At 34.2% G+C, this 72089-nt stretch overlaps 6 protein-coding genes across 6 annotated transcripts; 3 read left to right on the forward strand and 3 right to left on the reverse strand.

Moving 5' to 3' along the window:
- Positions 1–13489: 13489 nt before the first annotated feature.
- LOC120580642 (CENP-B homolog protein 2-like) lies at positions 13490–15016 on the reverse strand. Its single transcript, XM_039834673.1, has 2 exons — positions 13799–15016; positions 13490–13495 (listed from the first exon to the last, which is right to left on the reverse strand). The coding sequence occupies exons 1-2, from the start codon at positions 15014–15016 to the stop codon at positions 13490–13492; spliced, it is 1224 nt and encodes a 407-aa protein (XP_039690607.1).
- Positions 15017–21214: 6198 nt separating this feature from the next.
- LOC25479525 (protein SRG1) lies at positions 21215–24680 on the reverse strand. The gene is made up of 5 exons (XM_013588042.3): positions 24383–24680; positions 23056–23303; positions 22510–22834; positions 21654–21906; positions 21215–21472 (listed from the first exon to the last, which is right to left on the reverse strand). Exons 1-5 carry the CDS (start codon positions 24611–24613, stop codon positions 21450–21452), a joined length of 1080 nt encoding a protein of 359 aa, XP_013443496.1. The 5' UTR covers positions 24614–24680; the 3' UTR covers positions 21215–21449.
- A 2705-nt stretch (positions 24681–27385) lies between these two features.
- On the forward strand, positions 27386–28255 carry LOC112418458 (uncharacterized). Its single transcript, XM_024774806.1, has one exon. The coding sequence runs from the start codon at positions 27386–27388 to the stop codon at positions 28253–28255; it is 870 nt and encodes a 289-aa protein (XP_024630574.1).
- Positions 28256–47155: 18900 nt separating this feature from the next.
- Positions 47156–48871, forward strand: LOC25479526 (putative FBD-associated F-box protein At5g56440). Its single transcript, XM_024774803.2, has 3 exons — positions 47156–47907; positions 47984–48157; positions 48266–48871. Exons 1-3 carry the CDS (start codon positions 47158–47160, stop codon positions 48542–48544), a joined length of 1203 nt encoding a protein of 400 aa, XP_024630571.1. The 5' UTR covers positions 47156–47157; the 3' UTR covers positions 48545–48871.
- Positions 48872–52187: 3316 nt separating this feature from the next.
- Positions 52188–55641, forward strand: LOC120580643 (uncharacterized). Its single transcript, XM_039834675.1, has 3 exons — positions 52188–52239; positions 53233–54933; positions 55165–55641. The coding sequence occupies exons 2-3, from the start codon at positions 53236–53238 to the stop codon at positions 55639–55641; spliced, it is 2175 nt and encodes a 724-aa protein (XP_039690609.1). The 5' UTR covers positions 52188–52239; positions 53233–53235.
- Positions 55642–66512: 10871 nt separating this feature from the next.
- LOC25479529 (phosphatidylinositol 4-kinase gamma 5) lies at positions 66513–69532 on the reverse strand. Its single transcript, XM_013588047.3, has 2 exons — positions 69279–69532; positions 66513–68930 (listed from the first exon to the last, which is right to left on the reverse strand). The coding sequence occupies exon 2, from the start codon at positions 68705–68707 to the stop codon at positions 66785–66787; it is 1923 nt and encodes a 640-aa protein (XP_013443501.1). The 5' UTR covers positions 68708–68930; positions 69279–69532; the 3' UTR covers positions 66513–66784.
- Positions 69533–72089: the final 2557 nt, after the last annotated feature.

Below are 72089 nucleotides of genomic sequence, written 5' to 3' on the forward strand. Positions count from 1 at the left end.
TATGTCATTTTTTCTCTAATACTTTTACTTCCATTTGGTCCAACAATTTCAATACTTTGAACCCACTTGAAAATAACAACACTAGAAGCAAAACTAATTAGCATCATTTACCAAATTAAGGAAAATTCTCATAGCCCCCACATTTTAAAAATTTAGGTAAGGAGAATAGCTTTTCTACCTTATATATATAACCATCCCACCCATATAAGAGAAAGTTAAACATAAATTATATGAATAAATAAATTCATCAACAATACATCAAATGTATAACTTTCTCATCAATAATATATCAAATGCATAAACTAGTTCATGCATAAGAGCACACTCCAAATATCACAATATTTATAGACAATATAAATAATGAGTCACAACTATACTCATTCCCACAAAATTTAATTTATTTTTCTTAAAATTCTGAAATGGAGAAACTTCAATTATTGTCGCATTCAGCTCCATGACAAGATCAATAAAATATTCAGAAATTTGTAAGAGAATTTTTCTAAAAAATAGGTAACCAAATTTGTTCCTCTACTTTACGTAAAAATCTCACAAAAATTTGTTTTGTAGATTTTCAACCAAAATCATAACAAGGTATACTTTTCCATGAAAGCTTCAAGTTTATGAACCACTATGTTACCCTATAAAAATTTCACATAATATTTTTAAGCTATAATCAATACTTTTTTTTTTTGGCAAGGAGAGAGGACAAGCATCAAGAGGCAACACCGACATCCCAACTAGGTTGGCACCCCGGGAAACCTCCATCCTATGCTTCCAAACTCTAAAATATTATTAAAAAAAGGGGGGAAAACTTTACAAGAAGAGGGGGGACTAGGCCAAAACCCTCAGAAGAAAAAAGCGAAAACAAGGAAACAAACAACAGACTACAAGACCCTAAGGAAATCTGTAGTTAGGCAAGCCTAGTCTATCCCTAACGAAGTCAAAAAGCAAATCCGGAGGAAGCACATCCAACCAAACCGATCCCTGAATAGCATGACCCAAAGTTGCTAAGCTGTCCGCACAACGGTTACCTTCACGAAAGATGTGAGAAGAGATAATCTGAATACCAAGGTTACAGGCATTATGCCACCTGTTTCGAAGCAAGATGGGCACCAAAGAAGGGTTGGAAATAATCAACAAAGCACTAGATGAGTCACTTTCCAACCAAAGATTTCGCCATCCACGAGAGGACGCATACTCCATGGATAAAATAATAGCAAGAACTTCAGAATGATAAACCGATGCCTCCCCAACATTACAACATAAAGCACCAAGAAAAGAGCCCCTAGAGTCACGAAAGAGGCCACCACAAGCCGCATGGCCAGCGATAACAGAACCATCTGTATTAACTTTCAACCAAGGAGGGGATGGAGCCTTCCACAGCACCGGGATGATCTCTTTAACAGTGCGACAATGGGCAGCAACCGCAAAAGAGTCAAGGAAATGGGAATCCGAAGGCAAACATTTCCCAACCGAGGAATTACCAAACGAGGCTACCCAGGAGTGAATGCGGACCTTTGCGGAGTGAAAGGTTGTAGCTGTCGAGGAAAACCGAATGTTATTGCGAGCAAGCCAAATGGTATGCACGGTGTGAATCACGACTGCTAGGAAAATATCCGCTATCTGAGAAGAACAATGAGCAAGAATGCAAGATAAAAGCGAAAGAGCTGAAGTACAATCTATCAAACAGTTAAGCTTACCACCAAGCCAGTTCCAGAGATTAATTGCAAAAGTGCACTAAAGAAATATATGATCAGATGTTTCAACAGTGTTTAAACAAAAGTAGCAAGCAGAAACTATGACACATCCCTGCGTCCGGAGGTTCTCATCTGTAGGCATACGACCATGGATAAAATGCCACAACGTGAAAGAGTGTGAAGGAGGGATGCACCCCTTCCAAATCAGCTCCGCCACGGTAACTTTGGGGCCGCCGGTTAAAGAAAATGCAACGCAGATTTCAAGGAAAGTTTACCATCTGTAGAATGAGACCAAACAAAAATGTCCGGAACTTTTCATAGAAATATTTCTATGATTATTCACCGATAGAAAAATATTTAAATAATTTCTTTTAATCATGGATATAAAAAATATCACACCTTTATATTTCAATATCTATATGCATAAACATATTTGAGTTTGAGGCTTACTTGAACTCCAACATCATAATTTTTTTCCTAAAATTATACAATGATTTATTTAAACTCTCACACACATCGTTCTTTACCATCCATTTAATGAGGGTATTGAATTAGATTCTTTCCATGCAATTCGAACCAACAAGATACATAGAAAAATCACAAAGTTAATATTTCCAAATATAATTAAATAATGGATTTGCTTTGAGATTGTTTGAAATATTAAGAGGAAATAGAATTTGGATATTGGTTATGAAAGAATAGAAGAGAGTTTTGTTGTGCCGTGGCCAAAACCTTTACCCTGAAAGCAAATTTTTGGTGAAACTCCGGTGCAATTCAATATCCGATTTTACTCCTCAAGGTTTATACAATTTCGTGTCTGAACCCGTGCACTCGAGGTCAAACACGATGGAGCTTCACAAATAATGTCCAAAATTATTAAGAGGATAAGAGAAAAAGAATAGATTGCTTTTTCTTTGTTTTGTTGGTGGATTTATATACATGTGAAATTGATGTTACCGAGTCAAAGTTTTCTGTCACAACCATATGAAAGCAATTACCACTAAGATAATGACCGATTAATGGAGGCTATTAAAAACAAGGGTAATGCGAAGCAATAAATTAATAGATTACATTTATTTATATTAATTAAAGTGAGAATAATAAGTTGTATTCAATACTCTTATAAAGGTACAATTATTATATATTCCTTCCGGTCCTATTTATAAAAGAAAGTTGACTTTTTAGATACATTGAATAATGTATGTATTTAGTCAAGAACCTAAACCAAATACATAAATTATATAAATTATTTAATGTATCTAAAAAGTAAATTGTCTCTTGTAAATAAAACCAGAGGGAGTAATTTTGAAAGTTGACCAATTTATATCCATGTGAATTAAATTGTGATTTCTTCCTGTGAATTTTCCTTACAACTTATTTCTTTTCCCGTGATTTTTTTTAGTTGCAGAAATAATTACACAAAGACAAGATATTTTAAAGTTCAAAACAAATTAGCAATTTCAAAGATAAAATATATCCAAATACTAAATCATTAAATGTGTAATATGATCCTCTTCAAAACAAAATAGCATTTATTGAGAAAGTATTGAATATATCTTTTATTAATTTTAATTAGTTAACTTATTACTTCTCATTTTAATAGATTACATTTATTTACCTTAATTAAAGTGAGAAATAATAAGTTGTATTCAATACTCTCATAAAGACACAATTATTATATAATTTTGAAAGTTGACCAATTTATATTCATGTGAATTAAATTGTGATTTCTTCTTGTGAATTTTCCTTACAACAGTATTTCTTTTCCTGTGATTTTTTTTAGTTGCAGAAATAATTACACAAAGACAAGATATTTTAAAGTCCAAAATAAATTAGCAATTTCAAAGATAAAATATATCCCAAATAAAATATCAAATACTAAATCATTAAATGTGTAATTAGATCCTCTTCAAAACAAAATACTCTCTCCGTCCCAAATTGTATGACGTTTTGGACATTTCACACATATTAAAAAATACAATTAATATTGTGTGCAAAAGTGATATTATGAGTTGTTTTACAAAATTGTCCTTAATAAATAATATGGGAAAAATAAATGAAAGAATTGAAATAAGAGAGAGTAATAAATATTTAAGGTTATAATGAGAAAAGTAACATTAAAGTTGCATGGGTATTGTAAAGCGACATACAATTTGGAACAATTTTTTTTCCCTAAAGCGACATACAATTTGGGACGGATGGAGTAGCATTCATTGAGAAAGTATTGAATACAGCTTTTATTAATTTTAATTAGTTAACTTATTACTTCTTACTTTATTAATAGCTTAAAAAAAATCACGGGAAAAGAAATACTATTGTAAGGAAAATTCACAAGAAGAAATCACAATTTAATTCACCATGAATATAAATTGGTCAACTTTCAAAATTATATAATAATTGTGCCTTTATGAGAGTATAGAAAACAACTTATTATTTCTCACTTTAATTAATGTAAATAAATGTAATCTATTAATTTTAATTAGTTAACTTATTACTTCTCACTTTAATATATTACATTTATTTACCTTAATTAAAGTGAGAAATAATAAGTTGTATTCAATACTCTCATAAAGGCACAATTATTATATAATTTTGAAAGTTGACCAATTTATATCCATGTGAATTAAATTGTGATTTCTTCTTGTGAATTTTCCTTACAACAGTATTTCTTTTCCCATGATTTTTTTTAGTTGCATAAATAATTACACAAAGACAAGATATTTTAAAGTCATGACTTAAATATCACAATTATTCATTCTTTTCTTTTGGAGCAATAATATTTGAACAACCATTTAATACAACCTTTATGACAACTTTTTTTTTTCTTTCTTCTTATCAGTCAAAAACATTGGAGAGAGAAAATGAAGAGAAAGAATAAGAAGATAATATAAATATGAGAGAGAAAGTTGTACAAAAATTCTATAAAAATGGTTATATAAATATCATTTCTCTTTCTCTTTCTTTTGTACGATTGGTATAAAAGGAGACAATGAGTAAATGTGCTCATCAACTCATTTCATATATTCATTCTATCTAATACTCTAATTGTTTGAGAAGTGAGTCTCGAAAATGATTAGTATTATTTTCTTTTTCTTTTGTTTAGTGAAAGTCACGAGCACTAATTTTGCTCAAGAGGATTTTGCACAGTTGGAGAAAGTCACGAGCACTAATGTAATGTATTTGATACCCTTTTTTCCTTGAATTTAATATCTTTTCTTGATTTATTGCACCAACATTGATTTTGAAATAGTTATACTAATATTTTTCAAATGTATAGTTTGCAGGAGCAATTCTTGAACAATCTATGACTATGACATCTTTCCATGGAGTTAGTGGCACTCTTAGAGTCTGTTTGGTACTAAAGAAACATTAAGGAAATATTGTATGAGGAGGGAAAGATTGTTGATATTGTTTCTTTCTATAGTTTGGATTAAAATGTTAGTAGGGAAAGAAAGTTACTTTTTGGTGGGCCCCACGTGCAAAAACAATCCCCTCTATTTTGGGAAGAAAGTAGGATGAAAGGGGTGTTTTACAATAAAAAGACGTAAATACCCATATTTTTTATTTCCAACTCCATCATTTTGGTCCCACTTTTATTATAACTTTTTTTGGCTATTTTTGTCTTTTTACAAACATTTTCATCTTTCTTTCCTTTCACTTTCTTTTCACTATCACTTATACCAAACAACAAAAAAATCATCTTACTTTCTACTCTCTTTCCATTCACTTTCATTTCTTAAACATTCTTTCCATTTACTTTCTTTCCTTCTTGCATCCAAACAAAGCCTTAGTGTTTTTAATCCAATAGTAGAGATAAATCAAATGAGTGCTTCAATCATGATGATTGTAAATAGATCTCCAAATAATTTTAATACAATTATTGTTGGATGGCATGTGAGTTTATTCTTATCAAATATAATTATAATTTTTTCCAATAAATTACATAACATGTTTAAGCAGTGCCTAATTTAACTATGATTTTTTTTTTAGGTGTATCCTCGAATGTACAACGATCGTAAAACTCATCTTTTCATATATTGGGCGGTGAGTGTTTTTCAAATGTTTTTCATTTTATTTTTCTCACATTTTAGACTTAAGTTCTGTTGGCATCTAAGTGTTTTTGTCATATGAGGTTTCATCTCAATAATAACATGTTGACTCTGTAGCTTGTGACAGTGAAGGATGACTTATTATTATATGAGGGTAAGATCCTCTCTATTTCGTAAAATAAATGGGATTTTGCAAGTTGGAAAGAGACAGACACAAAAAATAGATGGTGGGTCCTACAACTAAATGGGTACAACCATCATTAATTATATTTTACTTTTTCCAAGATTTTATGTGTCTTTATCTCTCAAAATTGAAGAAACACATAAATGGAGAGGATCCTAACCCATTATATGACGAGTTACCTAAATGGATGATATTTAACTCTCATATGAAAAAATTGTAAAATTACTTCAGTGTTGCATTTAATCATAGGCTTAATTACTCTTTTGGTCCCTTAACTTATTTTTTGGTTTCATTTTAGTCCCTTAACTATTAAAAGTGTCGTTTTGGTCCCTTAACTTACTTTTTGGTTTCGTTTTGGTCCCTTAACTATTAAAAGTTTTGTTTTGATCCCTTAACTTATTTTTTGGTTTCGTTTTGGTCTCTTAACTCTTCCTCCGTCAACCACTTTGGTCCTTTATGTTAGGATGAATGTATTGGAGTTAAGGACCAAAATGAAATCAAAAAATAAGTTAAGTGACCTAAACGAAACCAAAAAATAAGTTAAGGGACCAAAACGAAAACTTTTAATAGTTAAGGTACTAAAACGAAACCAAAAAATAAGTTAAAGGACTAAAACAAAACTTTTAATAATTAAGGGACCAAAACAAAACCAAAAAATAAGTTAAAGGATAACTTTTAAAAAAATTGCATATCATGTTCTTGAAATTTGATATGATTTAAAATTTGACAGAGTGATAACTTCAAGAAAGGATGTTATAATTTAGTTTGCCCTGGTTTTATTCAAACTGACAAATCAATTACCCTTGGTCAATCATTCAATCAAACATCAACAATTGATGGGTGGACAATCGAGATGCCATTGGCTATTATACAGGTAATTTTCATTAATAAAGTTATGATTATAAATATTTTAGGGTTAATTGTGCTTTTTACCTCTGTAATATATGTCATTCTGGTTTTCGCCCTTATAAAATTTTTGGTTTGATTTGCACTCTCCTAAAATTTTTATTTTTCGGAAAACACCTCTAATAGGCCATTTTCAGAATTTTTTTTCAAGAAATTTTGGTTTTTGAATGACCTATTAAGAATGTTTTCTGAAAAATAAAAATTTTACGAGGGTGCAAATCAAACCGAAAATTTTATAGGGACGAAAACCGGAAATGACATATATTACAGGGTGAAAAGCACTATTAACCTAATATTTTATTGTAGATAAATTTATTTAACTGACACCCTCCAATCATTAATATAAGCAAAAATCTATATTTTAGGTTCGTTCATTTAATGATGTATGTGGTCTATAATAAAGACCATGTGCATCATTAAATGAATGAATCTAAAATGTAGATTTTTGCTTATAATAGTGACAGGAGTATGTATTAATTATATATAATTTAATAAACTTATTAATTAAAGTTTATTGATGTGCACAGGATCCAAATTCAAAAAATTGGTGGATTAATATAGATGAGAAACCTATAGGATATTATCCAGCATCTTTATTCTCCAGCATGAGATCAGCTAATCAAGTGGCATGGTTTGGAAAGACAACAAATGATTTGGATACCCCTAGCCCTCCTATGGGATCTGGAGCACTACCCAATGGTGTTCTTGGTCATGCATGTTTTTTTTAAGAATCCTTCATTTATTGATGATGCACACAAACAAAAAATGCTTAAAAATGGTATGGGAGAAATACAGAGTTCTAATCGTGGATGCTTTGATGCTGGATTCTATAATGATGGTCAAAATGAATTAAATATCCAATTTGGAGGACTAGGTGGGGGCAAGTGTAATATGGTTTAAGTCTTATTATCATCGATTTCTTCCATATTAAAATTAATAAAATAATACTCCTTCCGTTTTTAAATATAAGCAAAATTGACTTTTTAGATTCATTCATTTAATTATGTATGTGGTTCATATGAATCACATACATTATTAAATGAATGAATCTAAAAAATCAATTTTACTTATATTTAGAGACGGAGGGAGTAACACTTTATAGGCTGTTACTCCCTCCGTCCCAAATTGTATGTCGCTTTGGAAAAAAATTTGTCCCAAATTATATGTCGCTTTACAATACCAATGAAATATTAATTTTATTTTTCCTATTATATCCTTAACTATTAATTATTCTCTCTTCTTTCAATTATTTCATTTATCTTTCCCATACCATTTATTAAGGATAATTTTGTAAAACAACTCATAATTTCTCTTCCACACACAATATTAATTACATTTCTTAATACGTGTGAAATGACCAAAACATCATACAATTTGGGACGAAGGGAGTAGTTGTTTCATATTACTCTCTCAATTTTGTTGCAAATCTGCAATCTTTATCTCTATTATAAGCATTTCTTTGCTTCAAAAAATGCCGAGTTGGAAAAGGAAAACAAGCAGTTCAGAAAAGAAGTTCTTGAATATGGGAAGTAGATGTATAGTATTTATAGGTTCTGAGCCCCATTAATTTAATTCTAAACAAGTTAAATTAATATGACCTTCTTCTTATCTTTTAGTCTATTAATGTGAGATTATTCTGAGTGTTATTTCGTTCTTAAATGATGAATTTAATTAACATGTATAGAACTCAGGGGAAGATTACAAACCTCACCTTAAAGTACTATTGGACTCAGGGGGAGCTTACAAACCTCGTACCCTTATAGTCAACTTGTTAATTAGATTAACAACAATTGCACATTTTAAATACTAATGGTTGTCATCATCAAAAATGGGGAGATTGTTGGAACAAAATGTGTTTAACAATACCCTTTAAGAGTTTTGATAATAGCAAGGTATTAAAAATTGTCAATTGGATATGTGTCGCGTCATTTTAAATAATAATCCCACTCAAAATTCAACCATAAAAATTCAATTTTACCAATAAGTTTTTTTTTTTTTTTTTTACTTCATACATTACACGTTTATCCTCCATCAAAATTCAACAATCAAATTAACCAAGTTGCTTGGGCTCCGGTAACAAGGAGCTCCTTTCAAGGACGTACTTGGGGAATACCGGGTTCGATTCCCAGGGGGAACAACGCTTGGCCAGTAAGATGCCTCTAAGTTCTACGCATGAGCCAAATTAGTCGTCCACCTTTGGTGGGTCAGAAACCGGTGCGAAAAGCAAAAAAAAAAATAAAAATCAGCAATCAAATTAACCTTTTTTTTACAAATAATATCCTATATCACACGTTTAACGTCTCTCTGAATAAGCTTAATCAGCTAGGCGGATGTAGCACAATGGTACTATATAATTGTACTTTGTATCCTCTCAAAATCAATAGATTCAATCATACAATTCTTATTCTTATTTGTTGAAATATACTCTTCATTATATATTTTTTTTTCCATCTGCTTTATCTATTTTCTATTCCTAATTTTATTTTCAATCTCATGCAGTTCTTGATATAGAGGAATATGTGTTTTCCAATGATGCAAACGTTTAGTAATGAAATATCTAAGTCATTGAGCTGCTATAATATGGTGGTGGATTTGGTCATTTTAGAGTAGCCAATTGTATTTTTTATATATACATTTTGCTGATTTTTTTTTGTTTTTTTTTTAAGATTTGCTGGTTTTTTTTTGTTTTTTTTTTTAAGAATTGCTAATTTTTTTTAAGAAATCAAAATGATATATAAAAGTAAAACAAAATGACTATCATCTAGGCGCAAGGTGTACCAGAGAAGAATTGCTAAATTAAATTTTAATCTCCTTTGTTTTACAAAAAAAGTCATGAACTTAATGAAAAAATTCACAAGGATATATCTATCATTTACCATGGGCTGCATTTTTTTCAATCTTCAAGCCTTTTTTTATTGAATTTTTCACTTACAGGCATCATTAATTTATCATCGTTGATGGAATCATTATTTTCTCACGATGTTAAAAGATACTTTATCAAGAATGAATTTTGATATAGATTTGTTCAATTCAACTACAGATGGGTTAAAAGAACTACTAGAAATATACATACATCATGTTGTCAGCCTGTGCTGAGGATATTTCACACTGGAGCAAATCTCATTGCAATAAGCTTCGTATAGACATTGAGGAGTGCCGCAAAGAGTTGAATCGGAGTCGAGGTATTGGAGGAATTCAAGATGAATTTCATTTTGAGACCTTGAGGAAGAAACTTGATCATTTACTCATCCAAGATGACATGTATTGGAGGCAAAGGGCCAAAACACATTGGTATCAAGATGGGGATCTAAATACAAAGTTTTTTCACGCTGCAGCAACATCTAGGAAAAAAGTAAACAAGATTTTATCTCTAGAAAACGATGAAGGTGTGCGCATATCTGATGAGATGGGCATGCGCTCAATTGCAAAAAATTACTTTGAGGAACTATTTCCAGAAAAGGAGAGTTCTCGTAATCCGGTCGTCAATATGTTGAATCAGGTAATCAGTATAGAGGATAATGAACTTCTCACGGCTCCTTTTTGTATTGAGGAATTCAAAGATGCAATGTTTTCTATGCATCCTGACAAGTGTCCTGGACCAGATGGCTTTAATCCAGGGTTTTACCAACACTTTTGGAATACTTGTAGTGATGATATCTTCCATGAATGTTGCCAGTGGCTTAATGTAGGCCAATTTCCACCCTCGCTGAACGCTACAAACATAGCCCTGATACCAAAAGGCTCAGAACAGAGATCGATGAAAGACTGGAGGCCCATAGCACTTTGTAATGTGCTTTATAAGTTGCTGTCTAAAGTTTTAGCCAATCGGTTAAAATTGATTCTGCATAAGTGTATTACAGATACCCAATTTGCCTTCGTACCGGGTAGATCTATTATGGATAATGCGTTGGTGGCAATAGAAGTGGTGCACTACATGAAGACTAAGTCACGAGGAAAGGATAAAAGTGTGGCACTAAAGTTGGACATCAGCAAAGCTTATGATAGGATAGATTGGTCCTACCTAAAGGATGTGATGAGTAAGTTGGGGTTTTCTGACAAGTGGATTAGTTGGATTATGATGTGTGTTGAAACAGTTGACTACTCGGTTATTGTGAACAAGGACATGGTAGGTCCTATCATCCCAGGGAGAGGATTACGACAAGGTGACCCTTTGTCACCATATTTGTTTATTCTTTGTGCTGAAGGTTTGTCTGCTTTGATTAGAAGTGCTGAATTAAGAGGAGAACTTCAAGGGATTCGAATTTGCAGTAATGCTCCTGTAGTCTCTCATTTACTCTTCGCAGATGATTGTTTTCTGTTCTTCAAAGCAGATGAGAATCAGGCAAATGTGATGAAGCAAATTTTATTGAAGTACGAGGAAGCTTCAGGGCAAGCGATTAGCCTCCCCAAATCAGAAATTTTTTACAGTAAGAATGTTGAACAACCTCTTCAACAGGTTATCACAAGCATACTAGGGGTGCGCGCGGTTTTAGGTACCGGAAAGTATCTTGGCTTGCCATATATGGTTGGGCGTAGCAAAAAAGCAACTTTTAGTTTTATCAAGGATAGAGTGTGGCAGAGAATAAGCAGTTGGAGCAGCAAGTGTTTATCTAAAGCAGGGAAGGAAGTCATGGTCAAGTCTGTCCTTCAATCAATCCCTTCATATGTTATGAGTATCTTCAGATTACCAAATACTTTGTTGGATGAGATTGAAAAAATGATGAATGCATTCTGGTGGGGACATGGAGGTACAAGCAACAAAGGCTTGCGTTGGTTATCCTGGGAAAAGTTATCAGTACACAAAAATCATGGAGGTATGGGTTTCAAAGATCTGGCAGCCTTTAATGTTGCAATGCTTGGAAAACAGGGTTGGAAGTTACAAACTGACTCAAATAGTTTAACTTCTCGACTTTTCAAAGCCAGATATTACCCGAATAGCAGCTACTTGAATTCGAAATTGGGCCATAACCCAAGTTTTGTGTGGCGTAGTATCCATAGTGCGAAAGTGGTTGTCATGCAAGGTGCTCGTTGGAAAATTGGTTCCGGATTTAATATACCTATCATTGGCGAGCCTTGGATAGGGATGGGGTCGACCATCCCCCTTGTTGGCCAGGGTGCTGTGGACATCTAAAATTACTCTGTGGGGCATTTGATTGATCAAAGTAATAAGGTCTGGAATGAACAATTAATACGACATCTATTTCTACCAGAAACGGCTCAAAGTATTTTGAATACTCCTCTATATTCTCAAGTACAAACTGATAGTTTGCTCTGGAAGGCCGAGAAGAATGGTTGTTACTCGGTCAAAAGTGCTTATCGCATTTGTGTTGAAGATGTTGTAAATAATGCTCATCTGCGGAAACCAGGGTATTGGAGTGGTATATGGAGATTGAAGGTACCCCCAAGAGTGAAGAATTTAGTATGGAGAGTGTGTAGAGAATGCTTTCCTACAAGGGTAAGGTTGATAAGCAGAGGAGTAAATTGCCCATCAGCCTGTGTTAAGTGTGAGGATCCACATGAAGATTGCTACCACATATTTTTTCATTGCAAGACCGCCATAGATGTTTGGAACGCTGCAAATGTCTGGCATTTGATTGCACCATCCCTGAGTCAGTTTGATAATGCACCAGACATTATATTCAACCTATTGCAAAAATTGTCAGCAAGTCAAATGGAGAGTATTGTTACAATAATGTGGAGTATATGGAAATCTCGCAATCTAAAGTTGTGGCAACAGGTGTCAGAGTCGTCAGACACAATTCTGGAAAGAGCAAAACATCTCCTAGAAGGATGGAGGAAAGCGAACCACAAGCAGGGCCTTTTAGGCCAAGTTCACTCACCTACAAACTCAAGACCTCAAACTCATGATAGTCAGAATACGGACAACAGGTATGGTAACATCCGATGGAGGAAGCCAAGGAGTGGAAGACTCAAATGCAATGTTGATGCCTCTTTTTCTACATCCAGCAATAAAGTAGGTATTGGTATGTGCATTCGCGATTCGGAAGGAAACCACGTCCGGTCAAAAACCATGTGGTTTTCACCACTGTGTCCAGTTAACATTGGAGAAGCTTTAGGACTTTATCATGCAACTCGGTGGATCAATGAACTTCAGCTCACAAATGTTGATTTTGAGGTAGATTCGAAAACAGTAGCTGATTATTTCAACAAAGCAAGAGGAGATAACACCGAATTTGGGTCCATTATGGAGAATACTATCCAGTTTTGTAATATCTTTTTAACAAACTCTCATGTCGAGTTTACTAGGAGGCAAGCAAATGAGATTGCTCATGAATTAGTTAAGGCAGCCCACATTAGGTCCTAGCTTCCACATCTTTGATGAAAGTCCAACATGTATTTCTAATTTAATTTTTAATGAAATGATATAAGTTTATTTTCCCTAAAAAAAAAAAATACATCATGTTGAACCTTTTTTTTTATGTTAATGATCCAACCTTTTTTTTTGTGCAAGAAGATTCCTCTTTTAGTTATGTTAGAATGATATCTTTTAAAATTTATGTTTCCGATTTCATTGTAATTAATGACAGGCTCATTCAAATGTTTTTTTTTTTTTCAAAAAAAAAAAAAAGCCTCACTCAAATGTTTATCAGAGTGAGGCTAATTAAATGCTAAGTCGTAATATCGATTGTAAATCAAATCTATGATACCGTTTACATATACAGTAGAAACTCTTTAAATTAATACTCGGTAAATTAATAAACTCTCTAAAATAATAAATTTGTCCGGTCCCGATTTGGGCCAGTGTAAAAAATTGAATAATTCGATAAAATAATAAGATAATAATTTTTTGGGAGATCCCTTTATAATTTTCGGTCCCAAGAAAATCATAAATTAATAATTCATAGAAATTGAAAAAAAATATATTACACTTTGTTGAAATATGATTCAATAGTTGTTTGTTTTCCTTTAAAGTTCAAGTCTGTTTGGAGCTCATCTCTAACTTTTCTTATTGCATCCAATAGCTGAGGTGTTGTATTTTTGTATTGTATTATAAAGTTGTGAAGAGTGTTCGACGCCATAAGTGCTTCCTTTCGCGTAACAGGCTCCAAAGACACCGTATCATCTTCGTCGTCATCCTCTGCATTGTTCTCAATGTTAGTACGCACAATATCTTCTAAACTCTGAACCTCCGAACATGCTTCATTTTCACCTGGGTAGTTCATTAGATTGTCGATATCCATCTTATTACGATAGCCACATTGATTGATCATAGTCTGGAGGTCTTGAGTTTCTTCATCAAAAGTGGATTCATCCAAATTTCCTACAACGTCACTAGCTGAACGAATTTTACAGTGTCGGAAGCAATTCGCTATTGTTTCTTTTCGAACATCTATCGTCCAAGCTGGGATTGCCAAATTGATAGCATCAAGGACATTTATCTTCCCTGGATCAGATTGTCCCACCTCATAACCTTCCAATATTTTGCGGTAAAACCTTCTACGGTAATGCATCTTGAAAGCTCTTATTATCCCAGCATCGCAAGGTTGAATCTTTGATGTCATGTTGGGTGGCAAGAAGAACAACTCAACGTTTCTTAGCCCTTCAATATTTCTTGGATGTGCTGGACAATTATCCACCACAAGTAGAACTCTTCTACCATGCATCATTTGGTCAAATGAACGAACATCTTTCATAGAGAACTGATCAATTTTCTCTCGAATCGATACCAATTTATGCTCCATGTCTTGTACATCAACAGGCCCACTCTCGCCAAAACGACGAAATGACTTTATGCCATGTCGGTGCTTGAATTTCCCAAGCCATCCTGTAGAGAAGTTAAAATCTGAATCATCATGAGGGTACAAGAGTTTCTTTGTATCTCTTGCCTTCTGCAAAATTAATTCTCCTGTGATATTCACACGTTCTTGATGCTGTAGAAACCACTCATAAACAACCTTCTCCATGTCAGGATATTTTGCTGGTTTGTGTCTTTTGATCTCCGCTCTTCCCTTTTCTATTTCAGCAGAGAGATAGTCATTTGACCGCTTAAGTGTGTTTGATATTGTTCCTTGACTAACTTTCAACTGAAATTTTCCCTCAAGCCATCTCTGCAAGTCTTTTTGTGTGCTTGCAGGATTATCTCTCTTGTACTCGCACAACTCCTTACGTATTTGATCTGACATAGTTGATTTTGCAACACCTTTTAGATGAGAAGCCATCTCGTGAGTGAGATATGGTTTGAATACTTTTAACACATTCATGTAATTTATATATGCCAAACTTGCTTAAGAATACATTGAACATTCCACTTGTTTACATTTACTATACACTTCAAAAGTCAAAAGTCACATTTCCAATGGATATGAATACAATATTTATTAATTTATATTGAGTCCCAAGATTTGGTGCAACGTAATTCTAAGAGACATAGACTAATTTTCCTTTTTGTTTGGTATATACAGTATAATTACTTAAAAACTCTTTAAATTAATAATTATTAATTTATCGATAAATTAATAACTCTCTAAATTAATAAATTTCTCCGGTCCCGACATTATTAATTTATAGAGTTTCTACTGTATTTGCAATCCGTACACACCCTTCACATTGAAAAAGATGGGTGTATTTGAAAAAAAAAAGTAATAAATACATTTAAAAATTTGTAGATAGTCTTATATTTAAGGACAAATTTTTTTTGTCAAGTAGTCCTATAAAAGAGACGGAGTAGTCACTTTTATGTTTATATTTCACAACTCTTAACCTTTTTATGTCAAAAAAATACCATCTTTTTTTTTTATTGTTTTATTCTTTATATTAGTTATTCTTTATTATTATTATTGTACAAATTAATGTGAAAGTTTACTTTCAGCCCTGACATAGCCTCAAAAAGAAACAGGACTGCCCGTAGAGTTCTTACATTAGCCCAACTCATACCTCCCATCAATAGAGTATCATCCACAAATTGCAAATGAAAAATCACCGTTGAATTAGTAGAACCAACATGGTAACCAGTAAACAAATTTGCTTCTGTCGCTGCAGTCATCAAAACATGCAAACCTTTTGCAGCAATAAGATCAAAAAAGAACGGGAGACAGCGAATCACCTTGTCTTATCCCCTATTCAAAGAAAACTCATTCGTTGGACTTTCATTAACCAAAATAGAGGCAGTTGCTGAACCGACACACTCCTTCATCCACTTTCTCCACAATGTTGGAAAAGCCATCCTCTTCAACACATCATCCAAGTAACCCTAATCTACTGAATCATATGCCTTATCAAAATCAACCTTGAATAGTAACAAGTCTTTTTTCAATTTACGGGACTCATCCACCATCTCATTTGCTATTAAAATTCCATCTAAAATTTATATCCTTCACAAAAGCCGACTGAGTCTCAGTAATAACTGAAGTCATAACCTTCCGCAACCGATTTGCCAAAATCTTTGCAAGAATTTTATACAAGCACCCCACCAACACGATGGGACGAAATTCATTCATACTTTGCGGATTATCAACTTTTGGTATAAGTGCAATAAAAGTGCTATTAATACCTTTCGAAAGGTGACCATTGCGGTGAAACTTTTTCAAAAATCTCAAGATATCATCCTTTAATTCTGGCCAAAAATCTTTAATGAACCCCATATATATGCCATCCGGTCCAGGACTCTTAAAGCTGTCACAGTCCCACACCGCCTCCTTTATCTCATCCACACCAAATGGCAAAATCAAAGAAGCGCCCTCCTCATGATATAGCATTTTAAAACGCAAATTTTCTTAAACTATTTCTTAACATGTACCAATCATATTATCTCTATTCCATTCTTAAAAAAAAAAAAATTATCTCTATTCCAGTGCACTTCCTCTTCTACTATTTAATATTTACAATCTAAAGGAGAGTTGTTCAAAAACAAATCTTCAGAGTGTAGAAATTAAAATAGGGAAAATTTTCATAAACATTCTTATCCTTCATTGAAGAGTTGTTGTCTTACGAACATGGTGTGACACAATTGAAATATAATTGAGTTTTTTTAAATCATCTGGTAATCTTTATTACAAAAACGTGCAGCTAAAAAAAGAGTTTTGATTGTTAGGTCGAACGCCGTAACCAAAGTTAGAACCCTAATTCCTCCACTTATCTCAATTTCATCAAGAGTTGTAATCTAAAAAAAAAAAACAAGAGTTGTAATCTTTTAGCACACTTCTCTTACTCTAGAATAAATTAAATTGTCCCGTGAGCTTAGCTCAGTTGATTTGGACAATGCATAATATATATAAGGTCCAGGTTCAAACCCTGGCCACTATAAAAAAAAAAAGAATAAATTAAATTGAATGGAAATAAATATTTCAATAAATATCTTTTATGATATATGCAAGGTTCGGGGTTCAAACCCTGGTCACTACAAAAAAAACAAAAAAGAATAAATTAAATTGAATGGAAATAAATATTTTTTATGATAATCACTATAATTGAATAAAAATAAAATATAATAAAAAAATTTAAACAACTTGCTTCAAAAAATATTTATTAAACAACTATATATTTTAGAATTTTCATAGATAATTTTAGACAATATTTAAGGTATATTTCATGAATGTTAACATTTTTTTTTTGTTTATTTTATGGAAGCGTTTGTTTCATGGAATCAAAAAATATTCTCGGGATTAACTTTCCCAGGATTATAAGAGTGGAAACTTTACTCCTAGGAAAGTTTGGAAAAAGTGTTTGGTTGTTGATTTGAAACCTCAGGAATTCATTTATAAGGAAATGATGTAATTATTAAAATACCCTTGCCTTGTAAAATAGACTAGACTAGACTAGATGTGTGTTAATTTTTCTAAATTATTGTTGGTCATTGCAGCGACAATATAAACTACTCTATCCGGTCACATTTATAAGTAATTTTTTTCTTTTTAAATTTGGTAAATAATTTATGTATATATAAATTATATTTATATCATAGATTCATTAATTATTTAATGAATCTAAAAAGAAAAAAAATAAGTTTTTTATAAATGTGACTAGAGAATAATTTGTTAGACAATTTTAGTTTATCATATACATCAATTTATCCATGTCTTACTTCTATTAATGCAATCAAAATAAATTGAGTTTTATTGTTCCAATACCTTCACTCAATAAATAAATAAATAAATAAATAAATGCACCACCTACATTCAAAAGTAAATGACGAAAATTGAGAAACAACTTGTATCAACTGCCGGGAATACATCATTCCCATCCATTTATGCTGGGAATAAAAAGAGAGTAACATGGTTGAAAAAAAATTACTGAGAATGTTTTATTCCTTTGAATATTTTTGTATGCATGTATACCAAACATAGGAATAAATAATTCCCACCTTAGATTCCTAGGAATCTAATTTACAGAGGTGAAACAAACACCCCCTATGTGTTATTCACACACACACACACACACACACACACACATATATATATATACGGACAACCGGAAACGGCCAATCATCTGTTTTTGGAGTGCAACATTTTCAGTTCTATCTAGTATCAAGTATGGCGGTGGTTGGGTGTTTCATCTGTATTTTCTGGTGATCTTCGACATCATTTCCAACAGTTTACTAAGATGGCAGGGTTACCACGGACTACCCAATCTTTCATGACAATTATTTGGTTGCTACTGTTTGGGTTGTATGGAAGGAGAGGAATAATCATGTTTTCCAAAATACGGTTTGTTCTTTTTCTGTTCTTATTGAAAAGGTGAAACTTAATTCTTTTTTATGGATGAAAGCAAAACAGGCGACATTTAATTATAGTTATCATGATTGGTAAATGCATCCAATCCCTTGTATGGATGTCCACATGCAATTGTTTTGTCTGTTTTGTTGTTGCCTCTGTTTTAGCAGCTTAACTCTCTAATTACTATTGGGTGGCTATCCCTTTGCACACCTTATGTGGGTAATCCATTGGTGTTCAAAATATATCATTTTTGTTTCTTGGAGAAAAACAAAATTGTATTAATAACATTATCCCGGTTAAAAAAAGATTAACTTAAGGGTTGTCTAATCGGCCGATTCAAAGTTGGACTCATTTTTTTCGTAAATTTTAATAAAATACTTTTTTATTATTTTAAAATTTATTTATTTTACTAAAAATGGTAAAAGTCTCCGTTTGAATTATTTTTTTGAAGATCCATATCTTTAAAGTACTTTTGTGGTTTTTTTTTTTGTGATGAAGATTTGTGGTACATATTTTCATGTATTAGTTTTAAATCAACATATCTATCAACAAATTGGGTATATCAACCAATATCCACCGGTACAAATAGTCATTTTTTTTTTTAAGAAGCTAAACTAGCCCACCCAAATTAACATCGGAAAGAATCGAACTTGAGACCTCAAGGAGGAGCAGACTCCCAGATCCCAAGCCAATACCATCATGCCAATTCAAGTGGGTTACAAATAGTCATCTTTTATCTTCCATGCTGGATACAAACTGTGTCTTCTAATGATACTTTGGGTGTCCTATGCTAACTAAGAAAAAAAGTCAAATATTTAGGGTGTCAACTAGCTATGATGTAAATATTTTCAATCCCAATTTTTTTTAACAATTTCAATCTAGAAAAGTTTATGTAAGTAGATGCAACATTAGAATATATACTTAATATTATTTATTCAATAAGTGATACATACAGTTAGGAAAATAATTAAATATTAAACTACACAAACAAGAGGGGTTCAATGTTTCCTTAAAAAAAAAAAGAGGGGTTCAATGTTTTAACGAAATCATATTAGAGCATTGGACCAAAGTGAGACAAACTTATTTAAAAAGAAAAGGTAAGTGTGACATTAAGCTCTAGGGTCGGAGAAGAGAAGATGATTCCCTAAAACTTCTTATACATCATATAGTAATGCTATATGTTCTCTTTCTATTTATTCACGACTATCCGTCTCACAAGTATTTGTTGGGTTTTGCAATATCAACAAATATTTACAAATATTCACAATTGCATCATTTGCATAAAAAATGCACTTTGTCAAAAAGAATGTTTTTTGATACACCTAGGACATGGGTTTTATTTGAACCAATGGATCGTGACAAGTCGTTACTACTAACAATGACTTCGTCTTTCATTACTTCATCCTTTCCATATCCCTCTCCCTTGTTCTCAGTTACTCATCAAATGGCACTCAGTTCATATCTTTAAGTTCGATCATTGACAAAGTTGGAGATTTCAGAGTAGTTATTTTACCAAAAAAGTTTGATTTAGTTGAACAAGCGCAAAACTATTTTAAAATTTCTAATAAACATGTATATTGTCGCGTCAGCAAAAAACAATTGCATTTTTCAGTCTTGAAATTCCAAAAATGCCAAAAGTGAAGGAATTAAAATAACAGAGGTTGAATAAAAACATATCATGAAAGAAAATGACATTCTATAACTAAAATTTAAGATGAAAAATTAAATAAATCACATCCATAAACTAACGAAGCATATTATCATAATTTTCGAACTTCCTAGGGATCTTATACTGAGTATGATCATCACATTTGACTAAGAGAAACCAGAAAAATAAAATTGATAACAAAATCTTCAACAAAAATTTGAAGGTATTAGGTATATCATGTATTGCTCCTTTTGATTTCAATACAAAAACCTGTTTCCTTTAAAAAAAAAAAAAAAACCTATTTGATTTCAATACAAAAAAACTATTATTACTAACTTCAGCCAATAAAATTTTGTCATGAGTCACATTTTAATGTGTAAACCAATCAAATAATTGCCTTAAAAAAAAGCCAAATTTTTAAAAGATTTTGAACAAAATTAACACAAATGCACAATAGTTTGCTTGATTAGCGTATCAATTTGCATAAATATTCACGTTTCACAACCCTGATACCCACACACAATAGTTTGATAACGATGCAGCCATCGGCGATCAATAAAAGAGTAAAACATGCGTCGAGTTCGATCAACGATCTTACAGACGACCTACTCATTTACATTCTCTCTTTTCTTCCGATCAAATATGCTTTCAGAACTACCGTTCTTTCCAAGCGATGGTTCCCACTGTTTTACTCTCTCGCAGTTATTCGCATATGCGATAACTGAGTCTACACGAAAAAGGCTTGGGTTTACTTTCGTAGAATTGTGGACAAAGTTATCTCCACACACGCGCAGCTACAAACTCTTAAAACATTTCATCTCGACTGCCAATCTAATCATTGGAGAGCTAATAGTTTTCGCTGTTTTGACACATGGGTCGAAGAAGCAAAACGACGTGGGGTCGAGGATCTCTATCTAAACTTGTTAGAAGTGACCTTGTCGCCTACCATTTTCGTTTGTAGAACACTTGTGATTTTTCTTTGTTCTTCTACTTAACTATTTTGACAAATCATATTTTGTCTCTGATTGACAGTGGCGGGGTTCAGTTGCAACTATCAATTCGAATGGGAAATACCAAGATCATATTCCTGAATGTGTTTCGTCTCATCTTACAACATGCAATATTACAAATTATCAAACTGTGGAAGCTGATTTTCAATTTTCATCGTATATATTGAAGAACGCGAAACTTTTAAAGGATATGTCGATCAACTTTGCTAGATGCTCAGATATAATGCAGAGGTTGAAGTGTATCTAAGATTTATCCTCTTGTGAAAGAATCTCCCGCGAACTTTCAGTGAGATCCTTTACGAGTACCTGGTGATTTCATTAGTTTTTATATATGCTACTTCGAGTATATGATTTGAACAATATATGCTTTGTCTCCTCTATACAAATTTATTGTCACCAAATTCTAGGATGCAATAGAGGTGTAACTGTTTTCAAAGAACATGTTTATTTTTAATCCAAATAGTTATATAGTACTTTTGTCACTTACTATTCTCGTTTTGGATTCTCATAAGATCAATGCATGATTTCCCTTGTAGCTTGCGTGAAAAGAATGCTTTGTAGTAATCTTCTACAGTAATTGTTTTGAACAATGCAGGCCTTTCAGGAGTAACAAGTTTTTGTGTTGGACCTATAACTTTGCTCATCTGAGGTCTGTGAAATGCAGCAATGGAAATCCTCGCTTTCTCTGAATTAACCGTAGCTCGATGTTCAATGCTTCGATAAATTCCATTTGTCAATATCTGCACGGCACAAGCATTTAGGATTAGGTCATTGACAACCTGGTCTCTTAAATGAATGAAATAACAAAATTATTCTTATAATTGAACATCATCAATCACTCAAATCCTTTGAGTAAGTAAATTTTGTCTTCTGATTTATCTTGAACAGACAAAAGTGATGAATGATTTTCAATTTCAGCGATACTTTTGTAAATTGTAATTTGGAAAATTTAAGTACAAATTGTTTGATGTATCCTTCGAGACACTTAAATAGTAATTGACTTGTTATTGATTCAAATTGAGGTGTTTACTTTGCCTTGTGACTACACACTGTCACACCCACATCTCAGTTGTCCGATCAAGATTAGACGATCTAGATTTCATGTTTGGTATTTTAAATCTAAAATAATCAAAATTTGTTTTAAAACTAGAACCGTCCAATCTTGGTCGGATGACTGAGATGTGCGTGACAGATGAGTAATTTTGTTATTCAATCTAAAATGTACTCATACATAGTTCCTTATAATACATGTGCTCACATTTGATATCGATTCTTAAACACTCATAAGAACACTTATAAGGGTAAAATAATAAAAGGATATCTGACTAATCACTATCGATTACCTCTAACATGTCTCCAATGTTTACGACAAAAGCACCGGCGAGTGGTTTAACAGAAATCCATTGTCCATCTTTTCTTATTTGGAGGCCTTCAATGTCATTGGCTTGGAGAAGGATAGTTAAGCAATCCGCATCAGAATGCGGATTCAATCCAATGACATTTTCTGGTTGGGGACAAGGAGGATAGTAATTCATCCTCGTTGCTTGAGTTAGATCATCAAAAAACTCTAGCATTTCTTTTGGTTCAACTTTTAGAGCTTTTGTCATGTGTGTGATGATTGTGATGCAAACTTTTTTCAATTCTAAGCAATAGGTCTCTAAATTATCTCTGCAGTATGAAACAATGTTGGATCGAGCAAAACTGATGGTTAGTAAATAATTTTAAATAGCGCCTTTAGCGGTGTTATAATATTGAAACAACGCTATTGCTCTGCCAGTGCAAAATAATATTGTCGAGTAGCGGCTATAACAAACAACTATATTCAGTGATTTGTGATTGACTACAATTTGGTTCAAAAACAAAGACGAAGTGAGAAAAAGATATAAAACCTGAATGGTTGAGGAATATTCGGAAATAACCGAGGATTCCTTGCATAGGACGGAAGAGTAGTAGTGAAGAATAAATCTGCCCATTCCAACTTTTGATTTTCCGATACAACAAACAATTGACCAAACCCCTCTATATCTTCCGGAGTTTGCCAAAGTTTCTTCTTCTCTTCCACCGGACGACTCATGAATTCTTGAACACCTATCTTCAAATTTTCCACCAATGAAGGACTGACTCCATGATTGATCAGCTATAATCAATTTCAATTTTAGAAATCATAGAGTTATTAAAATTAGAGAGTATATTACCTGTATATTGGCAACCATAAAGTTGATGAAAGGAAGAAATGAAGATAAATCCAACTGGTGTTATGAGGGATCTCTATTTCATCAAAGATACTCTTAACCGGTGCTGGATCTTGAGTTATTTTGTTGGGGTGCCAAATATTTGTATGAACCGGTTAGGTGGTTCATTTGCTTGAGTGTAACCACTGATTAGTTAAAATATTATGCCTAATATGGAATTTATCGAAAAGTTGGGGGTGCAGTTTCTCGTATAGGTCTCCAAGGAGATCCGCCACTGCTCTTAACTACTCTATGTCCCCGTTGTTCTATATATATCCTAATATCCTTAATAAAACATAGCAACTGATTTAATGACCAAAATATTAATAGTTAAATCTACATCTAAATCTGTCACTAACCAAGTTTGGGACCGATTTAGAGTCCATTTTAGGAAATGTCTCTAAAAATCTAGTTGCTAATTTTAGTGACCAATTTGTTATTTTCAATGTCTAAATCGGTCATGAAAATTTTTTGGTGCTCTAAATAATTTCAGTGTCTGTCATTTGAAACTGTTATACAGGACTGAATTTTTCTGCTATCTATCTTATTTATTGACTCAGTAAATATATTTAGGATTAATAGTGTTTTTCACCCCTGTAATCTATGTTATTTCCAGTTTTCTGCTATCTATCTTATTTATTGACTCAGTAAATGTGATTATATTTAGGATTAATAGTGTTTTTCACCCCTGTAATATATGTCATTTCCGATTTTCATCCCTATAAAATTTTCGGTTTGATTTGAACTCTCGTAAATTTTTTTTTTCTTCAGAAAATACCCTTAATAGGCCATTCAAAAACCAAAATTTCTCGAAAAAAAATTCTAAAAATGGCCTATTAGGGGTGTTTTCTGGAAAAAAAATAAATTTACGAGGGTGCAAATCAAACCGAAAATTTTATAGGGGCGAAAACAAGAAATGACATATATTACAGGGGTGAAAAACACTATTAACCCTTGTATTTAAAGGAAGAGTATTAGTTAAAACCTGAAAGAATCCCCATTGTTTACATGCTTGATCCAACTTCTGTAGCTCAGATGCATCTTCACACAACAATTTACTTAGGTCAATGACTGGGACTTGTTGTAGTGAAGATGTATTTGATAAAACAATAGGGTCTTGATTTGGATAAAGATATTGTTCTGGAACTTCTATGATGGGTTTCTTTGCAAGCTCTTGTACAGAAGGCACCAATAGTGAGGTTCCAAACTTTGACATTTTTTAAGGTTGGTAAGATTTCAATTGCTACTAGACCATATATGTCCACACCGTCTTCTTTTTTATGCTTTTTTATTCTCTCTGATTGAATAATTTATGCTGACACACAAAGTTATGTCCACACTGTATACAGTATACGGTCGGTGGAATTTTGTTGGCATTTTCTACAACCTCATGGTGAGTGCATAGATGGATTTCTATAGTTGTTTTATGTGTCATTGACGTTTCTAGTGTATTTTAGATGATAGAACGATGAATCAATGATTAAAATGGAAATTTGTACATTCACTGCATCGAAAATTGAAATATTAGACTCTTTCAATAAATAGTTTATGGGTCTTGTTAACTAGTGACATCGGGTACTAGTTAAGGAGGTATTCTTCCATGATCACGAGACCAAATCAATAATGTTTGGACACACACGTAAAAAGATTTTCATCAAAATATTCAATCATTTTTTTGTTTGTATGTGTATTAAATTTGACTTTCATATTTCAAGACAAGTGAGTAGTATTAATTAGGGGTATGTTTAGAAAAAAAAATAATAAATATATCTAGTAATTTGAAAAGAGGTTTACATTTAGGGACAAAACTAAAATCAAATAGGTGCTTACATATAGGAACAGAGGGAGTATTAAAATATATTTCTTTATGTGTGTGCCCAAACACTTTTCCTATGGTCATGTGACCATATTAGAATTTCTCCTAGTTAAGAAGCTAAAAGTAAAAGGAAAATGAAATTTTACAAGTGTCCCGAGATCACTTGGTAACATTTCTCGTAGTTTATTTATTTTGAATTCTTTAAAGAAGGATCTCTTTAGGGCACTCATTAACAAAAATCTTATAAAAAATAGTCACAATTTTGCCCTCAATGATTATCCCCTTTTGCAAAAGTGGCCACTTCCTTTTATTTTAACCAAGTCAATGATTATGTAGAGATATTCTTAAATGACTAAGAGGTAACATGTGTATTCTTTATTTTTAAATTAAAAGAAAATTCAACTCATCAATAATTAAAAAGATGATAATTAAAAAATAAATAAATAACTCCTTCTTTCTTCTCTCTCTCCTCTCGCATATTTCTTATTCCCTCTTCTTCTTTCTCTTTTCTCTCCATTAAAAAATTAGAATAGCAAGAATATTATAATTAAGTAACTCATTTCATGGATGATCAACAATTCCTCAACTGCAACATTTTTTTTTTTAATAAATCATCAACTGCAGTATTAACCATCAACAACAATTTAATTTTTTTAGTTTTAAAAAAGGTTGAATATGAATTCACGAATCTGTGTAAATTTTTTCTTAATTCCACTAATAATTTTGAATTTAGATAAACATGAATATGAAAGTTTGAACGAATTCGAATATATATATGTGATATTGAATATTGTTCATGTAACACCTCAAATTTTCCATAATATATTTTCTATATATTTAAATATATGTTCATGGTATAAATCTTTAGTTATTATTTTAAGTGATTTATTTTTTTGGTTAGGTAGCCTAATGGTTAGAATTCACCTTATAAAATGAATAAGTGGGGTGTCTGGAGTTCGAACCTATTTTAAGTGATTTTATTTGTAAATGTATGTTGCTTGTTATTGTGACATTGTGGGAAATTAATAAATGTGCATATTTTATTTTAATTATTTCTGACTATCATCCGTACTTTATTATTTATTTTAAGCTTAAATAACTAAATGGTTCCCCTAAATATATCAACGTTTAATTTTAGTCCTCCTAAAATATTATTTAGGCTTTTGGTGTCTCAGTAATATTTTGATTATTTTTTCTTATATGTGTAGTTTTTTTTTTTACAAGTCCTTATATGTGTTTTTTTTTTTTTTTTTTTGAAGGAAGGAAACCTTATTGTTATGGTCTTTTTTTGGTCTATATGGGTATCCTCCGCGCGCAACTGCGAAGACTAATCCCTCGAGCATCGTGAGATCCAAATGGGCGGCAAGCTCTCCCTAAGAGTTTTTGATAGAATAAGAATATTTTGTTGTAATTAGTCATAATTAGTTTCCTATAATTATGTTGTATCATAATTAGATAGTTGACAAAATGTCACACATTGATGTATATATATTCTATTCAGATCAATGAGAAAGCCAAACATTCCATAATCTTACATGGTATCACTCGTAACCGATCCCTCTCATTAAAAAAAAATAAAAATAGAAAAGAACAGAAGCGTGTTTCTTCTCCAAAACACAAAACAACAATACGCGACCTTCCCTGCGTAACCCTTCTGTTCACTTTCCGCCGTCGCCGTACCTCTTCCTCCTTCCCACGGCCGTCGACGAACAGCAATTGTTGTACATGCAATCCAACGCTCCTCTGTTGTAGATCGCGCTTTTCCCTCTTTGATTCATCTGCAATTTCTGATCGCCATTGTTTCCGATCTGTCCGTGCAGCACCGCCGCCGTTTGTGTGCCTCTTCACCGCCGCGATTGTGTTCTGGTCTGTTGTGTTTTTTGTACGCGATTCCGTGATTTCTGACGCAAATAACACCACCAGAACCGTACCGCTACCCTCTCCTCTCGGGCGTGACTGTTCATTTTCTTTTGAATATGTACGTGACTGTTTTCTGTGAATTTGTTCCTATTCCAATTGTTTACTCCACCTGCAGTTATGTCTGATTCAGAACGCAGTGACGCTGATACTAGTAATTCCAGCAATCCCAAGTCGCTCTGAGGTTCTAAGACAGAGTTTCATCCCGCCCTTGCCGTCTCCAATATTAGGAACTACATTCCTATTATTCTTGAGATGGAAAAAGATCAATATGAAACCTGGGCCGAGCTTTTCTGCATCCATGCTCGCTCTAATCGAGTCATGCATCACATCGTTCCATCTACCGGACAAGAGCCACCAGCTGTTACCGATGCCAAACATGAACAATGGTCCACTCTCGATGCCATCGTCCTTCAGTGGATTTATTCTACTATTTCTACTGATTTGTTGAGCACTATTCTGGAACCTAACTCCACTGCACTGGAAGCATGGAAGTGCTTGGAAGATATTTTTCAAGACAACCAAAATGCTCGAGCTGTCACTCTTGAGCAAGAGTTTTCTAACACTCGTATGGAAGATTTTCCTAATGTATCTGCTTACTGTCAGCGCCTTAAGATGCTTTCTGATCAGTTGAGAAATGTAGGCTCCCCTGTCAACAATCATCGTCTGGTCCTTCAGCTGATCTCTGGTCTCCCAGAAGCTTACCGCAGTGTTGCTACTTTGATTCGCCAGAGCAACCCTCTTCCGGCGTTCTATCAGGCTTGTTCGATGCTCACTTTGGAAGAAGCTGGTATGGCTAAAATGGCAAACACAAGATCTCATGCTGCCATGCATACCACTCAGCCAAGACCTACTGAAGACACCTCTCAGCGTGGCTACCGCCGCCCCAACAATCGTTCTCGCTCCCGTGAAATTCAGGGCCATGGCGGGGGACGGGGTAACCGCAGTGCACCTCAAACTGGAGCTCCCAATGTCCCCTCACCTTGGTCTACTCCTCCTTGGCAACAGCAACAGCAATACTCAGCATGGCAACCATGGGGTTGGGCTATGCCACCGTGTCTGTATCCCACCTCTCAGTGGACACGCCCTGCTGGTCCTCCTAAGCAGCCGGGTATTCTAGGGTAGCGTCCTCAGGTATATGCAGCTTCTACCTCATCTCAGACACCGACAGACATTGAGACAACAATGCACACCATGTCACTACACACTCCTGATGATCAGTGGTACATGGATACTAGCGCTACATCTCACACGGCCGCATCACAAGGTAATCTCTCATCTTATTTTCCATTAAGTAATTCAAATCAGAAAGTTATTGTTGGAAGTGGCCATGGAATTCCAATTCACGGCACCAGACACACACAAATAACCACATCTCACCATCCCCTTAACCTTAACAATGTCCTGCATGCCCCGAAAATTATTAAAAATCTAATTTCTGTGCGACGACTCACCACTGATAACAATGTTTCTGTTTCATTTGACCCTTTTGGTTTTACTGTCTCTGATTTTCATACAGGGATCAACCTCCTCAGATGTGATAGTCGTGGAGATCTATATCCAGTTATCACTCCTCCCAATTTTGCCGGTCTCACATCCAGTCTTTGACATAGTCGTCTTGGTCATCCTGGCGTGTCTATTTTAAATTCCCTTCGCAAAAATAAGTTCATATATTGTGAACCTTTCAATTCTTCTGTTTGTGACTCTTGTGTTTTAGGCAAATAGGTTAAATTGCCATTTTCTGATTCTCAAACTACGACTTTGATGCCGTTTGATATTTTACATAGTGATTTATGGACGTCTCCAATTTTAAGTTCTGCTGGTCATAAATATTATGTATTATTCTTAAATGATTTTACAAACTTCTTATGGACTTTTCCTATTAGCAGAAAATCTCATGTATTTGAAACGTTCAAGTCACTTGTCCAAGTCATTCACACATAATTTTTACAAAAAGTCAAATCTGTTCAATGTGACAATGGTGGTGAATATAATAATGAGTTATTTCAACAATATTGCACTGATCATGGTCTTGTTTTCGTTTCTCTTGTCCTCACACATCCTCACAAAATGGGAAAGCGGAACGCAAAATAAGAACCATTAATAATATGATACGCACTATGCTAGCTCATTCTTTTGTTCCCCCCTCGTTTTGGCATCATGCTCTCTACATGGCAACTTATTTGTTAAATATCATCCCCTGTAAAACACTTCAAAATCAGTCACCAACACAACTCTTATATCATCGTGATCCCACCTACACATATCTCTGAATCTTTGGTTGTCTATGTTATCCATTATTCCCGTCATCTACCATCCATAAGTTACAACCCCGCTCTACTCCGTGTGTCTTCTTGGGTTATCCGCCTAATCATAGAGGTTACAAGTGTTTTGATTTGTCTAACAGAAAATTGATAATTTCGAGGCATGTCATCTTTGATGAAACACAATTTCCCTTCACCAAGATACACTCCCTTTCACCTCACTCTTATCAATTCCTAGATGATGACCTTCACCCATACCTTATACATCAGTGGGAAAATCTAATTTCACCACACGTTGAACATAATCAACCAACACCCACAATCACAATTGACCAGCCACTTCCCTCACCAAACCAACAATCATCATCTCATACCTCTTCGATCACCACACCCAGTCGAATAAACTCTCCACCACCACTAATTCAACCGCATCCACCTCCACCTACACGAACCATCACCACCCGAAGCATGAAAGATATTGTTAAACCCCGCACGATATTCAACTTATCAATCTCTCACTCTGACCACACCATCTCTCCCCTACCTAAAAACCCCAAACTAGCCTTATCAGACCCGAATTGGAAATCCGCAATGCAATCTGAATTTGATGCTCTTATTCGAAATAAGACGTGGGATTTAGTTCCTCGTCCTTGTGATGCTAATCTTATTCGATTTATGTGGATTTTTAGGCATAAGAAAAATTCTGATGGCTCTTTTGAGCGTTATAAAGCTCGTCTAGTAGGTGATGGCAGGTCACAGGTTGCAGGTGTGGATTGTGATGAGACTTTTAGCCCAGTAGTGAAACCCGCTACCATTCGAACAATGCTCACCATTGCTTTCTCCAAATCCTGGCCCATTCATCAACTGGATGTCCAGAATGCCTTTTTACATGGTGATCTTCATGAGACTGTTTACATGCATCAGCCATTGGGTTTCCGCGACCTCCATCATCCGGATTATGTATGTCGGCTGAAGAAGTCCTTGTATGGTCTCAAGCAAGCGCCTAGAGCATGGTACCAACGTTTCGCTGACTATGTCACCACCATTCGCTTTCGCCATAGCACATCAGACAACTCCATCTTCATATATCGACAAGGTTTAGACATGGCCTACATTCTGCTGTATGTAGACGACACCATCCTCATCATCTCCACTCAGGTCCTCTGTAAATCAATTATGTCACTCTTAGCATCTGAGTTTGCAATGAAGGATTTGGGCCCTCTGAGTTACTTTCTGGGTATTTCTGTATCTCGTCATCCTGATGGCATATTTCTCAGTCAAAGCACTTATGCTTCAGAGATCATTGAACGTACTGGCATGGCGTCCTGTAAACCTTCAGCCACTCCTGTTGACACCAAGCAGAAACTCAGCACCTCCTCCGACATTTCTTATGAGGATACTTCCTTGTATCGGAGTCTTGCAGGGGCCCTACAGTATCTCACCTTCACTCAACCTGACATATCCTATGCTGTTCAGCAAGTTTGTCTTCACATGCATGCCCCTCGCACGGAACACATGCTTGCTCTTAAGCGCATTTTGCGCTATGTTCAGGGCACCTTACATTTTGGACTACATTTATCCCCATCTCCCATTACATAGCTTCTCTCCTACACTGACGCTGATTGGGGTGGATGTCCTGACACCAGACGTTCTACATCTGTATACTGTGTTTTTCTAGGTGACAACCTTATTTCTTGGTCTTCCAAAAGGCAGCCAACTCTCTCCCATTCTAGTGCTGAAGCTGAATATCGAGGTGTTGCAAATGTTATCTCTGAATCGTGTTAGATTCGCAATCTTCTTCTGGAACTCCATTTTCCTATTCCTCAGGCAACTTTGGTGTATTGTGACAATGTTAGTGCCATCTATCTATCTGGTAATCCTGTGCAGCATCAGCGCACAAAACATATTGAGATGGACATTCATTTTGTTCGGGAAAAGGTTGCTCGTGGTCAGGCTCGCGTCCTTCATGTTTCCTCAAGACATCAGATCGCATACATCTTCACCAAAGACCTTCCTCGCATTCTATTTGATGATTTTCGGACCAGTCTTAGCGTCCGTGAACCTCCCGCTTCGACTGCGGGGGTGTGATAGAATAAGAATATTTTGTTGTAATTAGTCATAATTAGTTTCCTATAATTATGTTGTATCATAATTAGATAGTTGACAAAATGTCACACATTGATGTGTATATATTCTATTCAGATCAATGAGAAAGCCAAGTATTCCATAATCTTACAGTTTTAACGCTGCTGCATACCCAAGATTGGATTCGAACCCAGAACCTTGGTGAAGCTAGAAGAGACCCGTTCCATCTTATCTAAATGCTCTGATAAGTTTATACGTATTTATTTGATTTAGAAGTCATTTTTAGAAATGCTTTCTTTCTTCAAAAAATTTAGAAATGCTTTCTTAGTACCCAAATTTTGCTAAATTATTTTGAAGCACAATCTGAAATATTTCGGTGCACAATCGAATATATTTTGCTACATGATTTGAAATATATTTTTTTGATACTCAATAATATATTTTAATACTCAATATGATAAATTTTGTGCTATGTGATCTGAAATATATTTTGACATTCAATAATATATTTTGATACTCCTTCAAAAAATATAATATATTTTGATACTCAATACGATAAATTTTGATATATTTTTGTACCAGCCAAACATTTTGCACCATAAGAATAAGCATCGGATGTTATACACAATTCTTATGGTATAAATACAAAAACTATTATTACTAAGTTGAGCCAATCAAATTTTGTGATGAGCCACGTTTTAATATGTAAACCAATCAAATAATTGCCTTAAAAATAAAACCAAATTTTAAAAGATATTAGACAAAATTGACACAAATGCACAATAGTTTGCTTGATTAGCGTATCAAATTGCATAAATACTCACAGTTTCATAATCTCTGTCTCCGTGGATTTGATAATGATGCAGCCATCGGTGATCAATAAAAGAGTAAAACATACGACAAAGTCGAGGTCCATCAACGATCTCGCAAACGACCTACTCATTCACATACTCTCTTTTCTTCCGATCAAGTATGCTTTCAGAACTTCGGTTCTTTCGAAACGATGGTTCCCATTGTTTTACTCGCTTGCAGTTATTCGTATCTGCGATAACAAAGTCTACACAAAAAAGGCTTGGGTTCACTTTCGTCGATTTGTGAACACGGTTTTAATCTCCAAACACGCACAAGAACAAACTCTTAAAAAGTTTCATCTCGTCTGCCAATCTAAAAATTGGAGAGCTAATAGTTTTCGTTGTTTTGACACATGGGTTAAAGCAGCAAAACGACGTGGGGTCGAGGATCTCTATCTATGCATGGTAGAAGTGACCTTGTCGCCTACCATTTTCGTGTGTGAAACACTTGTGGTTCTCAAATTGGATAGAATAATTGTACCATCTCGTTGTTCAGTTGATCTTCCTTTGCTTAAAACGCTCGATCTGTGTTGTGTTTGTTTTCGAAATAGGGATGATTTCATGAAGCTTCTCTCCGGCAGTCCCAAATTGGAGGATTTGAAAACTTTATATATCCAACTGAATATCGGTGTTACAGTGATAGAGAACTTTGAAAAACCCTTGTTATCCAATCTCATCAAAGCTAATTTTCGTTTATTCGAAGTTCCTTTTAGAGCAGTTTATAATGTGCAGTTTCTAAATGTACTTGAGGTATTATATATGAAGCATCCATTTTTTTTTTGGTATCATCACTATTACGTATGTTGTTTGATTTTTGTTTGTTTGTGATGTGCAGATGGGGACTCGTCTTCCCAATGAAGAAAACACTTCATATTACAAAAACTTGCCTCTATTTGAAAACTTAATTGAACTTCGGTTATCGTGGACTTCACGTGTTACTCATGACTGGAGTGAGGTAATGCAAATGCTCCAGCATTGTCCGAAACTTCAAACTCTTTCGATTAAAAAGGTTTGTTTATCTTGCTTATGGATAGTTATAATTTGATTTTTCTTTGTTCTTCTACTTAACCATTTTTACAAATCATATTTTGTCTCTGATTGACAGTGGTGGGGTTCAGTTGCAAGTATCAATGAGACTGGGAAATACCGAAATCATATTCCTGAATGTGTTTCATCTCATCTTACAACGTGTAATATTAAAAATTTTCAAACCGTGGAAGCTGATTTTCAATTTGCAGCGTATATATTGATGAATGCGAGACTTTTAAAGGATTTGACGATTAGCTTTGCTAGATGCACAGATATAATGCAGAGGTCGAAATGTATTGAAGATTTATCTCTTGTCAATGAATCTCTCATTCATGTAAGATTTCATTGAGATCCTAAACGAGTACCTGGCGATTTCATTCGATGGTTAGAACAATATATGCTTTGTCTCCTTTATACAAATTTATCGTCGCCTAGTTCTAGGGTACAAAATTATTGTTATTGTTGTTACCATTATCTTATAAGCACTTATGTAATCTTTACTACAATATTCAATCGTTGGCATCTGAAACTTCTTTGTTAGAAGAATATTAATATAATAAAACAAAACTTGGACAAATGTGAGAGGTTTCAAAGATACTTTGCAGTTTTTTGACATGCCATTTGATTGAAGGTTAATGTCCATAATGACCCGTTAAGTGCGTATGATAGGATAGAGACTCGATAAAATAAATAGTTGAATAAGTATAGGATATTGAGAAGATAGGAATTAAAACATACATGAACTGGTAAAAGGATTGAGAAATCACCCTCATAGCAGTCTTTTGGTCTCAAAAACTCACTTTGCTCTCTCTAAATCGTAATCCTTGTTTTTAGAATAAGCTTCAGTATAAATAGGCACAAAAATTCGCCGAATCGTGTCACGATTTAAGTAAATCATGTCACGTTTTTGCCTTGTGTAACAAACTTCCTAAATTAGGGTTCCTGAAATCGTGTCACGAAATAGTCAGCGTTACATGTTTTGCCCAAATAGCGAATGCATGTTTTTGGTCTTGTGAAATCGTGTCACATTTCCCAGCAACCGTGACTGAAGGTGAAAAACACAAGAGGGGGGGGGGGGGGGGGGGGGGGGGTGGGGTTGAATTGTGTTTTCTTTTTCTCTTAAAAAATACTTCTTCTGATAAAACTTCAGAAGCAGTTTGATTGCTTCTGATGAAATGATCAGAGTCAGATTGCAGCGGAAAAGAACAGAGTAGAGAAAAGAAAGACAAAGACACAAGCAGTTATCCTGGTTCCTTCCACAACACGGAAGTAGTCCAGTCCCCCTTGCACTTCCAAGGAGATTTCACTATAATCACAAAGATTACAACTGCTCAATACTTTCTAAGTATGAGACTTCACAAAAATGCTCAAGCACACACGCAAGAGTCTTCCAATGCTCAAGCACTAAGCAAGAGACTTCTAATGCTCAAGCACGCAGGCAAGAGACTTCTAATCAAACAAAAATACAGAGAATTGAGTTTGAATTGAACACTTGATATACAATCAGTGGTGTTCACAATACAATACAGAAAAGACTCTAGACTTTGAATTTTTAAGATGTATCAAATCAGTGCAGAAATTCAGTGTGCTTTGTAGAATCAAATTGACAGAGTTTTGGCGCTTTTGAACTTATGTATCTCTCTCTGCAATCTTCAAGTCTTCACTCCTTTATATAGAGGCGTGAAAGAGACGTTGAGATAATCAGCACGTCTAAAGAGTCGTTTGAAATCCTTTGATTATCCACCAGTGATCCTTTGCCTGATTTGGGTGTAGTCCTTTGAAGAATAAGCTTCAAATTCATTCCCATCTTGAGTGTACAAATTCTGCAGGCATGGCTGTTGTTTTGTCTTGTAGCGTAGACAGAAAACAGAGTAGTGGAGGTAGTGGTTGTACACTTGTACTTTGTCAACTCTATTAACGAGAGACAAGTGCTCAGTGCTATCCATATATCTGTTGATACCTCCCTTTCAATTCTTCGTTCTTCTTTGATAAGACTGAATTGAGAATCAGCTACTTTGAATCTTCAGTTTGATTAAAGGATCACACGTAGCTTCTGGTGAAGATATTGCTTCTGATGAAAACTTTTGCTTCTGATGACCTTCTGCTTCTGATGACGTCATCTCTTCAGAAGCACTTCAGCTTCAGGAGCAGTTTTCTTCAGATGCTCAGAATTTCTTTTTCTTTCCATTGTTCTTCCAAGACCTATTGAAATAACTTGAGTAGCCTTTGGTCCTGTACACTTGAACAATTATTAGTAATAACCAATTGACAATTTTTAATACCTTGTTATCATCAAAACTTAATAAGGTTCATTGTGAAACACATTTTGTTCCAACAATCTCCCCCTTTTTGATGATGACAAACAATAGTATTTAAAATGTTCAATTGTTGTTGATCTAATTAATAAGTTGACCACTGGGATAGAGGTTTGTAAGCTCCCCCTGAGTCTAATAGATCTTTAAGGTGAGGTTTGTAAGCTCCCCCTAAGTTCTATTCTTATTAATTAAATTTCAATAAAATACTCATAAAAATCAAATCAGAAGTATTTAAAAGAAATTTAGAAGTGGTTATAGTGGGGCTCAGTGCCTTAAAAATACTATACATTTACTCCCCTTTTGTCATCAACAAAAAGAATAAAAACAAAAGAAAGAGTAGCAGAGCATATAAACATATAAACCTTAAAAAAAAATTCAGAGCAAAACATATTGAAGGTGAAAAAGCACAAGATCCAGAAACAATGATAATATATATAAAGAAAGGTTAAGATACAAAGACAAAGCTACTAAGAACAAAAGTAAAAAACAAGCTAGTGTTGGGTGTGCAACTAAGGTTGGGTTTGCTTATACAACTGTTCTAAGAGATACTTGATCTGATCATCTTTCTTCTGAAGTAGCTCATCCTTTTCCCTTAATTTCCTTTTATGCCCAGCATGAATTCTTGCAGCCCTTGTGATGTACTCTTCTTCTGGATAGTAAGGAGTGATGTCCAGCAGAGGCACAAAATTCAGCTCTTTCTCCTTAGCTGCTTCATGCATATCATCCAATAGCTTCTTCAGCATAGCAGAGTGAGATGACACACATTTAGTTCTGAGCTGACTCATCAGATCAACAAAGCTCTTCTCCAGATCTATCCACTGATCATAATAGTGAATAGGAGGTACAGGAACTGTTCTGCGAAGAATCAGTGCCTGAATCTCATCACTAAGTCTGATCAGCTGTTCCTCTATATACTCAGTCTCAAGGATACTGTCAGGGATGGGTGAGGGTTGAGTTTGAGTTGAATTTGATGTGTAAGGTTGGTCAGAGGCTAAGTCTATTATTGGTGGTTCTGGTTGTTGTTCTGGTTCTGTTGTTTGGTCAGAGGCTATATGTTGGTCAGAAGTTGTTTGTAGGTCAGGAGCAACTTGTTCAGAAACAGTTTGTTCAGGAACAGTTTGCTCAGGAACAGTTTGCTCAGGGATGGTTTCTGTTTGTTGGTTTTCTAACACAGTCTTTCCAGGGACTGTCTTAGAGGCCTTTGTGGGTGTTGGTTGCATTTCACCACCTAGATGTTTTTCTAAGTTGTGAAGGGTTGAGTTTTCTTGTTGTTGGGGGGTTTCTGAAGTAGTTGCTTCTGAAACTACTTCAGAGGCTTTTTGTGGAGTTTGGTTATTTGGTGAGTTTGTTTGGGTAGGATTTTGGTTAGGTTCAGGTTGTTGTATACTAACAGGTTCTGGAACATCTGGATATAGTGGATGAGTAGTAGGCAAATTGAATTTCTCACACAGTTTAATCCTATTTTTGGAAAATTCTATTTGAGTGCTCTCATAGTCAAGTGTTCCAAATTCTGTTAGTTTGGTAGGTTTGGTTTTTAGAAGTTTGTCTATGTGTTGGCTAAGGGGTTGGTCATCGGATTCTGTGGATGATGAAGAGGGTGAAGAGGGTAGAGAAGGAAACTGAGTATAAGTTGGAGCTTTGGATGGATTACCTGAAGAAAGAGGTTCTGACTGAGGTGCTTCTAGAGCATTTGTAGAAGGATCTGATGATGTGGCTCCTGAAGCTTGCTTATTCTTCAGGGCTTGAGAAAGCAGAGTTACTCCATGCTGAATAGTTTCTTGCTCTAACTCAGAAGCTAAAGCAGCAACGACAAGAGTAGGCACATACCCTGCAGCTTTGAGACGCTCATCCCTTTCTTTCTCAAACACTTCCTTCATCCTTTTCTTTTCTGCTATCTTGGATGCAGAATACTCCTTAGCATACTGCTTTAATTCTTCAGTCATTTCAAAACTGGGCATGACTATAGGCTCAGAAGTTATAGTCCTTTTTGCCTTCTTGGGGCTTGAGTCTTCATCCCAGTTTTCTTCCAATTCTTCCTACATTTCTGCCCTTCGTCCTTCAGCTGTCTTCAGATTCCTTGAAGATCTCTTCCTTTTGATGGTCTTAAGAGCAGCTTCTCTTTTCTTCTTGGGACTTAGAGGCTCTTCAGAAGCAGCTTGCTCAGAACCTGTTTGTTCAGAAGCAGGCTGTTCTGCTGTTTCTTGAGCATTCCTTGTCCTTTTTGTGATAAGAGGGACATCATCCAAATCCTCTACTTCCTCAATAATGGTGGACATAGCAGATTTTTCCTTCTTGGCTTTCTGATGCTTCTGAGCACCCTTCTCAGTAGCATCTTCAGCAAGGTATTCTTCCTTGGTGATCTGCTTCTTCTTAGATTTTCTGCCTTTGGCCACAGGCAGATCACCACCATACATTTCTTCAGGGACATCTTTCAAGCTGATCTTCTTGTTGTAGGTTTTGTAGAAGTCCAAGATGTAGGCCCTTTGTACATCCAGGGGATCTTTCTTGCAGATGGGGATGTGATGAGTGACTAGATCAGATATGACATCAGATTCATGCATATCTGTATCTAGTTTCTTGCAAGTTGAAATCAGCCTCATCTTGACCAGAGTTGCCCCATTGATTATTTTTCCTGTGACTGCTCCCAGCTTCTGATTATCATAAATACCCACGTCTTTCAGGGCACTTAGGAGTCCTCCTTCTTGAAAGATTATGGAGAGCAGCCTTCCATAGGGAACGTACTTCCTGTTCTCCATCTGACTCTTCTTGAGTTCCTTGATCATGTATTTAAACATATACTTGGGAACGTTCATTGTTGTTTCCTGAGAGATGGTGTGATGCAGAAAGACTTTGTGACCAAGTGAAGGTTGATCATTTCCTCCACCTTTGGGAAAGATGTTCTCATTCTGGATCTTCAGCAGCATTTTCTTTTCCATGCTTAAGGTGCTGTAAGGCTTAGCATCCTTTGATCCGTAAATAGTGTTGTTTACAATTTCCTTCCAAGGGCTTGTTCTGGGGTTAGGAATCTCTTCTCCATCGTATGTCCCAGCAGCATCCCTTCTCATGGCTTGAGCAATCACATGCTCATTGATTGTTACAGGAATGCCCATGACGTTTGATCTAATCTCAGTCCCAATGAAGGCGAGTAGACCCATTTCTTCTCTGGTTTTTCCCTCCAAAGAAGGATCAATCAGAATCATCTGAGCTTCTTCCTGTTTAGCAGCAACTTTGTCAAAAACTGAAGCTCTTACCCAGAATTGTCTGACCAGCACTTCGTAAGTAGGACCATTGAGAAGACTGAAGTAACTCATCAGCTTCTGCTTCTTGTAGAACTTTACCAAGTCGCACCCATGGTGAGTTAGAGACGCGAAATCCACTGGATTTTCCGCTTGAATGATTAACTCCCATTCCTCAATAGACATAGTTCTTCCTTTGATCTCATATGCTGGAGTATCTATATCCATATTTGATGACGAACCACCAGCAGAACTTGAAGATGCCATTGATTTGAAGTAGTTTTAGGGTTCTAAGGTGTTTTGAGAGGATGAGTGAATGCGCTTACTTTCGCAGAGGGTTGAGAAGAAAATAGAAAGTGTTTGTTGTGAAGTGAGAAGTGTGTGAATTGACTTAGTGTTTTTATTAAAACGTTTGCAATTCAGAAGGGACAAACAAACACAGCATTAATGACAAATTGGGGGCGCGTGTAAGTATGTTAAAAAACAAATAAAACATCATTGCCCTTTTTGTTATACTCCAATACAAATAGACCACGTCAGAGACTCTTCAGAAAACTACCTTTTGGGTAATGGGACAGCTGTTACATAAAGTAACTACCAACGTTCCTACTAACCATGCTATTCAGAAGCAAAGAATACCACTTCTGAAGTTTTAGTGCTGACGTCATCTTCAGAAGCACATTTTCCTCAGAACCTCAGTTAAGAGCTTCTGATGAACCAAATGCTTCTGAATAAACTTCAGAACCAAACTTCTTATTCAGAGGCAAGCAATTTTTCAATCAGACACAAAATGCATGTTCAAATTTTTCTTAATAAAATCAAATCTTTCAACAGATAAAGGTTTTGTAAATATATCAGCCCATTGATGTTCAGTATCAATGAATTGTATATCTAAAATCCCTTTTTGAACATAGTCTCTGATAAAATGGTGTTTGATTTCAATATGTTTGGCTCTTGAATGTAGAATTGGATTCTTTGACAAACAAATAGCAGCAGTATTATCACAATAAATGGGAATACTGTTAGCATTAATCTGATAGTCTTCCAACTGATGTTTCATCCAAAGTAGTTGTGTGCAACAACTTGCAGCTGAAATGTATTCTGCTTCTGCTGTAGACATAGCAATAGTTGCTTGTCTTTTGCTTGCCCAGGATATCAGATTCTCTCCCAGGAATTGACAATTTCCACTGGTTGATTTTCTTTCAATCCTATCACCAGCATAATCAGCATCACAGAATCCAATCAACTTATAATCTAGGGATTTCCTATACAGGAGTCCAAGATTAGTTGTTCCTTTCAGATACCTGAAGATTCTCTTAACTGCAGTTAAATGAGATTCTCTAGGATCTGATTGAAATCTTGCACACAAGCATACACTGAATAAAATATCAGGTCTAGATGCAGTGAGGTATAACAGAGAACCAATCATACCTCTGTATAGCTTCTGGTCTACTACTGTTCCAGTATCTTCTTTGCTTAAGGTGCAGGTTGGATGCATTGGAGTGTTCATCACTTTACAATCTTCTAGCTTGAACTTCTTCAGAAGCTCCTTTGTATATTTTGTTTGATGAACATATATTCTTTCTTTACTTTGGTTGATTTGAATTCCAAGAAAGAATTTCAATTCTCCCATCATACTCATTTCAAATTCATCCTGCATTAACTTAGAAAATTCTTTGCAAAGAGATGCATTAGTAGAACCAAATATTATATCATCAACATATATTTGCACAATCAAAATATCTTTCTTAAGAGTCCTTCTGAAGAGTGTTGTGTCAACTTGTCCTCTTTCAAAATCATTTTTAATTAAGAAATTACTTAGTCTATCATACCAAGCTCTGGGAGCTTGTTTCAAGCCATATAGTGATTTCTTAAGTTTATAAACATGGTCAGGATGCTTAAGATCCTCAAACCCAGGAGGTTGTTTAACATACACTTCTTCTTCAATGACACCATTAAGAAAGGCACTTTTGACATCCATTTGATATAATATTATGCCATGATTAATTGCGTAGGATAGAAGTAACCTGATTGCTTCCAATCTTGCAACTGGAGCAAATGTTTCAGTGTAATCAATGCCTTCTTGTTGACTGTAGCCTTGAGCAACAAGTATGGCTTTGTTTCTGGTTACTTCTCCTTGTTCATTCAGCTTGTTTCTGAATACCCATTTTGTTCCAATAATGTTCTTCTGAAAGGGTTTGGGTACCAGATCCCACACATCATTCCTTTGGAATTGATTTAGCTCTTCTTGCATAGCTAATATCCATCCATCATCTGAGAGAGCTTCTTCAACAGTTTTAGGCTCAATTATTGAAAGCAGTCCTATTAATGACTCTTCTTGTCTAAAATGTGATCTTGTTCTTCTAGGACTATCTTTGCTTCCAATGATTAGCTCCTCAGGATGTGAAGATTTGTGCTTGAATTTAGGTTGAATAACCTGCTGAGTGTTATCTTGAAAGTCCTCAGAAGCACTTTCATTCTGTACTATTGGGCTAGATTCTGCTTCTGAATTAGACTCAGCTTCTGGAGTGATCTCAGCTTCTGGACTAGATTCAACTTCTGTATACTTTTCAGAATCAGAAGGTTGATCAGATTCTGATGCATCTTCAGAATCAGTTGTACCTGCATTACTTTCACTTTGCTCTGAAGTTTTACTTCCAGGCTCTCTATCATCAAATTTTACATGCATAGATTCTTCAACACATTGTGTTTCTGAATTATACACTCTGTATGCCTTTGACCTTTCAGAGTAACCTAAAAAGATTCCTCTTTGAGCCTTGGCATCAAATTTCTTCAGATAGTCTTTAGTGTTTAAGATGTAACAAGTACATCCAAACTGATGAAAGTAAGAGATATTGGGTCTTCTTCCTTTAAAGAGTTCATATGCTGTTTTCTCCAACATAGGTCTGATATAGATCCTATTTTGAATATAACATGAAGTATTGACTGCTTCTGCCCAAAAATGTTTAGCTAAGTTGTTTTCATGGATCATGGTTCTGGCCATTTCTTGTAAGGTTCTGTTCTTTCTCTCTACAACCCCATTTTGTTGTGGAGTTCTAGGAGAAGAAAACTCATGGAGAATCCCATGTTTTTCACAAAAAAGTTCAAATGGCTCATTTTCAAATTCTCCACCATGATCACTTCTGACTTTCAAAATTTTCAATTCTTTTTCAGATTGTATTTGAGTGCAGAAGCTGCTAAACACTTCACATGCATAGTCTTTACTTTTAATGAATTTTACCCAAGTCCATCTGCTGTAATCATCAACAATGACTAATCCATATTTACTTCCATATAAAGATGCAGTGTTAACTGGACCAAAAAGATCAATATGGAGTAACTCTAAGGGTCTGGAGGTTGATACAATGTCTTTAGATTTGAAAGAACTTTTCACAATTTTCCCTTTCTGACATGCACCACAAAGTGCATCTGAATGATAATCAATGTTAGGCAATCCTTTGACCAGTTGTAACTTGCTAATTTTAGAAATTAATCTCCAATTAGCATGTCCCAACCTTTTATGCCATACCCATTTTTTATCATTCATTGACAGAAGGCAAACTACCTTCTGATCAGCCAGATCAGAAAAATTTATTTTATAGACATTCTCAACTCTCTTTCCCTTGAATGTAATGGATTTGTCATCCTTGTTGACCAGTGTGCAGTTGATCTTAGTGAACGTTACATCATACCCATTGTCACAAAATTGACTAATGCTCAATAGGTTATGCTTCAGACCATCTACTAGCCACACATTATTAATTGAGATGGAGGAATTACCAATAGTACCTGTACCAATGATCTTTCCAGTTTGGTTGCCACCAAACTTCACTTCTCCTCCATCTTTCATTGTAAGGGTAAGGAACAAAGCTTTCTCTCCAGTCATGTGCCTTGAACATCCGCTGTCTAGGTACCATGACCTTTGTTTCTCTCTTGCCCTTAAGCACACCTGCATTTTTGGCCAATTTAGATTTAGGTACCCATATCTTCATGGGTCCTTTTGGGTTAGTTTTGGAGGTTTTACTTTTCCTCCCTTGTACCTTAGGGTGAATGCTGAGTGGCTTCTGATCATTCAATACTTTAGGTTTGACACCTTTTGGTATTGTTTTCTCAGAAGCAGTAGCTGCTTTGTTCTTCTGATCCTTTTGTTTTGGGATTTTAGATTCTGGTTTAATCAGATTCTGATGAACAGGTTCTGATCTTTTCAGAATTTTAATCTTTTGACTCTTAGGATCAGATTTTGTCATCACCTTGATCTTAAGGTTTTCTAGCTTTGATGTGATCTTAGCCTGTGAACCAGAAGCTTCAGGTTTTGACTGAACAGCAGTTACATCATTTGTACCTTCAGGCACAAAGGTGGATTTCAATCCATCCTTGATACAATCACAGTAGCTCTTGAGACTGTATTCTTTGGATTTCTCCTCAGAATATCCAATCCCTTTGCCTTTGTTCTTGTATGTGCTGTAGATCATAGAAGCAACTTTGCTTCTGTCTATTCCAGCCATAATAAAATCATCCAAGGCAATCTCATGTTTATTGCCTGAACCTTTATCACATTTTTCTTGTAGCTTCTGACATAGACTCTTGAGTCTATCTTCATATGTTGTTGATATGAGGTTAAACCCTTTGAGTTCTTCTTCAGAAGCTTTCAGTTCCAATAGAGTTGACTTTTGTTGTTTCATCAAATCAACATATTTTTCTTTTAAATCTGTCAACTCATTGGTTCTGTGTTCAAACAGTGATAAAAGTTCTTTTAGAGAATCAACAAGTTCTTGTCTAGGGATTTTGGAATATACCTCATTTTCATCTTCTGAATCTGATTCAGCTTCTGATACTGCTTCTGATGATACTGTTGCCACTAACCCCATGGCTGCCTTAGCATCATCATCAGCTTCTTCTTTATCAGAACCAGATTCACTATCCAAATCTTCCTAGGTCGCCATCAAGCTCTTTTTGATTTGCTTTCTGAATTTACTGGAGTTGAAGCTTGATTTCTTGGATTTGCCTTTAAACTTCTCCTTCTGAAGATCAGGGCAATCAGCAATGAAATGACCAGGCTTCTTACAATTGAAGCATCCCTTCTGATCTTCTTTCTTGGAGTTCTTGTAACTACCTCTCTTGCACAAAAATTTCTTCTGCTTCCTTGCCAGATACTCAAGCTTGTTGGACAGCATAGCCATCTTTACAGATTGATCTTCATCAGAATCTCCATCAGGTGATTCTTCTTCAGATTCACTGGCTTTGTAGGCTTTGGAAGATTTTGAGGTCTTTCCTTTAGATGGTAAACCAATGGATTTACTCTTCTTAGAGGTTTCATGCTCATTTAAACTCATTTCATGCACTTTGAGTGAGCTAACAAGATCTTCAACACTTAAGGTATTTAGATCCTTAGCTTCCTCAATAGCAGTTACTTTGGGTCTCCATCTTGAAGGTAAGCTTCTCAAAATCTTACTAACATGATCAGAAGCAACATAGCTTTTCTTCAGTATTTGCAATCCAGAAACTAAAGTTTGAAATCTTGAGTACATTTCTTCTATACTCTCATCATCCTTTATTCTGAAAAGTTCATACTGATGAACTAGCATCAAAGCTTTAGCCTCTTTTACTTTCTTGCTGCCTTCAAAGTTTGCACATAGAGAAGCAAACATAGCCTTCGCAGTAGATTTGTCACTCATCTTCATGTATTCGGTGCGAGGTATAGAAGCCACAATGATTCCTCTTATCTTGTGGTGTTTCTTATAAAGCTTCTTCTGAGCAGGAGTGTGTATTCTTCTGTCTATAGCAGCTCCTTCTTCATCCAAATCCAGATCATCAACTCCATCTTCCAGTATGTCCCATAACTCTTCATCCAATCCCATGATAAAGCTGTACATATTAGTTTTCCACCATGAAAACTCTTCTGGATCTCCATTAAACTTTGGAGCTTTTCCAGAGTCTGTTTTCTTGTCAGCAGTATCATAGTCATGCTTGACACTTGTGTATTTTGTAGTAACTGATTTCTCATCTCCAGACATGTTTTTCTAAAAGATCTTGAACTGTAACACGGTTAAGTGCTGTGATAACAGAGCGGGCTCTGATACCAATTGAAGGTGAAAAACACAAGAGGGGGGGGGGGGGGGGGGGGGTTGAATTGTGTTTTCTTTTTCTCTTAAAAAATACTTCTTCTGATAAAACTTCAGAAGCAGTTTGATTGCTTCTGATGAAATGATCAGAGTCAGATTGCAGCGGAAAAGAACAGAGCAGAGAAAAGAAAGACAAAGACACAAGCAGTTATCCTGGTTCCTTCCACAACACGGAAGTAGTCCAGTCCCCCTTGCACTTCCAAGGAGATTTCACTATAATCACAAAGATTACAACTGCTCAATACTTTCTAAGTATGAGACTTCACAAAAATGCTCAAGCACACACGCAAGAGTCTTCCAATGCTCAAGCACTAAGCAAGAGACTTCTAATGCTCAAGCACGCAGGCAAGAGACTTCTAATCAAACAAAAATACAGAGAATTGAGTTTGAATTGAACACTTGATATACAATCAGTGGTGTTCACAATACAATACAGAAAAGACTCTAGACTTTGAATTTCTAAGATGTATCAAATCAGTGCAGAAATTCAGTGTGCTTTGTAGAATCAAATTGACAGAGTTTTGGCGCTTTTGAACTTATGTATCTCTCTCTGCAATCTTCAAGTCTTCACTCCTTTATATAGAGGCGTGAAAGAGACGTTGAGATAATCAGCACGTCTAAAGAGTCGTTTGAAATCCTTTGATTATCCACCAGTGATCCTTTGCCTGATTTGGGTGTAGTCCTTTGAAGAATAAGCTTCAAATTCATTCCCATCTTGAGTGTACAAATTCTGCAGGCATGGCTGTTGTTTTGTCTTGTAGCGTAGACAGAAAACAGAGTAGTGGAGGTAGTGGTTGTACACTTGTACTTTGTCAACTCTATTAACGAGAGACAAGTGCTCAGTGCTATCCATATATCCGTTGATACCTCCCTTTCAATTCTTCGTTCTTCTTTGATAAGACTGAATTGAGAATCAGCTACTTTGAATCTTCAGTTTGATTAAAGGATCACACGTAGCTTCTGGTGAAGATATTGCTTCTGATGAAAACTTTTGCTTCTGATGACCTTCTGCTTCTGATGACGTCATCTCTTCAGAAGCACTTCAGCTTCAGGAGCAGTTTTCTTCAGATGCTCAGAATTTCTTTTTCTTTCCATTGTTCTTCCAAGACCTATTGAAATAACTTGAGTAGCCTTTGGTCCTGTACACTTGAACAATTATTAGTAATAACCAATTGACAATTTTTAATACCTTGTTATCATCAAAACTTAATAAGGTTCATTGTGAAACACATTTTGTTCCAACAGTGACAAGTTTTGAAACTTCTTGACTTCTTCAGTTTTTCCTTCTTTTTTTGTTGTTTAAGCTTGCTTGTGAACTCCAAATACCATGATTTTACAATAAAAATTATGTAATGACGAGATGTCATCAAATATCAACCGTTAAATTATTCAACCAATTACATTTATCTCACATCTATTTTTGTGAAAAAGATATTATATAATATGAGTTAATTTGTAAAAAGATTTCTTTATGTTGAAAAGGATTATTCTTTGCAGAAGCCTAAGACTCAATTAAATCAATGTAGTTTGGTGTTCTACATATAAACACATTGAATTTTTTTTTTTGAAGAGATATAAACACATTGAATTGAAAACAATGGAAGATAAACAAAAAAAAAAAAATACACCGAACAATATAGAAGTAGATCGTCGTATCATTTTAAGAGGAATGCTAATAACACACATTTTAATATATATTTTTCAACACATATCTTTGATTGATTAAAATTCACATGGTCCTACCAAATCATTAAAAATAATACTTTTTTTATAAAAGAAAATCATTAAAAATAATAGAAGTAGATAAGATATGAATTTTTTTGGTCAGAAAGCTTATTATAAATGTGCATTTATAATTTTGTTTGACCAACAGATTTTTGCTGACCAACAAATAATTTTCATTCAAAACATTTCCTTTTGCTTCTTTTGATTTTAATACAGCTTTTATTTTCTCCTTTAGATTTCAATACAAAAAAACCTATTGGATTTCAGCCAATCAAATTTTGTCAAGAGTCACAATAAATACTCACGTTTCACAAACCTGATACCCACACAAGTTTTTACTATCATTTTCTCGTTCTCCCTATCAAAATTATTTCTCTTTCTCCATCGATTTCATTTGATCATGATGCAGCCATCAGTGATCAATAAAAGAGTAAAACATACGACAAAGTCGAGGTCCATCAATGATCTTTCAAACGACGTACTCATTCACATACTCTCTTTTCTTCCGATCAAATACGCTTTCAGAACTACCATTCTTTCCAAGAGGTGGTTCTTATTGTTCTACTCGCTCGCAGTTATTAGCATAAGCGATAACGAAGCCTACACGAAAAAGGCTTGGGTTCACTTTTGCAGATTCGTGGACACAGTTCTACTCTCCACACACGCGGAAGAACAAACTCTTAAAACATTTCATCTTGACTGCCGATCTAAAAACTGGAGACCTAATAGTTTTATTTGTTTTGACACATGGGTTGAAGCAGCAAAACGACGCGGTGTTGAGGATCTCTATCTATGCATGTTACAAGTGATGTTGTCACCTACCATTTTCGTGTGTGAAACACTTGTGGTCCTCAAATTGGATAGATTAAATGTACCCTCTATGTCTCGCTTTTCGGTTGATCTTCCTTCGCTTAAAACCCTTGATCTGTGTTTTGTTTGTTTTCAAAATAGTGATGATTACATGAAGCTTCTCTCCGGCAGTCCCAAATTGGAGGATTTGAAAACTTTATATATTAAACTGAATGTCCGTAGTACAGCGATAGAGAACTTTGAAAAACCCTTGTTATCGAATCTCATCAAAGCTAATTTTCGTTTATTCGAAGTTCCTTTTAGAGCTGTTTATAATGTGCAGTTTCTGAATGTGCTTCAGGTAGAAGCATCCTTCCTCTTTTTGTATCATCAATATTACGTATGTTGTTTGATTTTTGTTTGTTTGTGATGTGCAGATGGGGACTCGTCTTCCTAGTGAAGAAAATACTTCATATTACAAAAGCTTACCTATATTTGAAAACTTAATTGAACTTCGGTTATCGTGGACTTCACGTGTCACTCATGACTGGAGTGAGGTAATGAAAATGCTCCAGAATTGTCCGAAACTTCAAACTCTTTCGATTAAAAAGGTTTGTTTATCATTCCCATGGATAGCAGCTATAATTTGATTTTTGTTTGTTCTTCTCTTTTAATTAGTTAACTATTTTTACAAATCATATTTTGTCTCTGATTGACAGTGGTGGGGTTCAATTACAACTATCATGGAGAATGGGAAATACCAAGATCATGTTCCTGAATGTGTTTCGTCTCATCTTACAACAATTAATATTACAAATTATCAAACTGTGGAAGCTGATTTTAAATTTGCATCGTATATATTGAAGAACGCAAGACTTTTAAAGGATATGACGATCTGCTTTGCTAGATGCTCAGATATAATGCAGTGGACGAAATGTATTGAAGATTTATCTCGTCAAAGAATCTCCGGTGCATGTAAGATTTCATTGAGATACTAAAAGAGTACCCTGTGATTTCATTAGTTTCTATATGATTCGATGGTGTATTGAAGATTTATCTCGTCAAAGAATCTCCGGTGCACAAAATAATTCCTCAAGTTACCACCGATCGATGAATACAATCACGGCGTATTATAATAAGATGAAGGTTTCATGAAATATTTACTAGTTAAATGTATACAATCAAGTTTAGTTTGGAAGTGCAACAATTACAATTATTTAAGCACGAGAATTTCAATTTAAGTATTTCCTACCATTGAATAATTTTGAGGGATAATTGCTTTTAACCATGCAGTTTATTTCTGCATATGCCATACAAAGTCTAAAAACAAGTTATTTTTGTTGTTGTGAATTTTATCCTTGAAATTGAATGAATGAGTTGTAGGTTATTTGCTTGAATTGAATGAATTGCTTATAATGACATAGAGATTGCTAATCAACCACAAAGGATATTGTGCTTGTAAAGTATAGGTATTGAGAAGAAGAGAGAGCAGCATTATCTAAGTTGTGAACTACTTGTGATAATGGAATAAAGGATTTTTTTTTTTTTGTTTTTGGTCTAGTAGCTTAGTGGCTAGAGCTCACACATTTAAACGTGGAGAAGTGGGGTGTCCGGGGTTCGAACCCCTGCATAAATTATGCAATGTCCCTGCCAATTGAGCTAAGCTCACGGGAACAGGAATGGTTTTATTTATTGGAATTTAGATATTTGTTAATCCTACCTCTAAAGTTGAAGATATATATTTTAATTGTTTAGTAGGATCGGTAGTAAGAAAAAAGAACAATCTGTCTTTTGCTGATATGGATCTTTTTAGAAATGCTATGCTTTCCATTTGTTGGTGTAATCATTTAAAGATAAATCATATTGTTATTAGAAAAATGGTTCCTATGATTTTCTTGCATATGGTTCCTATGATTTTCTTGCATTTTTAAGTGTCTCTGCAAATTCCTTTAGAGTGTGTTTGAATGGAGGAATGTTTTGAGGGAATGTAATGTTTTGAGGGAATTCAACTACTTTGAGGTGAATTCTATTATTTTGAATTCTCTCAAAACATTACATTCCCTCAAAACGTTCCCCCATCCAAACACACTCTTAAAAGCTTTAGCGTTTTCTTGCATGTGTCGTCATACAGAACAACTAGATGAAGCTAATGCATTGTTGTATACAGAAGTTTCTTTTTGAGTTAACCACGACAATATTAATCAAGAGAATCACTTGTACCCCATAGTACATAAAAATTTCTTTATGAATTTGACTTTTATATTTTATTTTATTTTTGAACAAATTTTGATAGAAATTTTTAGGAAAATTTTATGGTGAAGTCATGAGAATAATTTTTCTGGTGAAGTTAACACTATAACATCAAAAGTGTTGTGAGTAACACCCCACTATTTGATAAACTATTATAGCAGCTAAATCCGATAAACCGGAGAGAGGAGTGTGCAACACCTTCATAACGTTGCAAAGTCCTTAATTATTTTAATAAATGTATACTGTTAAGATCATCACATAGGAGAATTTAATAAACTACTCTTGAAATCTGCATTAATACATTATTTATGGTTGCAATTAGTTATGTAATACATTGCTAATTGGTGAAATTGGATATCTTGATGTACAAAAAATATAAGTACAATCTACACATTCAATGACACCATACTATCAACAATTTAGTTAAAGATATACAATCAACTAAATTTTATTCAATATAGTTTATATATAGTTATACAATCAAGTTTCATACAAGAAGTGAAATATTTACACGTATATTTTTTATTTTTTTTTACTTTCGCACCGGTTTCCGACCCACCAAAGGTGGGCGACTAATCCGGCTCATGTGTAGAGGCATGCGCACTGACCAAGCATTGTTCTCCCTAGGAATCGAACCCGATATTCCCCAGGTACATTCTTGGAAGTAGCTCGTTGCCACTGGAGTCCAAGCAACTAATCTTGATATCTTCAGGGTTATATTGGAAAGTTTCTCCGTTTAATATACATACATTTGACTAATTGAAGTTCACTTTGTGGGCTGAAGAGAAATGCTTTGATGCTGCAACTATGAAAGCTTCAGGTGCACCAGTTGTAGTAGTCTTCACATTATTACCACAAAAGAATCTTGATATTGATGAAAACCAGCTTTTCTTGTTTCCTTTATATCCCATTTTACTCCAATTTTATTAATTTAGATAACTATGCTAATCGATTGATGTATTTGAAACTCGTTAGTTAACGTTTATCATTTATATAAACATAGTTTCTTGTTGACCAAGATAATTGACTTGGACAACAAGTTTTTTATTCAAAATGTTCACTTTATGACCACAAAACTTCTATTACTAGCAGTTCCGTATGCCACTTTCCTGGAATTTACCTTAAATGTGTATCTTGATGCCAAAGTATTAGTAACAATAAAAAGGGTTTCTCTAACATGTGAGCAATATTGCACGTGTTAAGGTAATAAAAGTAGTAATTTTTCATTGAAAATCAACAATTATTAATTAAAAGTTATATATTTAATATAAAAAATATAAGTTTTAAGTTAAAGTTATTGCTTTAAAAACTTCTTAACATATTCAAATTTGCACATGATAAAAAAAACTCAATAAAAAATAATAGTCCCTTTGATAGGAAAGGGTACAAAAGGTTGGTTCACAATCTTAGTAAAATATGAGTTTTGTTAAAAAAAAAAAAAAAGTAAAATGTTTTCTAAAAAAGAGGTGTCATAATATTTAGTCAATAATAAAGAATTAAGAAACTTGAGACTCAAGAATTAAACACGTCAAATATTTGTCAAACACAAGCATTTGTTCTTCTTGACCCACCCTAGTTCGTGCACACACCTTTATTTATATTTATTCTTTGATGTGATTCACATCGAAAGTATATCTTATTAACTCATTCATCACTCAAACTGACATGCATATCAACACTTGTATGTGATTTTAGCTTCGTTTTGTTCACAGATAATGAGACACAAATCACTCAAACTTACTTGCATGGCAACACTTGTATGTGATTCCATATACTTTGCTTTAAATGATGAATTTCATCTCACTACAAGAAACATTGAAGTTAGCTAGGAATTATACCGAGGAATTAAGTTTCCTAGCTAGCGACATTGCATACCGAGGAAAATTTCCTAGGTAAGCTTCTTTGACCGTTTGACCACTTTAAAGCTGTCAGCATGTGTGTTAGCGAGGAAATAGAGGTGTTACCGAGGAAATATTTCCTAGGTAAACACATGGTACAAAATGCAGCAGCTTTTTACTGTTAAAGGTAACATGGCAGCTGTATTTTTACGTTGGAGACTGAAAAAGCCTGATAGATGCAATTGATATTAGCAGGTGAACGTTGAAATGCACTGTTGGGTTATTTAATTGGCTTCATGTGAATATATATGTCTTTGAACACTTCTCTATTACATTTTCCATTCCATATTTTTGACACTTCTCACTACAATTTTATTTTCCATCTCTAGTATTCAACAATTGCTCTTGCATGTGTTTTTTCTTCATATAAGGTAACTATTTTCTTAATTGATTTCAACTTTTATATTTATAAATAAAATGTTAATGTAATATATGTTATATTATTTTTTGCAGTTAATATTTAATTTCATTTCCTATTACAAGTTGTTGTTGTTGCTGGCTACTACTTTTTCGATCTGGATTGTCATCAAATTATATTATTTGAGGTTAGTTTTTATTATTTATTTAAAATTATAAGTAAAAAAATCTTGTGATTAACATTTAAACTGTTTGTTAATATCTATTAAAAGATGCTAGTAAAATTGTTGTTTTTTTTTAAGGAAGTTAAATTGTTGTCTTAGTTATTGATAAAAATATTAGTTTTTTTTAGCAAAGATAAAAATATTAGTTAGTAAAAATAATTTTAGGTTAGTAATTATTTTAGTTATTTTTGCTGGTGTTTTTTTCTTCTAGTATTTTTTATTTAATGTTAGAACAGTTAGTCCCTATAAAAATAATTAATATTTTAAGTTTAGTTCCTATAAAATTTTAATGATAATTTTAGTTCTCCAAAAAATTATAATTTTTAATAATAATCCTTATTTTTAGAACTTTTTTCAAAAAATAGATATTTTAAGTTCTTCAAAATAATCCTTATAAAAAGCAAATAGTGGTCATATTAGGTGAGTCATCAAAGCTATAACAGTATAGAAATGTTGGTTAGTAAAAAAGCTACTCCCTCCGTATCAAAATATAAGCAAAATTCACTTTTTAGGTTCATTCATTTAATGATGTATGTGGTTCATAATATGGACCACATACATCATTAAATGAATAAACTTAAAAAGTGATTTTTGCTTATATTTTGACACGGAGGGTGTAATTTCTAAAGAATTTAGTTGTTAATTAAAAAGAAATATATTTTTATAGAAAATATAAATTAATTTGAATTAATGTGAATGATGCAGAAGATTAAAATTTTTAATAATAGTCATTATTTTGAAAACTTTTTACAAAAAATATATATTTTTGGTCCTCCAAAATAATCCTTATAAAAAACAAATAGTAGTCATATTAGGTGAGTCATCATAGCTAGAACAGTATATATAAAAATGTTCGTTAGTAAAAAAGCTAATTTCTAAGGAATTAGGTTGTTAATTAAAAAGAAATATATTCTTATAGAAAATATAAATTAATTTGAATTAATGTCAATGATGCAGAAGATGGATCAGTATATTCTTCATCGAAGTTGGATGTACGATAGAAAAAGACCGGGGAAAAGGACACTTAAAGCTCAATTTAAGGAAGGAATTCGTGAATTTGTTGCTTTCACCATGTCGCAAGATATTTTTAGAAGTGAGGGAGGGATTAGATGTCCATGTCTTAAATGTACGTGTAGGTTGATTCAGAGCCCAAAAGATGTCATAAAACATTTAGAGGATGTTGGTTTTATGGAGGATTATTATGTGTGGAGACATCATGGTGAACAAGAGCCGGATGAGTTTGATGTTAATATGCAGGCTTCAAGTAGTGGAGCACATACACAGTGTGAAAACTTTGGCCTCATGGAAGATATGGTTGGTGACGCTCTCGGGGTGAATTTGTCTTACAATGAGGGCATTGAAGAGGAAATAATCCCGAATGAGAAGGCGTTGAAGTTTTACTCAATGATGAAAAAAGTAAATGAACCGTTGTTTGAAGGGTCATCTCAGTCGAAGTTATCCATGTGTGTGAGGCTTTTAGCTGGAAAGTCAAATTGGAATGTACCAGAAGAATGTGCGGAGTACTACACGAAAATGATGAGGGATTCGACTCCTGTACCAGAAAATTTACCATTAAGTTATTATGAAGCTAAGCAATTGGTGATGAAGTTGGGATTGGAAGAAAAAAAGATTGATTGTTGTGTTAACGGGTGCATGTTGTTTTACGACAATGAATTTGGTAAGAATGATGGTGCGTTGGAGGAGTGTAAATTTTGCAATTCACCAAGGTATGGAGTGAGTGGCGATGATGTTGATCATAAGAAGAAACGAGTCGCAGTCAAGTCAATGTTTTACCTGCCAATAATACCAAGACTGAAGAGATTGTTTGCATCAATGCACACGGCTGGTCATATGACGTGGCATTATTACAATAAAACTGATTCAGAGGTGATGCGACATCCTTGTGACGGAGTGGCGTGGCAGCACTTTGATAAGGTACATCCTGATTTTGCAAACGATCCACGTAATGTGAGACTTGGATTATGCTCTGATGGATTTACTGCGTATAACACAGCCTCGGCTAGGCCTTATTCTTGTTGGCCAATAATTGTTACCCCATATAATCTTCCTCCTGAGATGTGCATGACAAAACCTTACATGTTCTTGAGTTGTATTGTACCAGGACCGTCGAACCCAACTGACGGTATTGATGTGTTTTTAGAACCCTTAGTTGATGATTTGAGAAGGTTGTGGGTTGGTGAAGTGACATACGATATTGCAAAGAAGGAGAATTTCACATTGAGGGCAGCTTTAATGTGGACTATTAACGACTTTCCTGCATATGGCATGTTGTCTGGATGGTCAACTCATGGTAGATTAGCTTGTCCTCATTGCATGAAAGATACAAAGGCATTTTACTTGAAAAATGGACGAAAGAATTCGTGGTTTGACTGTCATCGTTGCTTCACACCAGACGATCATGAATTCCGGAGGAAGAGGAATCAGTTTAGGAAAGACACAATTGAAAAAGATGGTCCACCTCCTAAGAAAACATCAAATGAAATATTCCGTAGAGTCAGCGCTCTATGGAGATTTCCAGATGTTGGCCAAAGAGTCAGATACGAAGGATACGGTGTAGAACACAATTGGACCAAAAGAAGTATTTTTTGGGATCTCCCTTATTGTGGCTGTTTTGGTTTGGAGTGTTTGTGCTGTTTGGTTTTGCAGTTAAGAGTTAAAAAGGATATGTTCTCTTGACAAAAAGAGAGATAATCTAAATAGGAAGCAATTTTGCCATTCTCTGTATATGTTATCAATATGGTGTTATTTTCTAATTTGGAATACTAGTACTGTTGTCTATTGTGGCTGTTCTGGTTTGGAGTGTTTGTGCTGTTTGGTTTTGCAGTTAAGAGTTATTAAGCAATTTCCGTTTATTATTTATGTATACAGGTAGCTTTTCGGGAGGAGGTACGAATATTCTTGGAAGAGTCACGAGAATATTCGACCTATGAAGAATTATCTGATGCGATCAAGCTGGAACTTTGGAGGAAGGTATCAGGACCCGGGACAAAGCATAAGTGGTATGGTCTTGGTCGGAATGCTCCCCTCATGGAGCATGGATCTGTAATCAATGAGCCTTCATTTGGAGAAGGGTCTTCAAGTAACCAGGAAACATTGCCTCCTCATGTGATTGCCCAGATAGAACATTTGACACAGGAGTTGCAGGCTCGTAAGCTAATGGAGCAAGAGTTGCGGGACAAGATGGAACGGGACGCTGAGCAATATAGAGCATTTCAAGAAAGCGTTGATCGACGATTTGAGGAATTGATCGCAAGCACATCAAGGCGAGTTGGTGTTGAAGAAAATGGTTCAGATGAGTCACACAATCCCAACATTGAGGAGGATGAAAGTGATGACACCAATTAAATATGATGCTTCAGATGAGAAAAATATTTTGACTACTTTGTTTAAATATGATGCTTTAGATAGTTTTAGGCTAGTTTTATGGACCATGTGAATGCTGCAGTTTGATATTGCAGCAGCTATGTTCTTTTGTTTTAGCTTGTTGATGCTACAGTGGCTGTTATTAGGTTCTGTTTTGGCTGGTGGCCCTTTTTGTTCGATTTTGATGCAGGGATATGCTATTGTGGCCCTTTGTGTATATTCCTCGCATCATTATTGGGTCTTGTTTTTTGGGTTTTGGTGTACCGCTTATATACGGTCCTTTTTGTACTTTCTTCCGCGAGTTGCGGGTGTGTCTTACACCCTCTCGTCGATGAATATATTTTCCGTTTATTTGAGTATTTGAAATGTAAAATAATATTTAAAATTATTATTTAATTAACATAATTTTAGGGGAAAATTTGTATATTTTTTGGTTTTATTTTTATTTTTTAGCAGTTTTCCGAGGAATATTTCCTAGGAAACAAAAATTAAATATCCTGAATTTTTCACATTTTTTTGGTTCAAATAAAAAAAAATTGCCAATTTTTATATTTTAAATTGAATTTCGAATTTTATTTTTAATTGTTTCAAAATATTTTAAACTATTTTTTATTTTTAATTTTCACATGGACAGTGGTGGCAGAACAATGACAGTGGTGGCAGGTTTTTGCAGTTTTTTGCAGGGACGTTTCCTAGGAAATTTTCCTAGGTGTTTTCCTAGCTAACAACTTCCTCGGAGAATCCTCGGAAATTTCCTAGGCACAACTTTAAATATACCTAGGAAATGATTCCTCGGAAACTTTCTAGGAAAGCCTGCTTACCTAGGAATTTGGCTTCTATTCCTAGGAAATGTTTCCTAGCTAACTTCATTGTTTCTTGTAGTGTCTATGTCTAGTTTATACCAAAGTTCTAAATTGTACTCCACGACTTCCATTGCAGCAGTAATATAATGTTTTGCAATTTTAAATTGTATTTGGCAATTGCAATTGCAATTGCAGCCATCGTATAGTTTTGACTTTTGAGGTTTCAGCATGGCTATAGCTTCATACGCAATTACAACTAATACTAGATAACTTTAGTGACAATCATTTTTCTCCTATTGTAATTGGACAAACACAATGGAGAGAGAAAGAATAAGAGAGAGAATAAAAACACATGTCAGTATGTGAGGGAGAGATGTTTCAAAAATTGTCAAAAAAATGGTTGTACAAATATCATTTCTCTAAGTTAAGTGTCTGGTACCTACCGGGTGCCTAAGCCCCCGTATCTGCACCTAATCCACAAGGTAATTAAAATAGTAAAATACTACCTCCGGTCCTATTTATAAGAGAAATTTAGGTCAACAAAAGTGAATGTATTTGGACTGAATTTTTAACTAAATACATCAACTTTTGTTGACCCAAAATTCTCTTATAAATAGGACCGGAGGGAGTAAATAATTAAATTATAAAATATAATACTCCCTCTGTTTCTAAATATAAGCAAAATTGACTTTTTAGATTCATTTATTTAATGATGTACGTGGTATATATTATGAACCACATACATCATTAAATGAATGAACCAAAAAAGTCAATTTTACTTATATTAAAAAACGGAGGGAGTACATTGTAATATGAGTTTTGCTAGAAGCCACCTTTTATGAATGTATCTTTTAGCAAGTTATTTTATGAACATTTGTTAAAAATACCAATTAATTTTTATAAATGTGTCTTTTAACAAAGTTATAACTAGGGTATGTTTTTTATTTAGTCAAATAGAAAACATCTAAAGTCTTGACCAAAATATAAAAAAAATATCTAAAGTATTGCTAGCACTACTCTTGCAGATAATTACTCAAGCTCTGACGTAAAAATTTGGGTATTTACCAACCCATTATGAATTTTTATGTTTGGTGTTAGTTAGACTTGAATCCAATTGCCATCTTGTTTACCGGTGTTTTTGACAAACTACGGGCTAGTTCTGATTATTACAAGCGAGACCGAGCTAGAAATCTCATGACATGTTGTGCAAAGGTTTTGATAAAAAAAAATGGTTTAAAAAAGGCCACGAAATGCACTCAGGTTACTTAGAAAGCAGGACGGGTTGTAGAACGAAAAAGGCATTGTCTCTCGACAGGTTTGAGATTGCAAGTAAAAGCAAGATAAAATTAAAGGAAAGGGTAAAAGTTTAAACGCATAAACTTAAAGGAAAGGTAAAATGCATTTCATTAAAAGTAAAGTTGTCTACAAATCAATTTACATACATTTTGTATAACTTGTTTCCCTAGACGCCGGTAGTTTGAGTGTTGTAAAAATTTTATAAATGATTTGCGACCCATTTTCCGACTTGAAAACTCTTATTTATACATAAATAAAAATAACTGGCAAAAGACTAATCTCACGATCAACACTTCCTCCATCTTGGACAACTGCTTGCCCCGTGTTCCCACTAAGGAAACTGCCTTTAAGCTTGAAATCGTGTTTTTCCCGCTTGAATGCTTGACTTTGACGTGATTGCACTTTCAGCCTTGCTCTGTCGAACTTCTAACTATGCGCGCTAAGCTTTCTATCTTGTCGAAACCCTCAACTTAGAATGAGAAAGTCTTCGATTCCTACAAAGTTAAAAATCAACTAGATGTTGACCATATTAAATAAGTCTGTCGAAATTACAGGCTAACATATCTCTACATAGTCAACTATAAGGGATATTTTCTAGTTACACCCTTAATATTATTTTTACATCGTGAAATGACAGAAGAACCCTTAATTCCATTTCATATTTTCAGCTATTTCCCCTTATATATTCTTCTCCTTTGTTGTGCTATCATTGTAACTTCCCAAACATCATACGACTAAAATCCCAACCTTCATTCAAGAGCGAACCCAGCGTGTGACTGAGTGTGGCTATAACTTCACCATAATATTACCCAATTTTTTTTTTCATATACTAGGCACAAACAATCGGACAATATACAACTTATCTTGTTAAAACTTCACATTTCTTTCCCACTATATATATATATATATATATACTTCTTCCGTCCAAAATTTAAGCAAAAGATTGTCAACATAAGTTGATGTATTTGGTATAAATTTTGAACTAAATACATTAATTTTTTTTTCTTTATATTTTTTTGCCAGTATGAAAATTTTGAAATTCTTTTTAAATGTTTTCTATATTAAAGCTCTTAAATGTAAGGCGTGACCAAGTCCTAACTATCTACTGCTCACTGCTCAAGTCAAAGATTATGCCATAAAAAATATAAGAATTGTTAAGGAAAAAATAATGGTTTTGAGATAATCTCAAAAATATTGATAATTACAACGTTTTGTCAAGTTGGAAAAAGAAACTACTATCATCAAACCTTGCTATCACTTTACTTTTGATGCTAATTACGGGGACCATTATACAAGTCCCAGTTTTACTCCTCCTATTATTTTTTTCTCCCACATATCATTGAATCTTACAATGCAAACTAGTACTATAAATTTTGTGTCAGACCAAGTGACAATAAAAAACGGAACAGATTAGGATGCCACGTCATCAAAGTCACTTTCAAGCTTCGACAATTGCAAATTCATTTAGGTTGGTCTGGTGATATTGATCTAGAACTTCAGAATATGTTCCTCCTCAAAGTCGCATATTCAATTCTCCTCGCTGTCAATTTAGGTAGGCTAATTTAGAATCTTCAAAAAAAACCTCCACAACTGCAAACCGGGTGTGATTATGGTGCATAAGGAAATCCTTATGCACCCTGCATAAATCCAGAAATGATTTTGGAGTACAATTGACAAAAACCATTTCTAAATTTATGCGATGCATAACTACCGCAAACCAACCTCTAAATAAGTTGTACTATAGCTTAATTAATATTTCCGGCAGAAATTCAGCACTTAAGTTATGGCCATTAATGGCAAATTATTAAACTAGGTAGTAGTAGATTTTGTTAGATGCAAAATCCTATCAGGCCCACAGTAAAGTTGTTGGAACTTAGATTATCAATGATCAAGTGTTTCACCAAATCTCTATGTTTATCTTATCTAGTTAACTCAAATACTATAGAATAAAATTAGTGACAATGACATGTTAAACCCTCGGATACAAGAATAGAATAGCACCCCCTACCTCCTTTAATTAAACACATTTGACTCTAATCAATTTAGAGTCAAATGATTATAATAATTGTTGGTGTGGTTTTGAAGCTTCTAAGTGAATGGAAGAATCATTTGCCCCTTTATACTAAGTAGTGTCTATTATTATTATTTTGATATCTAGTAATCTTTACCATATTTATGGAAAAGGATGAGCTTGTTATGTAGTCATTTTCCACTGTGCTTTTACAAGGTATTAGAGAATAAAATAGAATGATAATTACTCTCTATGTCCCAAATTGTAAGAAAAGAAAAATAAATCACATTTATTAATAAAATTAGTAAAATATAAGAATTTAGAGTAGTTTTTTTGTGATTTTTTTAATAAGTTTGATGGAAATATGTAAAAACAATTTTCATTGACTATTGATTATGGAGAAAATAGAAGAGAGAGAAAATTAAATGTAATTCGCATTTAATTTCATGAAAATAAGCAAAAGTTTTTCTTGGAAAAGATAATTTTTTTTAAAAAAAACAAGATTAAATAGATCAAAAGTTTGTTTTTTTTTCTTATATTTTGGGACAAATTCAGTTTTTTCCTTATATTTTGAGACTGATAATAATTTAAAAACGTTAGCACAGTAAAAAGAGTGGAATGACGGGCATATAAATGTTCGTCTTTCCGCTAGTTTTTTTTTTACTAAGAGCGAGGGAAGCATCTGACGAAGACTTGAACATCCCAACGAGATTGTGATCACCCACAAGAAACCTTCATCCTCTGTCCCTCACTCATCAAATATATTATTAAAAAATATATATATATATATATATATATATATATATATACACACACACAAGAGGAAGGACCAAACAAACAAAAAAACAAGAAGCTGAAGAAAAAAAAATCGAGCTACGGAAATCATTAGTTAGGAATAAGCAAAAGTTTTCTTGAAAAAGGTTGGTTTTTTAATAAAAAAAAATATTAAATAGATTAAAAGTTTATCTTTTTTGCTTAAATTTTAGGACAAAAAAAGTCAGTTTTTTTTTTACATTTTGAGACGGAGAGAGTATGTCTTAAAGAATTGGTCAAAGATTGTATAAAAGGAATATTTGTCTTGGAAATATAAGTTATTACATTGACATAAGTAATACTATTTCAAAATACATGTCGTAGTCGATGACTTTACACACGTCAATACAAAACTTTGACTGCTAATATATATAATTGTCTATAGTATAAAATTATAAAAATTTAATATTTTAAAAATATTTATCGAAACAAATCAAACAACATCTTGCATGCTAAAATTTGTAATTATATATTAGTTAAAAAATATGATCAAAGCAAGTTGTCTATACTATATATAAATGGAATGGGGGATATTGTGTTGACTTTTTCATTATTTCAATTATATCTTTAAACAAATTTTTCTATAATAATGTTATATTGTTGTCATTAAAAAAGATAAAAATTTATATTATATTTGTTTATTTTTTTAAGAAGCCAAAATAGAATTGATTAAAATTACAATGAATCATAACCAGCACAATGCGTGTTAGGCTAGGAGTCGTAAAGTAGCAACATACAATGGATAGATGGGGAGCACCCAATTGTAAACTCATACACCCGTGCATCAAAGACAAAATTCAAAAAACCTACAGGAAACATCTCCTAACAAAGGGATATCTCCAAAATCAATAAAAGGAAACACCAAAAACAAAGCTGACACCAAAATCAAAGACAAACATCCTCAAAGTTGTACCAAAACCCTCAAACATCATCACAAGCTGACAGAAAAACAACTTCCACCACCTACATTTCGCTGCTCGCACATAACCCCCAAAAAGCAACGTCAAAAACCAACACAAGCACCAACAACCTTTGAAAAACAGTCGGTAATAAAACCCCAAAAACACCATTAGCTCTCCCAAGCACCTTCATCCAAAAACACACTTTCCAAAGAACCGCAAAAACTGACCAGTGATTTCATACCTCTTCGCTTAGCTCGAGTGATTGAATATCACAGCTACTAAGTGATGGAATATCGTTGCTTACGAGGACAAAAGGCCTGATAGGGAGAAGAATGTGAAATCGCTTGCTCGCAAAAACGCCTATAACATTATACAACAAGAAAATTGCTCTTCAATATTACAGCCACAAAACACCTTATAGCCGAAACGACACAGATTCCCAATACTCCCAAACACCTCCACCAAAGCATATCTTCGTGTATATGAAAACCCTTATAACAACACATGTGTTACTCATCCCACACCTGAATGCAACCAAACAACGACAAAACCAATCAAGAAATAACCCAGACAGTTGAGATGTCATACACCTAAGACCAAACAATCCATAAACTGAAATTGAATATCAACCACTGAACGGCAACCGGAGAGCGACGAAACCACCAAAACCTAGAATCATAAATAAAAAACAAAACCATCACCACGAGCACAAACGCACGTGTTGTCGTTGAAAAGCTGCAACACCGTCGTTTAAGAGAATCAGTGACAAACAAACCTAGATTAAAACTACAACAACTAACTAAGCCACAACAACAAAAATCGATGTCACCTTAACAGAATCCACCTTCGCAACAACAACAACCATCACAACAAAATCCACCTTCACAACAGCAACACCATCGATCCACAACGACAACATTTACGGAGGCAAGAACTCAATAGCAAAAACAAACACCAGGTAACAGAGGAGTCAAACCGGATGAGAAGGTTCGGATCAAACCTAACCGTGAAAGACGAGACAAACATCCGTTGTGGGTTGCAGCTAGGATGATCCTGAACGAACCTAGTTTGTGTCACTACACCAGATCTCAAAGATGTAAACGAAAATAGAGTGGTCTGCGGATGTGGAAAGAATAAAACACGTCGAAGGCCACTTGAAACAACCTCAGTCGTGGTTAAGGGTGGTAGCGCTGTGAGTAGGTAAGCGCACCACCATAACCAGATATCTACATGACGAATGAGTTTGAATTAGCAGAGAAGAAGTAAGGATGTCTAGTTGCGGCCAGCGGAGTTTAGGTTCGTTTTATGCAACTAATATTATATTTGTTATATTGTTTGTGTAATTGAAAAAGATAAATATGGTTTATTGGGTTTGTTATAATATAAAAATCACAAGCATCTATACATACACTTTTATTCAAAATCAAGATTTCATAAAATAAAATAAAAACGCTGATAATAATTTAAAAATGTTACTAGCACAGTAAAAAGAGCGGAATGACGGACACATGAGTGTTCGTCTTTCCGCTAGCTTTTTTTGTGAACTAAGAGTGAGGGAAGCTTCCGGCGGAGACTTAAACATCCCAACGAGGTTGTCACCCACAAGAAACCTCCATCCTCTGTCCCCCCACTCATCATATATATTATTAAAAAAGGAGAAAATATGTACAAGAGGAAGGACCAAACCAAAACCTCAAACAAACAAACAAAAAAAATACTATTAAGTTTCTAGAGGTTACAAATTTTAGTGGAATATACTTTTATTTTTGTATAAGTTACAAAAAATAAATAATATATTATGGAAACATCTATATACAAAATGAAGTAGTAGACAACACTATTTTTTATGAGTTAATTAAATAGCAAAAAGAGTTTATAATTAAAAACAGATGTAGTATCTGAATAGCTTATATTTTAGCATCAGTAACCTTTGTTTTGTAGCATAGCACTTGAACTGTGCTGGGCGAGTTGAACAGCACAACTGCTACATAAGATAATACTCGTGTCCATTTCAATCCACCTCATGAATAAGTCACAAAATATTTTGAAAACATCGAAAAGGAAATTTGCTTTATTGTTGTTACGTTGCTTGCAACACAAAGAAATATAAAAATCAAATAGTTTCGACGGCAATAAAATAATTCATAATCGGCACAAAATATTTGTTTATATTGATTTGGACATTTTTTTTCTTGCCTTAAGCTAATTATTATGGAAAATAAACTATGTCATTCATTTGAGATTTTTATATACAAATTTGTTATTTTGACACCAACAGTGTCCCTTTTTTTTTCTCTTCTAAGAAAACATTTTTTGTCGAATTTTTCTTTCGAAAAAATATTTTCTTTTTAAGTATAGAGGAAGATTTTTGCAGCACAAAATTTGTTGTTTCATCAACCAATTTTCAAATTTTGTTACCGACACAAATGTTCATTTTTTTAAAGAATACAATGTACATTTTAAAAAGAAACTAAGAAAATATATTAAACGAACAACAAATGTCCCTCTAACACAAGATGTATCAGAGAAACAAAGAGCAAAGTATGTTACAACACAAAACTACTGCAAACGCAGCATCAAAGAAAACTTAGGAAACGGTCTTTAAACACATCAAAGGGTTCAACTTTCAAGTAAGGCGGAATCAAAATCAAACAATACATAACACACTTTTAATAACCGATATAAATGACTCTTGACCTTCTCGAGTAAAGATGTGAGAATATCGATCTTTTGATTAAAAATCCTCTCATTCATGTCCTTCCAAATAGTATACAACACTGATATCCAGATAATATTAAAAGGCAAACGAAAGCTTTTCGAAAAACCTCCTAATCCCCCAAATTGGAGAAGATGATCACGTAAATTCACATGAGGAGCCAATGCAACACTTTTTTAACATGAAGTTCATTAACTATTTTAACTACTTCGTTAACCGCAAAAATGCAAATCATAAACTAATTAATTTACATAATTCCAAAAAAATAACCGAAATACTTATATTTATGTAAAATAATTTGTTAATGTTTTGCATTTTTGTGGTTAATATGTTAAACAAATAATTGACAATATACAATTTTGTGTTAAACGAAGTTGTAAAATTGAATAATGACACAACTTAAATTTTATGTTACAAAATCACCATCTATATATATTAAAAAAAAAAAAAAGGACTAATTACTGTATTTATATGGTAAAGAGTGCAATGTCGCGTATTGTTATAAATATGTGTGTTCAATTAACATTTTTTTAATCGAATATCTTCCATACGTGCGATTGCAGAGACTAATCTCTCGAATCTTACGAGACATAAATGAGCGGCAAATTCATATAAAAAATATAACAAACCAATCTAGTTCTACAGTTAGAAGAAGTTCCACTATCACTATGCAATTTGCACACTTGCAACCTCTAGTATCCATTGCTCACGTGCGTGTTGCAAAAACAAGTGGCGGGTTTAACAAGATATGATGCAAGTAGCATGACTAGGAAACAAAAAGAACCCGGTTTTGATTAATGTCGATTTCCCTATGTCTGCCACCAAACATCACTTTATCAATGACATAAAAAAGTGACAACAACGTGCTCAAGGATAAGGAAGGGACTAAAATACATCAAACTTTATAAAATTTTAAACGCAAGTTGCTACTTAAAAATGATGATTTCGTAATCTTATACCTCATATTGCTTGCTCCTATTTACATTGTGTAAATCATAAAGGTTAATTTCAGTAAAAAGACAAAAAAGGAACAATACATTGCATAAGATATTTAGTAAAACCTACTGTATGAAATTTGTTCCAACTATATTTATAAAATGTAATAACTAGTTAAATGTGTGTGGTTTTTTTTTTATACAAAAACAAAACGATATTCATTCATTTAAATTGATAGAATACATCAGAATTAACATCGCTAAAAACGTAAAGGATAAATCTGCGAACAAACTCACAGCATCCAAGTTAATAGCATATAACGGCAAAATGCCTACAAAAAATATGATGAAATCTAAATCACCAGAATACTCATGCTTCCGGATCTGCAATGTTGACGTCCAAATCATCGATTGAATCTGTGATTGACTGAAGCTGATCTTTCAGTATGAAACAAACAAACACCGCAACAAGACGCAAAATCAAAAAACGACGAACAACACAACGCCGCACTCAGACGATGAAATCACGAAAAAGCACAAAAGAAAACACTTGATATATGTGGAAATCACTTATTTAGATTGAAAGAAAAGGAAAAAAGGATGCAGAGGGGTGATTTTAGGTCAAAAAATGACCTAAAACCACCCCTCCTCGACGAGTGAAAGAAAACGAAAACTTAGAGAGAAGTTGGAGTTTCTCTCACTAAAAAAACTAGGGTCGGCTTAAATGTGTGTGGTTTAAATTTCGTTCCAAATGTATTTATAAAATGGGTTTAAATATGTCTTTAGTCCTTGCACTTTCATCAAATTTTGACATTGGTCCTTACACTTTTTTTTGTTTGGAATTGGTCCCTGCACTTTGTAAAAATATTGGTATTGGTCCCTCTATTAACTTTCTGTTAAAAAAAAATACAAAACTATTGGTATTGGTCCCTGCACTTTGTAAAAATATTAGTATTGGTGCCACGTGGCGTGAAATGATTGGGCCACGTGGCACTCCGTTGGTTTTGTGTTTTTTTTTTTTTAACAAAAAGTTAACAGAGGGACCAATACCAATATTTTTACAAAGTGCAGGGACCAATGCCAAACAAAAAAAAGTGCAGGGACCAATGCCAAAATCTGATGAAAGTGCATGGACCAATGACACATTTAAACCTATAAAATGCAATAACTAGTTACAATAATTAGTTGGTTGTTCTTATTAACTATACAAATCTTGTTGTATACCTTCATGTAATTACCAATTCTGTCATCAATCAATATTCCTTCTAAGTAACTGAGTGCAGAAAGTAAGACAAAAACTTGAATTATGTCATTCCCAAAATTAAAACTTAACAGTATGTGTATGAAACAAATTGAGCAAAAAAAAGAGGTTTCATGTCATTCATTATATACATAAATTTCATTCATTTCACAAATTTATCCTACAAATTATTTATCAGACAAGTCAAAGGTAAACAACAAGGAGGGGGGAACTAAAAATAAAAAAAGAAGAAATGAAATCATAAGATCAAGATGCAAACAACATATTTACAGTGGTTTTTGCTACCCTCATCCAAATGTCAAACAAGAACTAATATTTCTAACAATCCTGCAATCCCTGCAACCTGTAAAGGCTAGTTCCCTCTCTCATCCAAACATATAACTCAACTTCAAAACTGGCACGAAGTACCAAGCCTCTGCCTCTGCTTCTGTCCTAAGGTTATAGATTTCCTCTTGGCGAATGCCGGATACAGCAACTCTTGAAACTTCTCAAGAAACAATGTCCAATCATCCTCGGTCATATCTGCAAGCATTACGAAGCTTATGCTTGCAGGAAGCTGCTCATTGGCACTCCTATGGCCAGATGATGTAAAGTAACCGTTATCCAGTTTTCCTCCAGAGTGTTTCTGCTTTTTTTCGGCTAACATGGTATTTTTCAGTGATACAGTAATCTCCGGAATAGTTGCAACTTTTTCTTGAGCAGAAAAAGTACCAAATTCTTGAGGAGATTCTTCATCATTTTCATCCTCTTCCTCCTCAATGCTCTCATCCAATTTGGAAAGTGGGCTGCGCATGTGCCCATTTCCAGGTGCATGCTGAAAAATTTCTCTGATTAAAGGATCCTCCATTGCCATCTTTGGAGTGGAGTCTGATCCACCTTCATCACAGTCAATATCAAAGAAGAACTCGTCATCTCCCACCTCAGTCCTTGGAGATAGTTCCTCCCTCTCTGCCAACATCCTCTTTGCCTCTAAACAAACAACCTCAAGTTCACTAGGCTCCTCCTCACCCCTGTGGAACTCGCGAGTCATCATCTCGCCAATTTCAGCAAGACAAAGACCAAATTCAGCAGCCTCTTTGAGAAAAATGGTGCAGAGCACCAGCACTCTGAGACAAGCCTCTCGAATCATTGGCAGCTCCATTCGAAGCATCTCGCAGTCATGAGCAGGGTCTAGATCACGAATGTAGGCAAGCTCCTCATCGGAAAACGGAATGGAAGCTTGAGGCCAATGAATCCACTCAAAATAAGGATCCTCCAAAGTTTCTGGCAGACAGAGCCCATGATCAATAGGAATTAGCTCCACCTGACCAAAAGTTCCAATGCCATCACCAACTTTTCTAACCAACAAGTTTCCAGCATGTCTATCTGTGTTAAGAATCCTAATATCTAATATCCCTATACGATGCACCGAAGCAACCGGGAAGCTCGACGTACCATGATCACTAGCATCAAAATCATGATGTATGAACTGCTGACAAGAAGCAATCTTGCTAACCAGTCTCTTTCTCCGGAAACAATTCCCATTGACTTCATCATTGACATTGAAGATCGAGTGAGTAACCTTCACCAAGGCAGTAGGAGGCACATTAGCAAAATGATCATAGTCCAAAAGATAAGCCGCAACCTCCCTAAAACCCGTCTCCCCAACCCGAACAGATCGTTTCAACCCCGGCTGTCCAAGAGCTTTACCAACAAAACCTTTAGGGTTATTCGGCGCAAAAGGCTCCTCATCAGTCGGTTTCACAATAGCAACACTATCCCCATTACAATCCCTAAAATAATACGCACCTCCAAGCCCACCATTAACAGGAACCGGATCGATCCCCATCTTAATCGCCTTCACAATATCCTTAGCCATGAGTTTCATTACATCAAGGCGTGTGGATTGCCCCAATATCTCAATAGGACCGCTCTTATCCCTTTGCTGGATATCCCTCCCAGTTGGAGACAAACAAGGAGTTGATGAGCTTCTATGAAGCAAACTCCTCGTCAATAAAAGAGGCGAATCATTCCGAACAGCACTAAGGTCATTCTTCAAGACCATATCACCAAAAGTAAGAGAACTCTCTTCAACAGGAACATTAAGAGCAAGCTGCAACCTCCTCTTAACGGTATGTACATTGTCCCCGCGATCCAATTCCATACCAAGCACACAACCCTTATCGGTTTGGACGAACACGCGTCTCCTCCCAGCAGGTTGCCTCTGGCTTTGATTCTGACTCTGACTCCCATGATACTCCCTCCCAAGAGGACTCCTCATCACTGCAACTGCCATCTGGGTCTGAACTGGACTCTCTAGTTTTCGAGACATAAACAAACCCAGAAGGAAAAAATCTCCTTTTTCTTCTTCTTCAGAGCCAATAATGCTATTGAATGTGTAAAAGCAACACCAATCACTTCCACCACAACAATCATCAATCAACAGAACCACCAAATATCAAAATTTTCAATCTCTAGTAAAATTACACACTCAGTGAATTTTACATCAACACAACAACCCCATCTTGCTTATTTATAGCATAAAAAACAAAAATCTGCACAAATTAAAAAAAATAAAAAATTAGATTCAGTCTAAATTCACTGCTAGATACAAGCTTAATAAGTTATCCACATAAATCACGCGGAATAATTAATTAATTAATTAATTAACAGATTAAATCTCGGTCAAAAAGTAATAAAAAAAACACGTTTTTAAACAGTTAAATATGCTTCAGTTTTTCAACATTCATGAACATTCATTACTCCTAAACCTTTTAACACGTGAAAACTTTTCTGCCTCAAAACAATAAGAAGAAAAAAAACTCCAAAGTAACTTGATATATTTAACGGTATAATTACTTAAGATAATAAGAAAAAAAATTAACGTAAAATATGAATTATACCTTAATAAAAAAGGAATCAAATTGAACGGTGTTGATTGAGCTTGAGCTTCGAATTCGAATTTGTTCTAATCAATGTAAGATCTGAAAGGGACGAGGAACCAAAGAGTTTCGAGGTTTTAGGAATGAAGAGAACTGAGTCCAACTCGAGACAACTCGTTAGAGTCGACTCAGTTTTTTTTTTTTTTTTTTTGTATTAATCCTCCGATTCAGTTTTTTTAGTTTAAGTACTAATTTCTAAACAATAAACAAAAAGCTTTAGAATCGAAATGAAGAAGGACTACTCTATTTATGTTGATGTTTGTTTCTCTATGATTTAACTGGAGTGAGGTTAAGAAAGTAACTAACCATGGTTAAGACTTACCACTATTGGTGTTGTGAGAGTGGAAGAGTCTAGAATATTGAATGAGGACCGTTGGATTGTTCTGTGAGATTAACTAGATGTGGATGACGTGGAGATAAGGGAGTGGGTGATGAGGTGGAAGTGATGGGTTAAGGTTAAAAGAAAAGAGTGTTAACGAATGAGGGGAGAGTGTGGTGATTTTTTTACCAACGGCCAGTCTTTGCATGCCAACAAGTTTTTTTTCACGTGTGCTTCTGAAATACCATAACTAACCTTTGCTTTTTTTAAATAAAATAAAGAAAAAAGTAGAATATAATATGGAAAAATGTTATAAACAACTTTTGAGATGTTCAACATTTCCTTCAAAAAAAGCTTTTGAGTTGTTGTTTATTAATGTAGAAAATAATATTCTAAAAAAGAGTAAAAACTAAATTAACATTAGCCAAACAATAGGAAGAATGTTATTTGAACAACAAATAAGAAAAATTGGATATTTGTACGAAACCAAAATAATAGAAAGATAAAGTAAAAAAATAATATGAGTAGTCTTCGTGGGCTAGCTGAGTTGGCACAAACATGTATTATTATATATAGGGGTTGGGGTTCGAACATCGGACAACCCACTTATTCATCTTAAAAAAAGTGAATTCTAGCTACTAAGTTACTAGACAAAAAAAAATCATATAATGTGAGTATGATAGAGAAAGTTGTCATAAAAATTACTCCCTCCGTTTCAAAAGTATCATTTTGTACTTTAATTTATAATGATGACAAATGCACCAATAACCAGCGAGGCTATTTTAGTAAAAGTATCATATCATTGAACAACATTATTCCATTCATTAATCTATGTGCAATTGGCTAAAATGACACTCATTTTAAAATGAATTGAGTATTACAAAATAGATGTTTAAATATCATTTCTCTTAACATAACTACTTTCCTCTTTCATTCATTTTAAAAATTGGTTTATTTCTTAATAAATCAAACAATGACACATCATAAAGGATTTCTCTAAATTCTTTCAAAAACCATGACACATCATCTATCTAATGTAACTTGAATCTATTCTATCAGGTCTTTATTAATTCATTAAAAACTTCTTTGTAAAGAAAAATATGGAAAAAAATTAACTATTCGGAAAAAGTACATAATATCATTTTTTTATATAATTATCATAACTTATTTTATAGATATTTTTGGAATATTTATAGCAAATAATAGCAAAATGTTATCATGGTAAAACCAACTTAAATGAATACGTAATCCAATTTTTCAGGTAAATAATCAGTGCACAGTCATAAAGGTTATCTATAGAATACAAAATTTATTAATGATTTAGAGTAACAATTCTTTAGAAGATAATCCTCAAAACAAATCTAGAGTAAAATTTAAAAAAAAAATGCAATGTATGTAGATAAAAAATTAAATAACCACTCTTTTTTTAGTGGTGGCTGGGATTCGAACCCCAGACGTTAAATATATTATGCATTATCCATACCAATTGAGTTAAGCTCACGATAACTTTTTTCTTTTTTGATTGACTAAGAATAAAATAATCATTTTAACATTTGACTGAAAACTAAAATTAGCTTTGCTTGTTCCTTTGGTCCTACAGTTGAATCATATGTCACTTTAAATTAGAAAGATTATACAGCTCAGTGGGTTTTCACCTTAGACCATACCTTTTTTGACTGATTTTTGAATCCTAGCCGTTTTTTCAGTATACATTGGAAGTGTGAAAGAAAAAAAATAATGTACTACTTTGCAACATGACAAAAAACAGGATGAGACGGTTTATCTGTATGAGGTCACTATCGTATGCAATGCATGCATATAGGTATTGCTTCTGCGATAGTTCAGTCCTGTTTTTGGCAAACACTAACTTCATCTTGAACGAATGCCTAAAAAAGGATTTAATCACCTTAAAATGGGAAAGTCACCCAACTTTAATGTAATTTTGTGTGTATCTTATGATAGAAAAACATGAAAAAGAAAATAAATAAGATGATTGATTATCAAAAAATAAAATAAAAAATAGCTTTGTACATAGTAGTGAGTGCAATAGGGAAGTAATGGAAGGATTAGAGGGCGTTTGTTTCGGTGACACATAAATTATACTCGGGAATAATTTACTTGAAAATAAAAATATGAAAATTTAATTCTTAGGTATTTTTTTTTTTTTAAAAAGTGTTTGGCAAATAAGTTGACATTCTTAAAAAAAAATTGGAAATTACAAATTTTTTTAAAAAAATCTACGTAGGATTTGTTAGCGCAGCAATTGATGCTTGTTACATAAGCAACATAAGTAGTTTTATATTTCTAGGGTTTATGAGGGTCCTCATAATCTTCTCAACTATCTGTTGATCAGTAATAGCTTTACTACAAGCCTTCATTTGATTCACAAGATTGATGGGTTTGGAGATGTATTCAGAAATCTTCTGATCATCTTCCATCTGCATCAGCTCAAA

This window comes from Medicago truncatula, chromosome 5 (assembly GCF_003473485.1).
Source record: "Medicago truncatula cultivar Jemalong A17 chromosome 5, MtrunA17r5.0-ANR, whole genome shotgun sequence".
NCBI classification, from domain to species: Eukaryota; Viridiplantae; Streptophyta; class Magnoliopsida; order Fabales; family Fabaceae; genus Medicago; species Medicago truncatula.

Bases quoted from the DNA above. Each gene is read 5' to 3' on its own strand.
- LOC25479529 (XM_013588047.3), bottom strand. From the start codon at position 68,707: ATGTCTCGAAAACTAGAGAGTCCAGTTCAGACCCAGATGGCAGTTGCA.
- LOC25479525 (XM_013588042.3), bottom strand. From the start codon at position 24,613: ATGTCAAAGTTTGGAACCTCACTATTGGTGCCTTCTGTACAAGAGCTT. The intron at 22,835-23,055 runs GTTTTATATCTT...TTCATACTGCAG, and splicing joins AATATTCCTCAACCATTCAG to AGATAATTTAGAGACCTATT. The intron at 21,907-22,509 runs GTAATCGATAGT...TGTGCCGTGCAG, and splicing joins ACATTGGAGACATGTTAGAG to ATATTGACAAATGGAATTTA.
- LOC120580642 (XM_039834673.1), bottom strand. From the start codon at position 15,016: ATGGCTTCTCATCTAAAAGGTGTTGCAAAATCAACTATGTCAGATCAA.
- LOC120580643 (XM_039834675.1), top strand. From the start codon at position 53,236: ATGGATCAGTATATTCTTCATCGAAGTTGGATGTACGATAGAAAAAGA. The intron at 54,934-55,164 runs GTTTTGCAGTTA...TTATGTATACAG, and splicing joins TGGAGTGTTTGTGCTGTTTG to GTAGCTTTTCGGGAGGAGGT.
- LOC112418458 (XM_024774806.1), top strand. From the start codon at position 27,386: ATGGAAAAAGATCAATATGAAACCTGGGCCGAGCTTTTCTGCATCCAT.
- LOC25479526 (XM_024774803.2), top strand. From the start codon at position 47,158: ATGATGCAGCCATCAGTGATCAATAAAAGAGTAAAACATACGACAAAG. The intron at 47,908-47,983 runs GTAGAAGCATCC...TGTGATGTGCAG, and splicing joins AGTTTCTGAATGTGCTTCAG to ATGGGGACTCGTCTTCCTAG. The intron at 48,158-48,265 runs GTTTGTTTATCA...TCTGATTGACAG, and splicing joins AAACTCTTTCGATTAAAAAG to TGGTGGGGTTCAATTACAAC.